This window comes from Cupressus sempervirens, chromosome 6, assembly GCF_028749045.1.
Source record: "Cupressus sempervirens isolate cs-2001-9-10 chromosome 6, ASM2874904v1, whole genome shotgun sequence".
Lineage (NCBI taxonomy): Eukaryota > Viridiplantae > Streptophyta > Pinopsida > Cupressales > Cupressaceae > Cupressus > Cupressus sempervirens.
This window is the reverse complement of record NC_143123.1, coordinates 682,727,503-682,799,591: the sequence shown is the minus strand read 5'-3', so window position 1 is coordinate 682,799,591 and position 72,089 is coordinate 682,727,503. Positions and strand designations below refer to the sequence as shown.

Genomic DNA, 72,089 nt, shown 5'->3' with positions numbered 1-72,089 from the left:
ATGTGCATATGTATATATGCATATATGTAATGTATGTGTATAGCTATATGTGTGTGTGTGTGTGTGTGTGTGTACACATATACATACATATAGATAGATATATATAATATAAACATGTATATATAGGTGTGCATGTATATGTTTATGCATTTATATGTATATGTATATGCATACACACACATATATATACATTTACACATACACACACACACACACACACACACACACACACATACATTACATATATACATATGCACATACATGTGTATGTTTGTGTGTGTGTGTGTGTTAACAAAAGAACTTATGGTCGATTTGAAAATTGAAATGTGATTGTAATAGCATAGATACATAGGTTTTTTGTAAAAAAGAATTCCAAGGTTTAAGATGTGGTGGTTAAAGATGTGAATGAAATTTGAATCAATATGGATACCATTTCTATATTTATTTACTTGAAAATTATTTCTTTATCATATGATATAGGGTGGAATATTCTTGAGATTGGTTTTGTTTGATAAAGTATTTTCATCGGGTTTGGTGCTCGTTCATTGAGTATTTTGAAATTTATTGTAAATTTACTAAAACTAGCTTGAATTTGTACCCAGAGTTACAAGTTTTGTAAAAAATAGCACAGCTTGTGTTTCCACTATTAGATATTTATAAAAATATAAGGAAACTTATGCAACTATGTTATTGATGTAGAGCAATTTGTGATAATTCGAACACTAGGTTCCTCTAAACTAATCTTATCTCTTAACCATCAGATGGTTATTCTTCTAGGAGCATTTCGAAGGTCTCCCTAAGGCCTTGTCCTACCTTCCCAAATTTTCTTTAGAACAAGTGTGTGTGTGTGTGTGTGTGTACATATATGTACACACACACATATACATATACATATATACACACACATGTAGGAGTACCTAGGACCTCTAATGTGATAATGAGGTCTTAGTTTGAGATTTGATTAGTTTAGCATGGTTTAGGTTTGAGAAGGTCATTTAAGACCAATTTGAGTTCTTTTAGAATATTTTGGAGTCATAATGTAAAATCGTAAAAGTTGCTGGTTATCAAATGCACAAATCTTGTCAAAATGCCATTATTGTATTTGTATACACACACATAAAATACCAAGGTATGGTCATTAAGTTCAAAACTCAAATTATAGGTATATTTGAGATGAATAATTTGTGGATGGTGAGGTACATAATGTAAATAAAATTCAAAAGAGATTAGGTAAATAAACATTTTGATCTCATAATCTTGACGATGATACTATTTTGAATAAATCTAGTAAATGTAAGATAATAAACCAAAAAAAATCCTTCATTGATTGGGACACATATTTTATTATATATTCTATGATATCGGTGCAAGAAGTTTCATATATACAATAGTTTGCACTAGGATAAGCTTTTAACCCTAGTAAAAATATTATAATTATGTGAAAATGAATTAAAGGTATTTGTATGCTACTTCATATTGTTGTTTGGTTCATTGAGTATTTAAAATATGGTTTCTATTTACTTTTTTTTTTTGGAGTAGTAGTGGGTTAAGTGAGTATGAGATAACATGTTGTTACTTATCCACCACCAAAGACAAGAATATGAATACTACTATGTTTCTAAGGCCGTTGTTTGGTTACGAATTTTGTGTGCAAGTATTGATTTTGATTGCAAGACTATTTATCACATAAACTACAAATATGGATATGCAAATATCATATTGTCTGTAAAATGATTGCTAATTGACAAAGCTTAAAAACATTAAAACTTAGGAGAATGTTGTAGGTTCATTTGCCAAACATGCAAAGACATAAAAATTGACATGGTGTATGAAAGTCACGTGTCTTGTTCCTACCATTTAGTTTACTTATGTTTTCTTATCAATGTATTTACAATATCTGATATCAAGTGGCACCGTGTATCTAATACTCATAATATTGTTAGAAATCATTTGTAAGTGAGGGGGGATTCACCATTAATTATTTTATTTTAGTTTTACCATCAAGCTTTAATCGGCATGATAATTAATTGTTACTAGGAGTTGGTAATTGGGTTTTATTGGTATTGAGTTACTACTTGCAGGAAAAAAAATATTTGAGGTTAAGTTGGTTTTGGGTGCCCAACTCTCCATAAGGTTGTTTTGGACATGTATAATGATGTTTTGGATGGTTTAAACACCTCCAAGCAAGGATGAAAAGTATATTGTCGAATAGGAACAATTAGGTGTTCATAAGGACATATTAGTTATCAATGCATAGGAGGCGAGTAACAAGATTACAATCTACGTTATTTTATGTATTAAATACTCAAATTTTGCCAACGAAGGTATTGGGTTTGATAGCTAAATTGGACACCCCATTTAGAGGGTGAAAATGTAATATACATAGCTTGAGTTATGGTAGTAGAAACATAAAATTGCAAGTTAGAGTAAAAAAATTGTTTACATGGGTTGAAGGATTGATGATTGAAGAAAATAAATGAATGATTGTATGTAATCTCTATCTTTCATATAATACAGATTTGGGACCTTGTGTTGTGGAATTTTTCTTTTTTGCTAAAGAGTTTCTCCATGTAAAAATTATTTTATGTGTTTGTTAGTTTACTCCATATTTTTCTTATAGTGTTGATTTAATTACTTGCAAATTTTATTTGATTAAAATTAGTTTTACAATTGAATTAAGATTTCCATATATAATTGCTACCTTCATTTCTAACACTAACACTAACATATACTCGTGTATAGTTAGGCTCCTCCACTCATGTTATTACTTGCCCATTTATGCACATCCAGAAACATGTATCCTCCACTTTATCTATATACAAACACATTATAATGTATTCTTCAAGTTCAAATTTTGAATAACATACATTTCTTTCTTGTCTAGAGTTCAGTAAGCATACATTTACATAATTTATTTCCCTATCATAACATTTAGAGACATTTGATTGTATTCATTTTGATCATAAAATGGTCATTTAACAATCTCATGGAGGCTCAGGCCATTTTATATGATGTGGAACGATGTTGTTTGTGAGGTTGGCACAAGATTATCTGTGAGTCTCACTCCCAAGTGGTGGTGAATTTGCTTTCCTCATAGGTGCTTGAGGATGTTAGTTGGTAGCTGGCCGTTGTTGTTAATTAGACTCTTCTCTTTTGTACCTCTCTTGAGTTCATTAGGTTTACTTACATTCCTCATAAATGGAACAAAGCTGTTGATTGTTTGGCCAAATGGGCTTCTGGTCATGCTCTGGGCTAGAATCTTATGGATAGGGGGCAGCTTCCCCTTGAGTTGTTAGAAGAATTTAATGAACTTGTTGCTCTGGACAGAGCTCCTTGTTATAATCCTTTCTGTCTTAATAAGTTTTTACCCCTCTTTTTCCATAAAAATGGTCATTTAAATACCATTCACAATCATGAAATACCATTCATGAAAGAAATATATTGCAAATGCTCTTATTGGAACACATCAATGAGAAAAGTTACTTTAAGAATTAGATTTTGTTGAATTCTTTTCTTTTCTTTTCTTTTTTCGGAGGGGGAAGTGATTCGTGACCTTGAAATAACAGATGTTTTTAGAATGATACGAATTATTTCAAAGCATGCTCTTCAAGCCTCTCGAACCCTTGCACTTTTCATGTTTATATTATTGTGTATAATTAGACTCGTTTACCCATCTTGTTACTCAGTCATTTGGACATATTTACCCTTCACCTAATTCATATAGAAAATATTAAACAAATATTCATTTAAATTATGTTGATTCATCTACCTATTTCTAAACACTCCATTACCATCTTGATTATAACAAAATATCTTATAAATTAATGAACTTTCAAATTTAAATTTTAGATTTTAAATTGTTTTAATGAGAATCTTCACTGATTGATAACTCGCAGACATTGTGCCTTTGCTGGGTTACCTCACAGATTTAAAAAAATCCAATTTTACTTGACTTCACCCATTGCCTTAATCAACTCACATTCACATGACTTATTTGTATTATTCCATTCATCTCGATCATAGAAATATGATTCACTGAATTCGTTTTTGCAAATCCTTCTATTGTAACAACATAATGTTGCGGTGATCCAACCTGAAGACGTATTCTTGCAAGAATCAGATTTTGTCGAAGAGAAGAGGGAATTCTGTTTTTTTGGGGCGAATTCACGGAATCATGAGCTTCAAATGACAGGTGTTTCATGAATGAAATGAGCCGGTGCGGAGCGTGCTCTCGAAGTCCTCCCAATCTTCTCCACTTTCCATGTTTACTTTTCTGTTTTGGCAGTGCATTCAATGCAACTTACACAACCAGACAAACATCACCCAGTCCTCGCTGCCAGTTTTACAGGATAATAACAAACTCAAGGGTTAACCAACGAGGTTAGTTATAGGTGGGTTTGTACTTATAACAAACAAATGGTGTTGAAACTGTGTGAACTGTGTTGAATCTGCAGTGTACATTCAATCAGGATTGCCTTGTTGTTTCTCTTAACGGTGGCTTATACAAATGTGGCCTGTTGACATATGGAAGTGAACCGCCATTTGCTTGTGATTCGAGAAATGCTGTAACTCGAACATATGCGTTCTGCAACAGCTCAATTGGGTTTGGAGAGCGGGTGAAGGATTTGGTATCTCGGTTAAGTTTGGAGGAGAAAGTTGGGCAGCTGAGTAGCACGGCAGATGAGATTGAGAGATTGGTAGTACCCAAATATGAATGGTGGTCGGAGGCTCTGCATGGGGTTGCACAGTCTGGACGGGGCATTCGATTCAATGGCACCGTTCGAGCAGCCACCAGTTTTCCTCAAGTCATTTTGACTGCTGCCTCTTTCAATCTCAGGCTCTGGTACCGCATTGCTCAGGTTGGGTTTTCAATTTCTTTTTGTACTAGCTATTAGTTGGATTCAATTCATTTGAGTATGGTATGTTTTTGAAATCAGATTGTGTGGAGGATGCTTCCAATAAGCTGTATGTATACACCGGAATGTTTGGGGTGTTTCAGGCCTTGCACTCACTTGATCCCTCATTGCTTCTTTATGAGCCATTCAACTTCACTAATAGATCAGAGGCCTTCCAACATAACATAAATTCTATTATGAGAGATACAATAATATATAGGGAACATGATAAATGTCAAGATGCTCAAAGACACAAGGTGGATAATAAGATATTATCAAAAAGGAGATAATTTCCACAAGAAGTCAAATTATGATATTGCTATCAGGATTTAACTGTGAGATTTTGAGTCAAACTCATTGACCCATGTTTCATGAGTAGTGATTCAACATGAATCCATCTCTCATGAGAATATATGGAACACTTGACACTCATTGGATCTAGATGATGTTCGCAAGGGTGAAGGACCAGGACTTCCTGGGAGGTCACCCATCCTAGTACTACTCCAGCCTGAGCGCGCTTAACTACAAAGTTTCCTCCATGGTTAAATCCAAAGCTTGCAACCCCATTTGCAAGCTAGTAACATAGTAAAAGAGAGTTGTAGCTAATAACATAGCGTTGTAGTAAAATGAGAGAAAAAGAGGATGTCAATATTGTAAGTGAGAGCTGAGAGTGACCAACAGAGAAAGTAGTGAGTTTGGATGAAGTAAGACAATAGATTTAAAAGGGAGAAAATCTAGGGAAAACAAGGCTTTTATGTTATTTTAGAAGATTCTGGGTCGTTTCCATCGACATGAGTGACTGACAAGTGGCATGTGTTTTCAACACCAATATTTGAACATTGGAATGCTAGTAGATGAATGCATGACATGCAAGTGTCTATGTAATCTGCTAGTGTCCATGCAAATCACACCAAGAAATGACAAATAGCGAGAGAAACATGTGGCTCATGCGAAGGTGACATTGAAAGATAGCTCCTAATAAGGAATTTGAGCATCATAAGAAGGAAAAGGTTGAAGCAATGGCTAAAATACACATGCTTAAGTACTGGGGGAAGAGACAATAAAATGGTTACAAAAGTGTAGGATAATTTGCAAAGTGAGGGATGCAACTTTTGACTTTACACTTGATAATAGATCATGGAATATGATTTGAAACATTGATGCTAAACATTACACACATTATGACTCCATAAACATATTAACTATATCAATTAGACTATTTACTAGTGAGGAATGTCTTCCCCTCCATTTCTCTTTTCCCTCTATGAAACTCACCATTATACATTCAAATTACAATCTTTAGCAAGCCCATTTTAGCTAGTTGCTAATGATTGACAAGAAATTTTAGCTAGAAGAGTTGTAACATATGTGGTAGAAGAGAAATCTACCATCACAAAAGTTTGTCCATAGTGAGGAAAAACTTGTTTCAAGATTTTAGGGAATGATGATCTAGAAGAATAGTATAACAAGAAATAAGAGAAGTTGAACCAATATAGAAGAAAATAAAGATAGTGAAGGAGTACGTGGGGGAGGCTAAAGAACAAGTGACATTAACAAAATAATCACCCATGGTAAGTATTCCCCTCCCTTTCCATCCTCCTTTACTACTCCACCTCGTCTTCATTTTACATTACACTTCATCTCAACAAATCTACACCTTATTCTACCACCTAATTCCATTCCCTTTATTTCTTCCCAAGACACACAATGTCCCCTCCAATTCAATCCTCTCTATTATGGGATCCTACTCTTTTACCTTCACAAGTTCCTTTACAACAAGGATATATGTCACCACAGCTACAATTCTAGCATTCCCCATAATTTTGGTATCTTTAATATCCCACATGAGGTAACCAATTCCCACTAGCTATCTACACTACCACCTCTTAAGCCTTTGGATTCTCAACCACCCTAACCCAAGGGTAATGTAGCTCCTTAAGTTCTAAATACTCATCACTTCCAGGATTGCACAACAAATAGCTCCATCCTTGCTAACCTTTTCTTTAAGGGATACTCAATTGCTATATTGTAATGAGCTCCCCCTCATACAATAAAAAAATGAGTTAGGTTCAAGTTGTTGCACAACAAAAGAAGGCCAAGAGAAAGATAAAATAAGACAATGCTCCTACTACAAAGGTTGTTTATAACACAATGCACTTCACACTTCATTCTCCTTTGGACAAGCACAAAGCTCATATAAAATGAAGTAACCAACATCATCATTGAGAATGAGTGAGTTGAGGAGATGGTAGAATTCTTATAGAAGGTCGTGACAGTTGTTGGAACTATCTAATTATGATGGAAAATAAATTTAAGAGGAATTATATGGAGTTGGATGTAGTCGAATGATCAAATGAGTTGGCCTAAAGATCAAGGTGTTCAAAGGCCAATATTTGTTTTAGCTAAACCAAAGACATTTGATAAAAGATAACACTTGGGCTTTGTAATAAAAGATATAGCTAGTAAATTCCCATACATTCTTTTATAAGACAAGGCAGAGCTAGCCACCTCACAAGCACAAATGGTTACTGCTAAGGCAATTCTAGATGTGATGACAAACCAAGTTAAGGACTTGAATGTCCAACTTGCTTAAGAATAATCTAATGCAAAATTCATAATAGAGGAAATAAGAGCCATGTAACAAGAATGAGCACCCAAGATCACCAACTCTCTACGGTACAATCTCAAAGAGAGAATCATGTGTGATCATTGAAGGGCTTATGAAGAAGGGAGACTAGAGAGGATCTATAAGCCAAGTTGGAGGAATTAAAAGAAGAAATTTATAAGTTGCAAGCTAATATAAAAAAAATTAACCTATTTGCAGGATTCCTCAAGCTCATAAAAAAGGTTATATATGATGGCAAACATGCATATGCGAGGCTTTGTGGTGTTAACAGACACTCATATGTAGTTAGGCTCCTTTTCCAATACATTTTATTAGTCACCAATTTGCACACATTTAACACACAAATTATCCATATAGGAATGCATTCTTATACATTCACCTTGATTCTATACATCCATGCACTTAGTCATAAACATTATTTTAATATCATGGTCATGACACATTTATCTTTTGATCATTAAAATTTCAAATTTCAAAGTAATATTTTTAGTCCTCAAAACAAAGTTAAAAAAAAAAAACAAAAGCTAAACTAAACATAACCTAGTTAAAGAGTGAAATCCATAGATTTCCTTAGAATCAATGAATAATTTACTCTTCTAAATATATACATAACTCATAACTTTCAATCGAGACTAAACAATTGAACTTGTTGGAGTCCATAGATTTCCTCATAATTAAAGAATAATTTACTCTTTTAAATAGGGGGGAGTAGCTAACATATGAGTGAGTTTCAATAGGTTATAGAGAAGGTGAACATAATAGACAAGTAGGTGAACAAAACAGACTATAGTGATGCATTAAAAATGCCCTATCAATGTATATCTTAAAAAGTGTGCATCTAAATATCACAAAACAACCACTTATGTGTTGCAACATCACCATTAAACATGATTTAGTGCACTATTAGTCTTAACACCTTTACAACTATTTTTGACACTTTGTAACATCAAATTGATAATATAAACTTGAAATTTTATTTTTATTTTTAAAAAATATTAATAAACGACTGAATTAATTTTTTAAATAGCATTCCATGGTACTATAGGTTGCCACAACTTTACAATTTTATTTTTAATAAAAACCTTAACAACAAGAGCTCTGTGACGTTGAGTCCTTGCCTTAGTGAGTAGTAAGCCAAAAGAAATGTCCACTAACTAGGTAATAGTGTTTGCGTCTTGACATGTTTCATTTATTCTGAGAGATGGATTCATGTTGAATCACTACTCATGAAACATGGGTCAATGAGTGTTTAATGGGCCAGCCCCCTAGTTTTGGTTGCTTTTAATCCAAAAACATGGGTCAATGAGTTTGACTCAAATCACATAGTTAAATCTTGATAGCAATATCACAATTTGACTTGCTGTAGAAATTATCTCCTGCTTATGATCTTGACATGTGTTAAAAGACACAAATAATTATGTGAAAGATATTAATTTTATAAAATTACAAATTTGATGATTAATTAATTAAAATCAAGAATAATTATTATAAATATTTAAAATACCTTTCAAAAGATAAGTTGATATATTTATATTTAAAATTTTAATATTGTTTCATAAATTCTTTTTAATAGATTTGAAGAATTACTTTTATAGTATAAGAAATATTTTATTTATCTTAGTTTTTGAAAAATATGTCTAATATTTATTTATATCAGCGGAAGCTTAGATTATTAATTAGTCATTTCTTGCTATTATTAAGATTTATTATTATTATGTGTTATTCCTTGATGAGAGGCTTGCGATTTACGGATGGGTGGTAGGCTCTTGCCTCTATTAATACATTTATGTTATTAAAATCTCTACCTTTTATTGTATTGTATTTTGATAACTTATATTAAACCCACCTAAAATTTGAAAATTAAAAAAATTCAATATCAAAATGATCAATTGTAAAAAATATTAGTATAATTTCAAATTATTTATTACTTTGTTGGACTGTACATCTACTGAAGCACATAAGATAATATATGGAAAAAAGACTCATTTGAAACAAAATATTGAAGTAATAAATAAAAGAGACTTGGTATATTGCAACTTGAATGTTCTAGTATTAGTCTTTGTTCATATGAACATTAACAAATTTTATATTTCAAAATATGTCAAAATCTCATATATTTGTTAAAACAAAAGCCTTGTCAAAAGTTTAACAGTAATCCAAAAAACAAAATAAAAGCTTGAAATTAGACTCACCATAGTGGATGAAGTCAAATTTCTGCTAAAACCCTACATATAAAAAAACAAAAATTATCAGTTCATTATTGTAAAATCATATTTGCACACTAAAGTATAAAATGAAATCATCTTTGCACACTAAACTGTAAAATGAAACAAATTCTAGTTAAAATCATTAAATAAACCATCGGCAACTAATTTGTCAAAATATTGAGAAATCTGTGAAAGCTTACATTTTCACCCAAAAAAATCACTATTTTGAAGTGAAGAAAGGTGGTGCAATTTTTCCAAATATTGAAATCACTAGAAAAATTTGCAAGTACCTACCCATAAAAAATTCTACAAATTTTATTTGTTTACTTTCGTTCCAAAGCAATTGTAGGGATTTGTGTGGGACTTGCCTTAATCCCAAAATTGAAATATGAAGCATTTCCAAAATGGAATACAACAGAGCTGCTAAATAGTGTTTAGATGTGAAGTTTCCAAAAGAAGCATTTAAAAAACATGACAAACTCAATTTTTCAATGATTGGGCAATTATCTTATTTAATTTTTTAACAATTAACTAAATCCCAAAAATTTGAACTACCAATCAAAAAAGGGATTTTCTTTGAATAATTTAAAATAAAAACAAAAGGCTAGATAAATATTAGAAATGGCGTTGTCTATATAGGTGCAGGACTAATTCTCTAGGCATATTAAATTCATCTTTATCTTCTTGCAATAAATGTGGCTTTATCTCATCCCGCTTGTCCTTTCACAATTTCTTTTATTTTTTAATTTGAAAAAGTGTAAAAATAGAATAAAAAATTAAAAATTTCCATTCAATAATTATTTTATAAATTTAGCTTTTCCAAAATTTGGAATATGATATCTTGTAGAAGAAAAATAAAAATAAAAATTTCAGTTCCTGCTTTATAAGGCAGGGACTTAAAAATGAATGAATTAATTTTATTAAGAGGACATTCTATGAAACTACAGGTTGCCACAACTTCAGACCTTTTGAAAGTTAAAGGGCAAGTTAAATTTTCTTAGGAAAATGGAAACATTAAATTCAACAAATCAACCATGACACAAACATTTGTCAAAATGTAATTATTGCTGATGCCTTTGATGCACGAGCCTCCCCTTATCCATGCAGCTCTCGAGCACGTCGATTATTCTGTTTGCACCAGACACGCAATCTACTTTCCACGCAAGCTTTTATATTTCCAACGCAAAACCGAATAAAATTCATTGAAAATTTGTCCACGGGATCGTCTGAGTTCTAGTTGTAGATTCACTCCCAAGATCTCGGATCGCATGTAGATCGTCCGGTAGAAGAGTTACCGAATCAATTCCAAATTGTCGTAACCAAATTCACGTGAAACTTGATTGGATTGATCAAAATCGGACGGCTTGCTAAAGTTGCAGTGATTCAACCTGAAGATTTCTTCACTTTTTTTAAGTAAACAAATTGGCTTTCTTGAAGCTAAAAGGGAACATTGGGAACAATTTTCTCTTTTTGTTTTTCGCGGGAATTCACGAGCTTGGAATGAAATGATGATCAATATGAGTCGGTGCAAGGCGTGCCCTCCACTTTCCATGTTTACTTTTGCACTGACAATGCATTTAATGCACTGTACTGCTACTGACTTTGCACGACCTGACAACTTAGGTTTACCCATTCCTCTCATGCCAGTTTTACAGGATAAAGAGTCCGAGTGAGAGCTTGTTGGTAGAGGTGGATTCTGTGGTTTTGGGCAACAATGAGGATCGCTTGGTTGTTGCTCTTCAATGTTGCAACAAATGGGTTATTGATTTATGGATTTGGGCCGCCTTTTTCTTGTGATATGAGAAGCCCTGCGACTCGAACTTATGCATTCTGTAACAGCTCAAAGGCAATTGAAGAACGCGTGAGGGATTTGATATCACGGTTAAGTTTGGAGGAGAAAATGGTGCAGCTGAGTAATACGGCAGATGGCATTGGAAGGTTGGGAGTGCCTAAATATCAATGGTGGTCGGAAGCTCTGCATGGGGTTGCATGGGGTGGTATTCAATTCGATAGGGATGTTCCTGCAGCCACCAGTTTTCCTCAAGTTATTTTGACTGCTGCTTCATTCAATGTCAGGCTCTGGTACCGCATTGCTCAGGTTGGGTTTTCATTATCTTGTTATATCAGCTATTAGCTAGATATTTTATTGCTCAAGAATGTCTCCCTCTTTTGGGATGTTACTATCGTTGGGGTAACCAGAATAAATATATCTTTTTGAAAATTTGCATTTGAAACCTCCCCTTGTTGCTCATGCTTAGGATTAGCTCTTCACGGTCTGATGCCAATGTGCACCCAACATGCCTTGTTTCCCCTCGTACGCCTAAAGTTCTTAAAATTTCTAACAAAACTCCAGTTTTATCTTTTGTGTTGACTCAAATCTACAAGTACTTTGGTTTGCGTCCTGGTTTCTATGGGCAATAGATTGGGCCCAAATGTATATTGAAAGTTGGTTTCTCCTCAATTTCAAACTCTTCTTGTCTAGTTAATATGGACTGCCGAAGGTTGGACTTGCTTCTATTAGATTCTTTTAGAATTTTGATTGCAGCAACGGGTGTCATTTCTATTTAATATAATGACTCTATCAATTGACACACGTCCAAAGATGTAATATGATGCAAAAAATTTGAGTTAGAAAAGTGAATCACGGGTCAACTTTGGGCACGAGGTGCCGTGGTTTACTTCTGCAGGTTGGATCTTTTGTTACTAACTAAATAACTTTATCAATCAAATAGTCTATGTATGTTGCACAGCTAAAGGCCAAATATTGGATTTAATATAAAATCTTAGCAGTACAACAAGCAAATCAAGGATCAACTGTGAGGTGCTGCAGTTTCCTTCTGGAGGGTGAATCTTTTGTTATTAATTTTCTCTATAAATGCCCTTGATTTTGTAGGTCTTGTCCATGATAGTGTAGAAAAAGAGGAGTTTGATAGACCATGTATTATAATAGTAGTTTATATATAATTTGAACTTATAATTATTATATAGAAGACGAAAACAATGCCTTTTTATCTGCAAAACTCATTTTGTGTAAAATCTTTATATGTAAAGAAAATTGACATGTTGAAAACAAATGCTTTAAAATATGGATAAAATAGAAACCCGAAAAGAACATCCAATGTTTTTTTTTAAATGCTAACACTTGTCCAACATGAAAATTATATGATAATATTCCAATTGCTGATGCTAAATTTTTTGTCCTGAACAATGCATCGAGACTCGCTGTGAGTCACGTGAGTCACCTTAGTCAGCGAGTCAAGTCACCCCTGTCGGGTCAAAACAAACCATGACCTTGACCCTTTTGAGTCATGATGGCTGACTCGGCTGACTCTCTTGTCTGACTTGGTTGACTCATCTGACTCGCCTGATTTTTAATCTTAGCTTTAAAAATTTTCTCAATCTGACTCGCTTGGCTGACTCGGTTAACTCATCTTACTCGCCTGATTTTTAGTCTTAATTTTTAAAAAATTCTCAATACATATAAAATTTACCTTTGTTTTTATGTAATTGATGTATGTGATCAAATTACCTTCTATCTCATGATGTTATTGTGTTTTTAAGCTATATTCAATAATGGGTGCATGGCATGTTCTTTAAATCCTAAAAAATCTCTAAATTTCAAGGGTTTTGTCACTTTGCCGAGTCAGGGTCGAGTTTGAGTCGGTTGACAAGTTGAGTTACCTTTGCTGAGTCAGAGTCGGGTCTGAGTCTAGGGACTATGGTCCTAAATGCCGCCATAGGCAAAGCATTACACAAGGATGTGCCATCCAATCTCTTTTTCCTCTTCTACTCTCTATTAGGTGTCATCCTATCTATGAGTTTCACATGTAAGGTGGAGTGAATTAGTATGTAAATGCCTGTCAGTGAGCTTCACATCTAAGTTAATCTAACTTAGTGTTCAAAACTTGAAAGCAACCTTCAATGTAAGTCTCATCTGTGATGATTAATGATTCTAAATGGTCGTTTTGCTAGTTCTGAATTCACAAAATGATCAGAAGATATAAATTTGATAGGTCCTTAAACTGTCTTCAATGGACTGATTTATTCCTTTGGCTAACATCTCTTATAGTAAGTTTCAAAAACAGCATAGTGGTGGAATGCTGAATATGATGGGTAGTTCATTAATTATTCATTGCAAATAAACAATTTATATGTTTTAGGTAGCGTGCAGAAACATAACATGAGTGCCGGTTAGAGTCAGCTAGAGTAGTAAGAAACTTCTCTGCTGAAGTCACAAATGCATCTAGGGAAATGTACCAATGTTAAGATTGCAGGATTTGGGCTCTCTCAATCTCATCTTACCTACTTACTAGCTTACTTACTAAACCATACCATCTCAATACCTACCTTCAAAAATAGACAACTAGCTAGTTTCAAGTCTCCAAGTTTGAGTAATTTTGGCCTGCAGAGAAGTCAAGTCTGTTTAGGATGCAGGCAATAGTTGGGCTAAGCTAGTCAAGGATGTGGAGTTGAAACCAAGTGATTTGTGATGAAATGAGGTAAAACCTTTTGAAAATCCTTGTTTTAGCTTAAATTTGATCTTAGAAAGTCAAGTAAGGTTATGGGAGGTCAGAATGTTGAAGGTGTGCTAAATCCTGAAATTTTGTTTGGTTAAGTGATATTTTTTTGAAAGCCCCCAAAATCTAGAATCTTTATTATAAGTCCTATGAAGTTAAACCTATTTCAAATATCCTGACAGTATCTATATAAAGAGTATAAATTTTGCTTTATATTTAATGTCATATTTATATAAATCCTCCCACCCAAATGAGGTAAAACCTTTTGAAAATCCTTGTTTTAGCTTAAATTTGATCTTAGAAAGTCAAGTAAGGTTATGGGAGGTCAGAATGTTGAAGGTGTGCTAAATCCTGAAATTTTGTTTGGTTAAGTGATATTTTTTTGAAAGCCCCCAAAATCTAGAATCTTTATTATAAGTCCTATGAAGTTAAACCTATTTCAAATATCCTGACAGTATCTATATAAAGAGTATAAATTTTGCTTTATATTTAATGTCATATTTATATAAATCCTCCCACCCTCTGAGCTGAAAAAATGACTAAGTGTTGGAAAGGGTAGTAAACTTACAATTCAAAATTCTAGCACTAGGTTGGATCTGACCATGCTCGAGGATTCATAATCCTTCCAACACCCAAAATTCCGTCCCTTTTGAGCAAGTTTTCACTTCTAAGTGTAAATTCACTTGAAAAGTGAAGGAAAAGGGCAAAATTCTGTGTGTTGGAGGTGAATTTCCCAAACCAAAGCAATCTGTAGGAGGTGGAAGAAACCACTTACCTCACGTGGTCTGATTTCTGCCCAAGCATGGATTGCCTAAACATACACAAGAGTATCTCCCAAACTTGTGTCGAGACGAGAAGACTATGGATGATGAAGGAGTTTTAGTGAGTTTTTGAGATGGAGTGCTGAAGTAGGGGATGAAAGAGGGGGATTCCTCAAGGATGGCGGATTTCATCATGCCTTGAGGAGTCTTAAATTCCTCTCACCCCTGAAAATTCCACCCTCAAGATGAGTAAAGAAAAGTCAAGGTCTAGGCACTTGAGCTTGTGCAAAACACAATTCCACAATAATCTGATCCATGCAATGGAAGATTATGACAGATTGAGCTAAGTTTTTGTGAAGGGAGAGATTGGAGGAGGATGACTTGCTAAGTTGCTGATTCAGATTTGGGCACGTGAATCAGATTTGTGGGTTCATGATTTTTTTCCCTATTATAATTTGTAAGGATTCGTCTCTATATATATGCATTATATATACAAAAAAAAGGAGAGAAATTTACATAATTCTAAAACTAAATCATTTCATAGCATGAATCTAGTATACTTGATGATTGATTTATTTTCATGATTTTAAGAAAAATCAACACATTCACATTGAATTACTGAATTACAAAATGAAATTACGAAAATTCAAAATATAGATCATTAGACTTTAAAGTTTGTAACATGATTCACTCATAAAAGAGAGTAAAGTTTTCAATTTCAATAATCAAATGGATTTCAAGAAAATCTGTATTAGAGGGGTCCTCATGAGCTGCAAGTGCCATATCTTCATCATCAGAGGAACCCAAACTGGTTCCACTAGTACTAGTGGGGGTTGTGAACTCATAATCATCCTCCTCATCATCTACATCGGCCAAAGTGCCTCTAGCAAGATCCCGGATGGTCATATCTAGATCAGCAGTCTTGGGTTGTACATCCCAGAGCTTCGTGGGCCTTTTATTGTACTTGGGATCCTTCTGTGCCAAGAGGTGCAAGTTGTTGTGAATGAACACAAGGTCTTCTAATTTGTTTTGCAGCCAACCGGTTACATTTGATTGAGTGGATAAAGGAGTAAGTACATCAATTTTGCTCAGCTGTGGAAAAGCTTGCAACCTAGAGATAAATTAAAAGAATACAAGAATTGAAGTAAATTCAAGGAATCAAGAGTGTTAACTTTAAGAAATTAAGTGTTAAGTTTTACAAACTTACTTGGGATAGGATCTTTATAGCAAGAGGTTAGAGGTACATATAGTCTTGCCCATGAAGGTACCACCATCTAATAACATCCATGATGCTTTGGTCCGCTATAGCAGTAGGGAGGTGATCATTTTCTAAGATGAAGGCAGCAAATTCACTCCTCACATTCACCCCAATTTTAGGATCTTGAAAGATTTTAGCTAATGCCTTCTTATACCCATTTGCAACCTTCACATCGTTAAATGGTGCCACTCTACTTGGAAGGTAAAGTACTTTTGCACTATAGTAGCTGGGGGATAGTGTAATACAATTGAACATTATCAGAAATCAAGAGCACAAACATTTGACAACATAAGCACAAACCTTTGATAAGCACTACAATACTTAGGAGAGGAGGTGTAAAGGTGTGGTCATCTTGTTCCATCGATGATGAACAATTTCTTCCATTTTTTTGTAAAAGGTATCCTGAGGATCATTCTCCCTCCTCTGTATGACTTGAGATATAAGATATGACTATCATTAATGATTATATCAATTTAAATTTTAGAATCTAGATATTTCTCAAATAAACAATGGTAGAGGATTGTATAACTTACCATTTTAATCTTTTCAACATAGTGTCCATGGAATCATAAATATCCCTGAGGCATGACTCATTAGTGTCCGCAAAGCGAAGCATTGACATGATTGGATCGATGAATTCCGACACATAATCCACATGACCCCACCAATCATCATCTTGTAACATTGCTTTTACTTTTTGGGCCCTTTTTGTATAGGAAGTCTTCCAAATGCCCCATTAGGGGCTAATGACCATTTGTGCCAATGCATCCTTTACCCTCACAAGCCATCTGAAGACAATTGTGTGAGAGGCAAAGTGGGTTGTAGCCACCTAAGAACAGGTTAAACTTAGGTTAGCAACACATTTAAAATATGTTAATGTAAACAACACAAATAATATAATGTAATCCAAATAATATATAAACTAAATTTTAAATTTACATATTTACCTTCAATAAAATCAAGTCCGAGAAAAGCTTTAAAATTGCTTGTGACATGTGGTGATTTGTCACAAACATTTGAAACTCTTGACCCTCATATCTTTTTCATCTAGTCTATTTTGGTGCCAATTGCTTTCATCACCAAATTGAGAGAGTGGTGCACAGTGTCCAAAAGATATGATTATATCTAGTCTCTATCAATAACCTTGCAACCCTGCATACTTTTGCATTGTCCATGACCACTTGGACAACATTATCAGCAACCATTAACTGTATGACATCAATGAGAATGCGGCAAATAGATTTTGCATCATTGACTTGCCCTTCACAATCAACTGCCTTCAAGAACATTGCTCCCTTGGGACATAAACAATAACATTGATTAATTAACGGGTTTTACAATCTTTCCATCCATTCCAAATAATAGACACTCTTGTTTGAGCTCAAGAATCTCTTATTGGTTTAAGTTGGGCCTCTACATTTTTTCTCTCATCATGTAATAAGGCGGTGTAGACTTTTCCATAATTAGGGCTTTGGTAACTAGAAGGTGTTGCATTTATTGCTTGCACCATCTCCATCTAATAAGGTGATCTAACTAAATTGAATGGAACACCATTTGCAAATAGACAACGTCCAACTTTATGGTCAGCAATATCTCTTAATTCATTTTGAAATGCCTTATTAATGGGCCTCTCTTGTGGGTAGTTAGTGTAGTTTGTTCTACAACTTCATCATCCAAAGATGGTACAAACAAGAAAGGGTGTGTTCTAGTGTTTGGTTGATTGGGTGGTGGTGTTGGTTTACTTTTTTGTTTGCTATAAGCACTATGTTGTCCTTTTGCAAGTGCTTTATCTACATCTTCTTGCTCTTTTACTAAAGTTGCTATATTTGTGCAGCTGGCAATCCCTTCTTATCTGGCCCACTACCCTCACAGATGTTAATTCCTTGACCCCCAGGATGCAAAAAATGTACTTTCACTCTGTTATAGGAGCTTCTATATTGTTAATGACAATAATTACACTTTCATATGTATGAGCGCCCCCAAGACATTGTGTAATTCTTGTTTTGTATCTCCATCAAGGAGACCTCTTGAATTTTTGTGATTCCTCCCCACCCACTAAGCCTTGACTACTCATTGTATGATTGTTGCATTCTAAAATAAAATGAGAGAAAACCATGCTTCAACACTTCTACAAAAATTACAATTTTTTTTTTTTAAAGTTTTGAAAAACTTGAAATAAATCAATAATCTATGAAAGAGCTAAAGAAAATGGTTGAAATGCACACCTTAATTACTTCTTGTAAGTTATTTGTGGCTCCACAATTGATCTCCTTTGAATCCAAGCACTTCACTTCAAACTTGCAAACTTGCAACAATAAGAGAGTAGATATGAGGTAAAATGTATTTGGAGGTTGAATAAAAGGGTTGTTTTGGGGTTAGGAGGGAAAAAAACATTAAAAAAATCATTTTTAATGAAGTTGAACCCACTTAAAACACCCTTTGGCCCATGGATCCTTGCGGATGTGCATGGATCTACACTGGGTCTTCGAGGATTCGAGCATATCCTCGTGGGGTTCGTCATGATGGGGTTAGGATTGTAACAAACGGTTTTTCTTAACAAAGCAAAGACGATCTATAAAGAGTTTTTCCCAACAAATTATTGAACAAATAACTCAATTCCTTTTTATAGGACATTAACTGTTTTTAACTACCAACGATTAATTGGAATAACCATGTTCAACTGAGATAACTATATCAATGATCAACTGAAAACAATGATCAACTAAAATAACTATAATAACGACTAGCTGGAAATAACTATATCAATGTTCAACTGAAATAACTAGAATAACGATTAATTGAAATAAGTGTATCAATGATCAAATATGATAACGATTAACTGAATTAACTATAACTATAATAACGACTAATTGAAATAACCATATCAATGATCATCTGAAGTAACTGGAATAACGATTAACTATCTTTTTCTACATACAAGTAAAGTAAATGCTTAACATGAAAAGAAGAAAAAAAAACATACAAGTAAAGTAAATGCTTAACATGAAAAGAAGAAAATAAAACATACAAGTAATATCTGATGAGTCTTTAGTTGGTTGTGCAAGCCTCGGCTTTCAGTAAGAGGAGAAGCATTGACTTAGGCTTAACCTCCCAACTTCGGACCATTCTTATCCCCAAATAATCTATTGAATTAGAAAGGCCCTCCCTACCCTAGGATTGGGCTTGGGATACTTTTAGTCCAGCCACCTGAGCATTTTGGTGTTTAGAATGTCTACACAGTTATGGACGAACATGTTTGAATAACCGGCACCACTGACATCAAGTGATCTTAGAGGGCAAACATGCCTATAAACAACCTTGGCCAAGGTTTTTCTGATGGGTTCAATGACCCGATCACCACCGCTCGACTTGACAACAGGGGAACAACAATATGGACAAGCATGAGCTATTAAGTAAAATTATTTAGATTTATTGTATCATATCTGATTTCAATTCCATGTCATTGCAGATTTCATCTCACCTCTTCACCTTTTCCATGGCTATACAACTAGTGAGTCGTAGGTGTTCGGAATCTCAGAGCAATCGACTTTGTTTGTTGATTCATGAAAATTATATACTTCTAGCTTTTCACAATTTGTGATTTGAGAGATTATGTTCCTTAAGACTTGCAGAAATAAATATCATTCGATTCTGATTTCCAGTGGCAAAAATAATTCATGATTCCATGTCATGGATACTTTACTATGATTTATGATAAACAACTCCTTGATGTTATTTAAGTGTGATGGATATAATCTACCACTTACTACTATGGAAATCGAAATGCAATAACAATTGTTAATGGAATTATAGCAATATTTGGAATTTGATTAACCACATGACCTGGTATAATCTGGAAATGTCTGGAGCCTTGCTAGACGCTTATGTAACAACTCTTCTTTGAATTGCTTTCTAGGTGTAAATACAGTGTGTAAATACAATCATGACTTCAGCAAGGAAAGAATAACATAAGGCAGACCGTAACAAGAATGATATTGTTATAAAATGTAGAGGTATCGATTGGTAAAAGAAGGAAGTCAGGAATGAGAGGAAAGTTGAGTGCTTCAAACAAGATGTCTTCCACCTCTCTCGACTCCTTAATAAAAAGAGATGTTATGTCTCTTTGGCTTCCAAGAAGCCGTAACATAAAAGGAATATCTTGGCTCTTGAACACCAAATAAAAATGCCATGTGTATCAATCAGTTTCAAGTAAGAAAAATAAATAAAAACAAAAAACATGGAAAAAGATTTGAAGGTTATAATTCGAAAAAAAATTATGGTTTATATTTATCTACATGCACGTAGATATAATTATGGGGTGACATCATACTATTATAAAAGAAATAATAATATTATGGTGTCATTTTGTTCTTATATCTATGTGTTTGTATATAGGTATTAATTATAATTATGTGATGGAAATGTCAATCAAAATCCTTTGAGGTACGTATTATAATATAATTAAATTCTTTTATGTTTTAAAATGTTTTCTTAATAGCTCATGCAGGTCCTTCAATTGTATCCTGAAGTTCAAGTCGCTAGGTCCTTACCAAGGCAATTTAAGGTCATACCTGTCATCCTGATGATTAGACTAAGCTAGTATCCCATTCCATTGATCCCGTTTAGTAATGCTTTCTCCCTTCATCTTCTCCTGCAATCACCTGTGCAACATTTCCATGATAATAACAAGTCCCATAATAATTTTCATATTAACATTTAAAAAAATTAATTAATTATTAACCATAATTCTAAAATCAAGCGACTGCTAAACATCACATGGCAAATAATGGATAACGACTATCTTCATTAAACAGTTAATACAACGGGTATAAATAACTACCTACTTCACATGATTATGAAAGAAAATTCCGTTCAATCTAATGGCTATGAGCAAATTTAAAATTAGGTCAAAATTTGGGATGTAACAAGGGTGTTGTGGATCCATCTAGATCCACAAGGTAAAAACACCAACCTTGCCAAGTTAGGATGATTTTGGGGACAAATTCGGACTTGAATTTGGCCTCCAAGATACGAATCCAACAACTAAGTGGATGAGGAATCCATGTTCCTCCAAGCATTCTGGTTTCCGCCTTATCTTGAAACATGATTCATCTTCTCCTAAAAGGCAACATAATTGGATGACTGAATGAGTTGGAGTGATTAAGCAAGTTTGAGAGGACATTTTATGGTGGTGGAGAATGAGTTAGTGTGAGGAAAAATCCTTGAAGACTAGCAGATTCCCCCAGGACTTGAGGATTCCAAAATCCTCCCACCCTCTTGATTTTCGCCTTGAGAAGAATAGGATGGGAACTTAATCAAAATCGATCCATTTGTGCAACAAGGAGAACAAGGACTTGGAGAGGCATATAAAATCAGTTTTGGGACTAATGAAGTGCATGCATATTTAAAGTTTGAGATTATTAAAATCCTTGAAAGGTGGCAAATTCCACCACCCTCTGAGGAACAGTTATCCTCTTACACCTCTAATTTCTGCCTTACACAAATAATGGTGAAACATAAACAAAGCTTGCACTTGAAACACAAAATGAAGTTCAAAATAACTTGGGAATAAAGTCTTATGAAGAGGGTGATTGATATGAGGGTTTGAATATAACTAAGAAACGAGTTATAGAAATGAAAATGCAGCGAGAGGGGAATATTCAATGCAGGGCGGATTCCACCCCCTTGGTGAGGATTCTATAATCCTTATCCTTCCCAAATTTCCACCTTAAGCTTTCTATTATTGCACCTTATTTTCAAGACTAAGTGATGAAGTTAGAAGGTGATGGGAAGTTGTATGGTGACATCAAGACTTGAACCTAGACCAAGGAGGATTCCTTGAGGGACCATCCGCCAAGGACAAAATCTTTTGACATGAAATTTCTGCCTCAAGGAGGAGCTCAGCCAAACAACTCATAGGGCGGCGATTTTTTAAAGGAGATTGAATGTTTTAAAATATCATTATCTTTCCTTTATAAGGTTGGCCTAGAAGGCTTAAAACAAATCAATTAAAATGTTTTCATTGTCTAATTGAGGCCAAGTCAGCCCATATGGGGGAGGTGTGCCTCTTCAAAACTCACATCGCCTATAAAAAGGATAAGGCTAATTCATTTTCATATCAAATCAAGTGTAGATCTACCTCTGCTACCTCTGCTATAAGTTATAGAAATGAAAATGCAGCGAGAGGGGAATATTCAATGCAGGGCGGATTCCACCCCCTTGGTGAGGATTCTATAATCCTTATCCATCCCAAATTTCCACCTTAAGCTTTCTATTATTGCACCTTATTTTCAAGACTAAGTGATGAAGTTAGAAGGTGATGGGAAGTTGTATGGTGACATCAAGACTTGAACCTAGACCAAGGAGGATTCCTTGAGGGACCATCCGCCAAGGACAAAATCTTTTGACATGAAATTTCTGCCTCAAGGAGGAGCTCAGCCAAACAACTCATAGGGCAGCGATTTTTTAAAGGAGATTGAATGTTTTAAAATATCATTATCTTTCCTTTATAAGGTTGGCCTAGAAGGCTTAAAAAAAATCAATTAAAATGTTTTCATTGTCTAATTGAGGCCAAGTCAGCCCATATGGGGGAGGTGTGCCTCTTCAAAACTCACATCGCCTATAAAAAGGATAAGGCTAATTCATTTTCATATCAAATCAAGTGTAGATCTACCTCTGCTACATGTAGCGAACTACTCCTTAATTGGCAGCGATTTTTCCTAAGGCAATGATCTCCTTCATAAGTTTGAGAGTGAAACTCATTGAGACACGAAATCCATTATAAAGGGGGCAGTGAATTGTGTATAAGACAATAGAATAATATTGAAGAAAGTTCGCTTGAAGGGCTGCCAATTTGGATAGCTCCATGCAGTCTTTTCATAAAAAATAGAGATGAAAAGGTGAAGAGAGGATGAGATCTGGGATGGTTACTCGTTAAAAGCTTACTTCTTTTGCCTCTTAAGTTTAAGAAAATTCATATTGCCTCTTTGGTTAGTTGTTGATTATCATGAAGGTTTTCAGATTTTCTTCACTTTCTTATCAATTTTACGAAGTTTAATACTCTTTTCTCCTTTGTTTTGCAAGGTGAATTTAAAGAAGGAGAGGCAAGGAAAGCTAGGAGGCAAGGAGATGTTCAAGACTTCAAATTATCAACCTCAAGAACTTTAAGCTCAAGATGGAGGACTCCAAATGAGAAGGAGATCAATTCAGATTATCAAATTGGAATTTCAAAGATCAAGATCAAGATGGAGTTCAAGAAAGCAAAGATTCAAGCAAAAGAAGAATTTTTTCATCAACTTGAACTTCCTCCAAAAATCCAAGTTTATTTTGAAGGATTCGGCTACATGGAGGATTTCATCACTTCAAGAAGAATCAAAAGAGACACCAAGTTTACAAGTTTGAGATGCAAGTTCAAGTCATGACAATGACAATGAGAAAATTTTCAAGAAAGATGAGGAAGATGATTTGAGAAGATGAAGCAATTTGGGAATATGCCATTAATTGAAGGCTTGGCAGTGTTGAGCATCAAGAGATATTTTCCCATCACCAAAGGATTGATCAAGTATACAAGATAAGGATGTTGAGGTGCCACCTAGTTGTCTTCTCTAATAAGATAATTCTAGATTCAAGAACAGCCAATCATATTATGCCAAGTGCACAATTTTCTTATTGGGCCACATAGTGGTGCCCTTATGTAATTGATCGATATTATGACAACCCTAATTAGGGTTGCAGGGATAAATCTTGACCCTTCATTGCTATTGAACAGCTATAAAAGGCCAAGGCCTTCTCATCTGTTAAGAGTTAGTGATGTTAGATTGTAGACCCGATCACTCACCATATCATTAGTTCGATGCCATATGGATATCTTCATTTAAGAGAGTTTTTAGGTTTTAATAACTGAATATAAGTATTTAATGGAATTCTTCAACTAGGAAGTTCTAGATCATAACTTTATCATAATTTAAATCACTTATACTTACTATCTAGCATATGACACTCATTAATGAGTAGATCATCCTTCATTGAACACCTAAAAAGGATTAGTGGATCCATGTTTTTCCATTTATGTAACCTTGGTCTTCATGCCCATCTTATCACAATAATATTTCATTAGAATAATCATCTCATGATAGAACATATACTTCATATCCAAAACAATATACAACAACTCAATATGTCAAGTCAACATTGCATGTGTATTTTACATGTATAACAGTGTGTCAAAGGTAAAAACATGATATACTATGCAAGATCTTCATACATCTAATCAAGATCATAAGCATCTGAAAAAAATTCTCATAAGATTCTTATCAAGTAGCTCATCATTCACCTGTAAATATTTGGAAGTTTATCTTTTCCATTTGTGTGACCTAGGCTTTCGTGCCCATCTCGTCAATGTAATTGTTTTAAGCCAAACAAAAGTTACATTGACAAATAAGCATTGATTGTTTCAATTATGCAAGTGTGTTTACTCCATACTGGAGCACAAAATGATCTTGTCGTTTAATCAACATCATAAAGGATCATGGTTCACAATTTTGTTTTCCTTCAGTTCAAGTTCAAAATAGATAACAAAATATTACTACCATTTCATAAGAACAAGAATATAATTGCGTAAAGTAAATGCTTGGAACATTCAACTGAAAAGAAATATTTAGCCATCATCAGGGTTTTAGATAACATCTCATCAAGATTATAGGAGTTGTTTTGGATTGCGCAAGCCTCGGCATTTGGACCCATTTTAATCTTCTCATTCTCTACTGAGAATGGCCCTCCCTCTTGGGATAAGGCACATATACCATTTTGGTCCTACCACTCGAGCATCCTAGTGTTAGAGTGTCTTGCTTATTAACAGTCAAGGTTGAGGATCCCCTCCACCAACCCATCATTTTGTCAGTTGGCACCACTGACCTCTTAGTGATCCATTTTAGGCAAGCATGCCTTTAATCTACCTTGGCCAAGGATTTTAAATGGGTGGATAAATGGCCCTGATCACCACCGCTTGACTTGCCAATCATGTCATCTTCTTAATTTTGTTTCATCTTTATGATATTGCAGATTATCCATCTGTCCATTTCATCTCAGCCCTTCCTCGGTTATTCTGAATGATTTTTCGATGTGATTTTCCAGTTTTGATTGTAATATCCAGTTATGTAATATAAATCTTTTTCAACATTTACATTTTCAGTTTCTAAAAAAAAACAGTGTTGGGCCCAAGGTTTCAACGTTAAACCCAACGCTCTGATACCATATGTAATAACCACTTTTCCAGGGTCTTAATTAACAACTTAACATACTCAAAGAAAAATAGTTATCACTTCATCTTCATAGGAAGTCAGTTAAATCAGTTTCATTCATATGAAAGGGAATGATGGTTAAAATCAGTTAAACAAAATTTCTTAACGAAGAGCTGAAAACACCATCAATGAAAATTTCTATAGAAGTTAAAAATCACGTACCATGAAATTTGAGATCAAAATCAAAACTAGGGATGCTTCTACAACCACCTAGATTAGTCCACAAATACCATTATAACAATATCACATGATGAATACCATCTAAAAATCGCTATCTCAAAATCAAATGATGATTACGATTAAATACCACTATATTTAAAATTAGGGCATCACATACCATTGTATCAATTAGGGCATCGATTACCATTGGATCATTTAGGGCTTTTAGTTACCACGGTATCACTTAGGGCTTCCAATACCACTGATTCATTTAGGGTTCCAGTTACCACTGAATCAATTAGGGCTTTAGATTCCTTTCCTTCCAATTACTTAACTGTTTACAATAGCATCGAGATTAGAAAATATGCTCATATTCGATATTCATATAAATGGAAAACAAACCATAAATCTATCTCTCGCATCTAGGTGTAAAATAATTGTAACTATGAAATAACTCAATTAATCTTACCTTCTTGCATATACATCATAAAAGTGATATTACCTATTTCCGACAAACAATTTAATGTACAACTTATCTTTGTCTGTTGTTCGCCCGACAACTTGGAGAGAGGTGAAACATTGTCAAGGGCTTAACCACCCAACCTCGGACCTTAACTTATTCCCCACACAATCTCCAACGAGAAAGGCCTTCCCTACCCAGAATAGATGGGGACCATCTTGTCATTAGTTGAGCAACCTGGTATCTAACCATACCCCTCGACTTGACAGCAGGAGATGACCTTAAACGGAATCATGCATGAGCTATTAATTAATTCATGATAAACATTGATATGTCAAAATTGATTATTGTTTTCATGTTATTGTAGATTCCTTTCTCACCTCATCACCCATTTCCTTGGCTACACAGTTGGGTGAGTCCCAAGTGTTCGAAATTCTTAGAACAACTTGTTCTGCTAATTATACAAGAAGATTACATGTATCCAACATTTCACAATCTGTGATTACATGATCATGTTCTTAAAGATTCCAGAATTTTGATTGTTTAATTCTAATATCCATTAGTAAATGATTATGGATCCATACTAAGTTTTTCTTGGCTTCAACAAAAGATTCATAATACTTGTCTTTCATAAGAGTATAAAAACATTTCATATTCTTAGCCAATGCGTTCTACTCAAATTGGGCATATGGCTTCACAAAGGATTTATGTTACTTGTGAATTATTTATTGGGTCTTGTTGAAGGTGTTGCTCTTAGCTCAGAGACATATGGAAAATGCATTCTTTCTAACAAAGTTCTAATAAGAAAAACAATATTCTGATTTGTTGTACACCTCTTCACCAATTCTATGGCTTCTTTGCCGAGTGAATTTCTCGGTGTCAAAGTATTCTAATATGTTCGAAAAGTTTATAAAAACATGTGCACTGATGTGGATTTATGTAATCAATCAAGTCTGATACAACTACCAAATGAATTCATAGATGATATAAATACTTAGGAATTCTCGTGCATGGTCTGATATACACTTCAGAATACTTCAGCCAGTAATATAAATTGATCTCTATTTATCAGGCCTGGCCGGCTACGATTGGTTACTCAAATTAGAGAGAAAAAGGATTTGAAAAAGAAATGTATTTGATTTTCTCGCAATCCTATCATTATGAATCCGCTGAAGATGGAAATTAAACTCAGTAAAAGAAAATAATTGGTTCATGACATACATTGCATCTATAGTATTCAATCTTAAAAGAAATAGAAGGATCTGCTTCCAGTCGGCTCATCATGAGCACAAATTAAATTTAAAAAAAATAGGATTCGAAACTTGAACTTGGATTGGAACTCCCGTGCTCTGGCCGGTCTCTTGCCCACCCGCTAACTTTGAGGCTACTTCCTTGCTTCAGATGCTGGCAGTCCTAAAGAAGAAGACAGGGATTCGGGGCTGTGTAATAAAAAAAGATAATCTGCTTAGAACTTCCTAACTCAGCTTAATAAGAAAATGCAGCAGTATGGAGTTAAGAGGGAATGAGAGATGGAAAGAGGCATCCGTTGGCTAACTTGATCGTGGCTTCAGCAATGATAACAATATACGGCAGACTTGAAGCAAAGTATGGATTTGAAATGGAGCCACCATAAACAAGGGAAGATAATGACTAAAAAAAAGAAACAAGAATGAAACTATATATCCTCACTGACTCCTCGCACGACTCCCATATTAAGGGACAAGCTGTGACTTCTTGGCTCCCATCGGTTTCAAAATAATAAACCATTCGATTTCCAAACATTAAATCGATTGGAAAAAGAGAAGGATAGGAAAATAAGATAACTCAAATTGACAAAAATTAAATCGATTTATCATGCCAAGTGTTAATCAATTAAAAGAAAGAATATTAAATTGGAAAGAATAGAGTTGGAAGATTATAGTTTGAATATTATAATAATTCGAATGTTATTATAATTTGAATATTATTATAATCTTATATGTACATGTAAACTTCGCCTTATTAAATTATAATGGTGCCAAATCATTTTTGTATTATATGCATGTATATAAATATTTATTAAAATAATATGATGAAAGATAGATTAAAATCCTTTGAGATACGTTTTATATTTTAACCCAATTATTTTCTCAATTTATTTATTTAAATAGCTCATGCAAGTCCACAAATGTATCCTGTTTCAAGTCACTAGGTTCTCAACCCATTTACTCAATGATGGTGATGCTCTTGCCTGATTCTTTTTTGACAATGCTTCCACCCCTTCATCATGCTTCCTACAAGGAAATTCTCCACAGTTAAATTATATTATCATAATAATTTATTTACTTATAAATAATCACAACTGTTAACCATCTTCTTAATTCCATGAATTCGTGATTAACGATCAACTAACATGTTATATTCACTAACTATCTTACCATTTCGCCATATTATAACAAATTAAATTGCCAATTGACTTCATGTGAACCTCAACAGCTATATTTCAAATTAGGTCAAAAATTGGGATGTAACAATAAACTAGGCCATTAGCCTGTTGTTTATTGTAAGTGTGCCTTGTGTGGAAAGCTAGTGATTGTACTTAACTTTGTTTGATATTACATCTTTAGTTTGCATTCATTGATGGAATTGAAGGGGAGATATTGATTTGAAAACTAATTGAGTATTCCTTAGAAGCTTGCACCAGGTGGATGGAGTCACTGACAGGTTTTGTTGAGATTAATAAATCATTTCTGCAAATGTAATAACACTCCTGTTTATTTCTGTGTGTTCCAAATGAAGGCTTGAATGACATATAAATATGAGAAGGGGGGACATGTCTCTATGGTTAATCATCATTAGATAATATATTAACAATAATATACAAATATACATTATATAGTTAATATGAGAGTATTTATCTACTTGATGATTGACCAATAATCATAAAATGAATTATCTCTAGGTCAATTCAATCCGACTAAAGCTACAATCTTAACAAGGTTTGCATCTAGTATAGTCCAAGTTTACCCATACATCCTTGTATTCATAGTTACAAGTAGAAGTTAAGCTCAAGAGTTTAAAAGATGGAAAATCAAAAGTTATATTTTCATTGGAAATTGTAAAGATAAATCTACGATAGCACTCAAATATCCATTGAATGAATAGCATAAGTCCCCTAAGTTATTACCAACAAATCACATTATTTCACTAAGCGAGTATCCACAATTGAAGGAACCTTGAAGTCATTTCATGATCTTACTTTGCTAGCTTAGCATGAAAAGTGACCTTATTCAAGAGGGATTAGATATTTAGTGTTTCACTTCAAAACGTTGAGTGTTTGATTCTGTAAGTTGGGTGGAACAAAATTGATGCAGAGAGCACAACAAGAAAAGTGGTTTCCTTGTTATCCCTCAGCCACTTCTCCAGAAGAGGACTTCAATCTCCGTCTTTCTAAGGATGGTTTCTAGGGTCTCCAAATTACTCCCCTAAACAACTCTTACTCACTCCAAAGCTTCCCAACAACTTAGATTAAGAATTGAGGTTTGATGCACTTTTGGTTTTTAGGACTCTAGTCCCTAAACGTGTTGTTTTATGGAAATTCACCCTAAGCTTCTCACCAACTCATCCAACACCTTGAGATGGTATCTTAGGCACAAGAATGAGATGTTCCAACAACTGGTTTGATCCCCAACTTCTCACAATGCTCCAGACCCAATTTGGGCTTCCTAATTAGTTTTTCCTACCTAACTTCCAAAACTTCCAAATGAACAACCCAACAAACTATAGTTTCAGATACCCTTTTCGACCTTACTTAAGATTCCAAGAGATCAAGGCTTGACCCTACTCCAGCACTTCCTAACCATTACCTTGTACACAGACCTAATAAGCCTAATTAGGCTTGGTTTGCAAAGCAAGTATAGGCAAATGGGTGCATAAGACCACTCTAACCCCTTGGATATGTTCCTCCACACTGATTAACACTAATTACCACATTTCATGTCCTACTGACATGGTTTGATCCTTCAAATGCTTGCTGCTGCATTTCCTAGGGTCAAATACATAGAGATATTTGACCTAGGACTGATTAGGAAAAATAGCAAACCATTGAGTCCAACCTCCAAACTCCGGATTCTATTAGTACAACTTTTCCATCTTGCTTTCCCCAAATGGCTGTTGAATTCCATCTGTGGAAAGGCAATTTAGGCCCACATCTTGGTTACCCACTCCAATTAGTGAGGGTTTAGATGTTGTCTGAACCAAAATTGATATAACTTTTGATAGAGGTATCAAAACAATGTGAAACCAATTACCTTAGTGACCTAGTTCATCCCTCTATCAAATCATATACTTTGATCAGACCTGCCAATCCGTACAGGTCTGTACAACTTTGAGAAACAACAGGATTTCAAGTAAAACTCAGTTTTATTGCTCTCAAAAATTCCAAATCATTACAATATGTCCTTCTCTGTCCTGAGAGATGTTCAAAATGGTTAAATAGGCCTTACCCAACGGTCACAACAGACCAAGGCCAGTTACAACTACTTTTTGAAAAGTTGCTTCAAAGTTGCATCTTTTCGTTAGTGCAAAATTGACAACTTTTTACATTTTTCACCTAATTGCTCTCTAAGACCTTTTGATCGGTTTGGACAAGTATGAAATGACTTAATAAGCCTATAGAACTTTATTCTAACCAACATTGTTGAAAAATGCTTAAAATCCTATGGTAAGCCAAGGTGATCCAAGGTTTACAATGCACCAAATGGATACCTTGCTGATTGTTGGCTAAGATACCAAAAATTCACATCAACAATTATGATACCATAAGAGAGAATCTAAGAGCCCAATCACATTCTCGGGTGAATAATGAAGATCTAATAGTACAAGCTTTGAACTTTATTCCCTGTTATGAATGGTCTTTCCAGTAAGTTTTTAAAACCCACTACTAGGATACTGCCTATTGCTACCAATTCTGGCCAGATCCAGAACTTTTGGACCTGCAGGTTCTGTCCAACTATGGTTCATTTGTTCAATTCGTGTGGAAATTTTACCTCTTTTTCAGACTTTGGATTTCCAAAATTGTCTGACCTCCCAATTGAAACAAAATTTTCAAAACAAGTAGCTATGCTACTACTCGAGCATAAGTTGTATAAGAGAATTGCCTTTTCATGTCAATAGTAAGAAATTAAGAATAGGTTTACCCAGATTTCTTAAGCTTGTGTTTAGTTTGTTTTGAGCTTTTTTATTGTTGAGACTTGTTACTTTACTAAATTTATTATGAGCTAGTGAGACTTGAGGGCCAAGGCTAACCTAAGTTTATAGAGAAACTCCTGGTGCCTGGAAGCCTTCTAATCCCAGTGAGGCAGTAAGTATAAAGGAACACCCAAGCGCTAAAAATAGTAAAAACCTGAGTATCACATCTACATTTTGGACAATAGAGTTGCCTTTCCTCTAATAGGTGTATGTGCCAAGACATAAATGTACTAAATATACAGCCCTTGTTAAGATGACAGAGCTCAAAACTATAGAGAAATTCTTCAATGGGGATGCCCACTCATTGCTTTAAGCAGGGGAATCCTATTGACCCAATCACATGACAACTCGTCTCAGTGCAGCTCTGTTAAAGGTGAAAGCTCAGTTGTTTCATCTCTGTGTATCTTATTAGAGGTTTGAACATTACCTTGCTTAGTGGGCACCCAGGCTCAAATATAAGACTAAACAAAAATTCCTGAGTATTTAAGCTGGTGAATGTTGGAAATCACAGATTGCCCATACTACTAGATGACCTATGAAGAGCATGCTGGTTTTTAGGAAATTAATATTGTACACTGCTGACTGATGAATCATATAAAAATCCATACTTATATTTAGATCTGGAAAGGTGCAGGTATCAAACGCTTTAGCATTGTTGTGAAGCCAGGACATGTAAGCCGTAGGTAAAAATAAAAGCTCAATATATTCACCTTATATTTGACAACCTTTGAGCTATGATTTGATAAAGATTCTTGTGGTTGTGCAGGCTACTGGCATTGAGGCAAGGGCAATATATAATGCAGGGCAGGCATCTGGGCTGACTTTTTGGGCACCTAACATAAACATATTTAGGGATCCTAGATGGGGACGAGGTCAAGAAACACCTGGAGAAGATCCACTTGTGGCTAGCAGGTATGCAGTTGCCTATGTCCGTGGATTGCAAGGTGATATGCTTTCTGATAAGACAAGAGGATCACCAAGATCCCAGCAGACTTTGAGAGCTTCTGCCTGCTGCAAGCATTTCACAGCATATGATTTAGATAGCTGGGAGGGCACTACTCGTTACTCTTTCAATGCTTTGGTTAGTAGGATTCATTGCCTGGTTCTATTATAGGCTTTGGTAATACATATGGTATCACACATGTGGAGCTTGCTCACTAAAAACTAAAGCATATTAAGGATGTGTTAGATTCATTATAAATAAATCTTAATGCTCACTTGAATACTTGTCTTGAACTTTTCACTTCTTGAACATACTACTTGGCCTTAAATAAAGGTTCCATTTGATTTGATTTCACTGTTCTCTATTGGTTATCTTCAGGTGACTAAACAAGACTTGCTGGATACATACCAACCACCATTCAAGAGTTGTGTGGAGAAAGGACATGCAAGTGGCATCATGTGCTCTTATAATAGAGTTAATGGAGTCCCTCCTTGTGCTGATTATGACCTCCTTACGAACACTGCAAGACATGAGTGGGGATTTCAAGGGTAACCAATTACATCATTATTAACCTATTGTTTGCTTTGTGAAGATTAATGCATTACTTAGAGTTTCTTTTAGCACTCTTTTATTTTTTTTATTAATTGCTGTGCTTTAGAGCTCCATTGATCCACTCAAGTCATTGTGGACTTTAATAGAATTTCCGCATCTGAACTTATTAATCTTTCATTATTTTCCAGTTACATCACCTCGGATTGTGATGCTGTTTCAATCATTAAGACTAATCATCATTATGCATCAACTGCAGAAGACGCAGTAGCAGATGTTCTAAAAGCAGGTAAGCAGAATTTGTTTGAAGTTGTATACTCTTTAAATATGTATGTCCTTCCACTAATTATAACATATTTTTATCAGTGACATTTTCTCCCACAATGATATACTGGTTTTTCCAGAGTCTTTGAAATATATATTGGTCATATGATGATGCAGAATTGCCTTGCATAATCTTAGTCTAATTGTAACTTAGAATTGGAACCTTTATGATGAAGTTCAGATTTTGTATGAAGAGTGAAATAGATTTAAATCTTTATGATCTAATCAGAATTAATTATGGACAACAATAAAGAATTATGTATTCGAGCTTCTGATATCGGACAGTTCTAGAGGTGTTGTTCTTTATTCTTGGGTTTTCTAGAGGAAATTATATTAGAAGAGTAAGGGGTACAAGTCTAGGAGCTAATATGAAGAATAAGAGAAATAAATGTAAGGAATGGAACACCCAATACCTATATTTTCTAAACATCAATTTCAAAGAGAATGCGGAAAAATAATTCCAAATATCAGCTAAGATTAGATTGTGTTCGATGAATTGATAATGATCTCTACATTGTTGTTTGTCAGGAATGGATCTAAACTGTGGAGATTATTTGCAAAGATACACAATATCAGCAATCCAGAAAGGAAAGCTGAATGAATCAGATGTTGACAGAGCACTATACAACTTGTTCTCTGTACGCATGCGTCTGGGGCTTTTCTCTGGCGATCTTAGCCAACAACTGTATGGTACAATTAAGACAAATGAAGTGTGTTCAGCTGAGCATCAAGGAATTGCATTGGATGCTGCAAGGCAGGGGATAGTTCTTCTCAAGAACAGCAGAAAACATTTGCCTCTATCAAAAACACAAAACAAGTCTTTAGCTGTCATTGGCCCCAATGCCAACAATGCATCTATTCTCCTTGGGAATTACCATGGTTGGCTTCTACTTTGATTTCTTAGATAAGTATTTATTAACCTAACGAGTAGAGGCGCTCCACAATTGCTTGAACAGTGATCAAGTCTTGAAGGACAATAAAGAAATTGAATCTGGTGCACAAAATAGTTTTTTTTTGGTTAACCAGATTCAAGGTTTCTTTGTGGCCTTTGTTTAAGTACTAGTTCTAAGGAAGTGTTGGTATCCCCTTCAAATGCTTCATGAAGTACTGCATTCCTCATGACAAATTTGATAAACTTATTAGATCTAATTTACTATCTATTCGTGATGCTTGGAAATTAAGTTTCATATGGAGATAAAGCAGGGTATCTTACTCATTCAGAAACCTTCCCTGCTTATGAATATCCAGGGATTCCTTGTAGGACCATAACACCACTTCAAGGACTGCAGAAATATGTCAAGAACACTTTGTATGCACCAGGATGCGAGAGCGTGGCTTGCTTATCTGATACTATGTTCAATCAAGCCATAGGAATTGCAAAGGAAGCAGATGAAGTTGTTTTAGTTGTTGGATTAGACCTAACCCAAGAAAGGGAAGAACAAGATCGAATCAATTTGAATCTACCAGGCGAACAGAAGAAGTTAGTTTCTGAAGTCTCCCGTGCAGCTAAAAGGCCTGTGGTGCTTGTGGTCCTCTGTGGTGGTCCAGTAGATGTATCTTTTGCAGTAAATGACCCTAGTATATCCAGCATCATTTGGGCAGGATACCCTGGTGAAGCTGGAGGCCAAGCCCTTGCAGAGATTATATTTGGTGATTACAATCCAGGTATTCCACTCCCTACAATCCATGCGCCCTTTCCTGCTCTTCTATTTTGCAGTCATTTTTCTTTTCTTTTATGGCTTGGTATATATGATGTTTTGGCCTCTGCATTTAGAGGTGAGGGTTAGCTTGTTAGGGAGCAAGATCCGGAGCAACCTTCTCCTTGCAAAGTTTACAAGGTCTAATGAAGCTACTGATAAAATTAGAAAACATTAAACTTTTCTTTAATTTGAAATGTCATAAGCTGTCTTTAATCGACTGCACAAGGAAATTTCAGAAACATTAATTCACCTCAAAATAATATTTTAGGTCTGGAGGAGTAGTGTGAGGTAGAACACCTCTAATGCTACAAGTTTGATACTGTTATCTCATTGATAGTGGATATAAACACCATAACAACAACAAAATCAGTGAAGCAACTAATGCAAATACTCTAAGTATTATCTGCCCTATCATCTAGTAACTTGCAATGGACAAAGCAATAAGTACACTATACAGAGAACTTTGAAAGTTTTGGGAAATTTCCAATTTCAATTACCTGAAATATTTGTTCTCAATTTATCACATCAATTGGTGAGATACTAGGCTTGGACTACTACAATATGAACATCTGAAATCTGTATGCAAGTCTAAAATTAAATAACCTTAAAGTGAAATTACCATGATTAGATACATCTTCTTTATGATGCTAAAAATCAGCCAACATAACATGCTTAACAACAAAACCTCATGTGAACTTATAACAACAATACATAAAAGATAACATCGCCATAGGATAGCAACAAAGACACAAACCAGCAATACAAATGCATCACATGACAAATGATTTATGTGGAGAAATCATTGAGGAAAAAAAATTCCATGAAGAAGAGATGCCAAATATGCATTATCCTTAAAACAAGATTACAGTTTGTTACATACTTCAATTCTTCTCTTTGCCTCCAATGTGGAAGCACTTGTATACCTGTGAATAACCTTTTTGTGCTCCAGTTTGTTCTTTCTTTAGTTCATGTACCCGGAGTATGATTCTATATTCTATTGTTCCACGCCTTTCCACATCCAAGGAGCTGAGTTTATAGAGCTGCAAGTAGCAAGGTTTCACAGGGACGGGGGTGCTTAGGTACTTAGGGTACAAGTATGGGTGCAGGTATGGCTATTTTTCAAAATAGGGGATGGGGGTACTTGGGAACGTCAAACTTTTTATTAATCTAATTAAATATTTATAAAAAATCTGAAAGTATCAGTGATGACAATAGTTTTTCAAAGCAAGAACAATAGTAAAGTTTGCAAATTTTCAGTTTCAGATTTACAATATGTTTGTAATAATAATATATGACGAATGATTAGATGCATAACAGAGAAGGCAGACTTTAAACATGAACAAAAAGATCATAAATCATATAACAATGACATATTGCAAATGATAAACTTCTGACTTGAACACTGATTAAGTTTACTGTTAATCAGTACTGTATCAAAGTTTCAAACTGATTACGTATTGAATTAAGCTTGATAAACAACAAACCAATATGCAGATGAAAAACCAAAACAAAAATCAGGAATTTTAATCTAGGTCCTTAGGTATGATGCTCTCCACTGAGTGCCATGTACTTGTGGTACGTGTATCTGGTACTTGGGTATACGTCCCAGGGCTGTGGGTATGCGTATCTATGCAACCTAGGTAAATAGTTATTATGCACCAAGCTCGGTGCCCAAAGATGACTCTTTTTTCCGAACATTCCACAAATGAATTAATGTGAAGAGATAGCTGTCACCTCTTTCCAAATGCTCACTTGGAGAAGGTCAACAGTCATTTTTTTTTTCCTTTTGTCTTTTACCATCCCATTTTAGGTGTCCACATTTGGAAAATCAATATCAATTAAATATTTATGTGCACAAGTCAACTTTACTATGCTAGTGGAATCCTTTATTCTTATCAATGTATTTATGAACGGTGATGATAATAAAATATTACAAATAATAATTCCAATTCACTCGAAGTGCCCAAGGAGACTTTCCAAGGATATTGGAACCATGTAATATGACAAAGGTTTGACACTTTAGTCCTAACAAAAGGCTAGCAGCCGAACAAAAAAAACCATTTTATCCTTGAACTTGAACACTATAGCAGTTTCAAATTCACTAAATGACAGATGCAATAAACATTTATTTAAAAACTGAAATACTTAATGGTTGACAGGAAGTAGGACATATATCATTAAATTGCTGGTTACATTATCCTCCCATCTTTTCAAAATTTTGAATCTCCTAGTTCAAAGAACTCAAGAACCCCATCTTTAAAACATTTGAAACTTGTCTTTAATTGGAATTGTGATTAAAGCTGTCTTTAATTGACCGCACAAGAAAATTAAAAAAACTTAAATTCACCTTTAAATTATGTTTAGGTCTGAAAGAGTTGTGTGAGGCAGACCACCTCTATTGCTACAAGCTGAATACCCTGCTCTCACTGATAGTGGATTAAAACACAACAACAATAAAAAAGTGTAGCAACTAATGCAAATACTTCAAGTAGTTTCTGACCTATATCTGGTAAAATCGCAATTGACAAAGAAATAAATGCAGTATTCAGAAAAGATAGCAACAGAAAAAATCCTTTTGTTCTTGAAGTTGAATACAGTAGCAGCTAGAAATTCACTGAATAACAGATGCAACAAACATTTCTTTAGAACACCTAAATACCTAAAATTGACAGGAAGTGGGACATAAATTATTAAATGGTTGGTTTTATTACCTTCACCATCTTTTCAAAATTTTGAACCTCTTAGTTCGAAGAACTCAAGAACATAGTTGCATGGAGTTTCTTGATAGGGGATGCCTGACTGGGTTTCAAGGACAGGGGGATCAAAGGCCTAATTTTGAGAACGGTTTTAAAGATTTGAAGGACTGCGGTAGCAGTTGGACGTGTAGACACCTAAAAATGTTCTCATGAAACCAACACAATTTGACTATTAATTAAATAGATATTTATTATTAATCTAATTAATTCAGTAGCCTTTTCTATTATTATTTAAATAAATATTTGTTATTTATTTAAATAATTCATTAGCTTTTTCAATCAATTTTTTTTTTAAAATTCTTATTTATTAATTGAGCCTTTTACCATATCCTATTTCTTCTATTTATTGAACACCTTTATTTATTTAATAAATTCATAAATCTTGAACTTTCTATATCTATCCAATCATCTTTAATCGCATGGTTCAACTCCTAAATTTTCTCCATTCGCCACTTGTCAATCATCTCTTCATTTGACCTTTTCCACTTAGCTTGTGTAAAGTTCAATGCACCTTAAAAAGTCAATATACCTTTTCCACCACCTAATCCCAGCTCCTCATTTCTTATTTCCATTTAATCTCTTTCACTCCTACTAAAACCCTAAGTCCTTTTAGTCTTAGCCATTCATTTATTTCCTCTTAATCGTAACCATTGGTTTTCATGAGGTTTCTATAAAGGACATTTTCTCCTCATTTTGAAGGTCTAATACCTAATCTTTATCTCATCTAACTAATCCCTAACGCAATCACATCACATCTAAGCTTATCTTAAGTACCATCATAATCCTCTTGCTACTAATATTATTATCAATCTATCATCACTATCATTTGCTTGATCAATCAACCATTTCCATTCACCATAGCCTCTTGTGCTTTGTGCTTCAAAACTGAGAGCACTCTCATCCCATTAAAAAATACAAGATATTGGTTGATAGGAGGAGAGGGGAATCAAGTGTTTCATGAAGCATTTCGCTTGATTTGATATATCATGTTTGTTTTGTTTTCATGAAGTAGTGCTCTCTTGGAGGATGATTGAATGCTTATGAATTTCTTTGCTTATGGTTGGGCTTGATTTGATTGCATATTTGCATGCAAGTTTTTAATTGTTGTCAGGAGGATACAATTTCTATGGTTTGTTTTGATGAAGTTGATGCAGTTGTTATTGCAAAGGGGGTGTTTATTGGCAAGCATATAACTGGTTATAGTAGAAATTTCATAGAGGTGTGATTTATGCTTCATATGTTGTAGATTTGTTGATACTATGGCATTGCTAGTTTATTTCAGATTTTGTATAAGTTGGTGGTGGTGGCCAGGGTATGCCCTTCCACAATAGGATTCCTCCTCTGCCAAATTGCTCTATTCCTATTTTCCTAGCTTCTTGGGGGTTTAGACCCACACTTGTCGTCTGCTGAAAATATTTATGATTTTCTCATCAGTTTTGTTTTTAAAAAGACAATTTTTGCTACTCCACTGCTGCTGCCATCATTTTGTTTAGCTTATTTTTTCAAGATACAATGGACATTCAAATTCACTAAATGGCAGATGAAGAAACATTTATTTAAAAGTTAAAACACCTAAATAGTTAAAATTGACTGGGAGTAGGAGGCATGTTTGCAACTTATCATTAATTTGAGTTCTGGTTAAAGCTTTCTTTAATTGACTGCATAAGAAAATTTTAAAAACTTTAACTCACTTCAAAATTATGTTTTAGGTCCGAAGGAGTTGTGTGAGGCAGGCCATCTCAATTATACAAGTTCAATACTCTGTTGTCACTAATAAATTGATAATGGATCTAAACACATCTGTACAATATGAAAAGGGGATCATATAAAAGGGATAATTACCCCAATTCACAAGGTACATTGGAATATAAAGCCACCTTAAGACAAAAATGATTAACACTGCTTGAAAGATGCCGATGTAATATTCGTGCTTGAGGGGTCTTTTCTTCCTTTGTTACTTAGGATTGAGGAGGTGAGAAATGATATTGATATCCAAGAGACTAAATAAAAACATATCCAATTTATAAACAAATAAAATTAATGTAAAAGGGAATAGAGAGGGATTTGAATGCACCTGGAAATGAAATAGAAGTGAGTTTTCAGATCCCAATTCCTGACTGTCAGAATTCCTGGAATGACCTGTAACTGCAGATATGAGGCTTGGAACTGTTGGAATCCTGGAATGACCTGTAACTGCAGATTTGAGACTGGGGGGCTGTAGCCTGATTCTCTGCCAAATTTGAATTGAAAATGCAGGGTACAGGATGAAACTTGCTCTGTACAAGGGTACAAAACACCAATGGCGTTTGGTACCAGGTGATTTTGGCAAATTTTTTTGGGTCTTTGTGACTGTTTGATCTTTCCAGTTCTCGTCTGATAGCTCTGTAAGCTGTTCTTGCACAGAGAAAAAATGGGGAAGAAGGTTGGCTAAAGGGGGTTTCCTTAGTCAAACCGCTCTTTAGGAATCAACCTTGAAAATGAAAGGAAATTGCATTAGGAAAGATGAAATAGATGTCAGATCTGAAATGTAAATCACCTTATATCTTGATGATGCAATGCCCCTTTGGATATGATCACAAATGTTGATGCAATCGCTTGATCTAAAAGGAAATCATGAAAGAAATGCCTGGAATGATGTATATTGTAGTTTGCCAAAAATGTTTGATGAAGAAGAAGATTTCTTTGAAGAAACAGAGATTTGGATGCTCAATTGTAGAAGAGATCTTGAACTCTGATTGCTTGATTTGTCATGAATGCTTGAAAACCTGATAGTGAATGCTTGCATTAGACAATGGATGCCAAAATCAAGAGAGATAGGGGGATTATATACTCAATCCATTATTTAGGGGGCTAAATCTCACAGGCCAACTGCAGAAGCAAATCTCTTGCAGATACCCTGATATAGGGCCCTGGGCCAAATCTGGGCCTAAATCCTTTGGGATAGAATGCTGATGGCATTTTGTAGCTAGGAGAATGAGCCAATTTTGGACTGTGGGTCCTTGACCGTCAGTAGGTGCAAGATTTCCAACTGAATCCAAGATTGAAACAGGTCACAAAGACCACAAATAGGAATATATGACCTAGGTGATGAGGTGAATTATTTGATTGGAGAAATAATAGATGAGAACACTTAGAAATAAGGGCTAACCTCCATGTTTGAAAAAATTGAATCAATATATGGCCTATAATGTTAATTTGAAGGTTCAGTAAGCGTTAGGCGAGCGTGAAAATCAATGTACAAACTCATACATAATAAAATGGGGATAAAAGGAGCACCTAATCAAGGGTGCTTACTTTTGAAGAGGGTACAATAACAGAAACAAAAGGGTGTATCAACTAATGCACAAAAGATGAAACATGAAAAATCCTTTAATTCGTGAACTTGAATGCAGTAGCAGTTACAAATTCACTAAATGGCAGATACAACAAGAATAGCTAGAATTGACAAGAAGTGGAATCTAAATCATCAAATAGTGGGGTATATTATATTAAGATAATATCTTTATTAAGATATTATCTCTTTAGTTAAATACTTTCTATAATGGTCAACTACTTGTCTGTAGTCCGTCTTTCAGTCTAGATAGTAATGTTTCCTATCCTGTCTTCAGTTTTGTTTCTAATTTCGTCTTTAGTCTATGTTGTTTCTTTTAGAAACAATGTCCTTGTAATTCTTTATAAGGAACTCATTTGTTCCTCTGTTAATCAATCAATCATCTAGAAATCTATTAATATCCCAATTCTTGAATCTTGTAACATGGTATCAAAGCAAATACTTCAAATTTCTAAGATTTTTCACATAAACCCGACTAGGGTTTTAATTTTGTTGTGAAGACTTTCGTCTGTTCAAATCTTGGAGATCATGACATTTTTTCGACTAGGGTTTTCATTCAAAATCTGAAAATCCTGAACTGGAAAATTGCGCCATTACCACCTGCAAATTGCAATTTACTGGTATCCGAACTGGAAAATCGCGCCATTACCACCTACAAATCGCGATTTTGTTTGGGTCTGTTTTTTGGTTGCCAAACCACGATTTTTGGGCGTGATTTTTGGGTCTGAGTCTCTTCCATACCTATGGGTTCTCTCTGTGTATGGTTGGCCTGTGTCTGCCATTCAACGCCGTCATCCAAATCTTCAAAATCCGCACTGCAACTTCGTGATTTTTAGGTCCACTGTCCACCGATTTATGGTCGTGTTTTTTGCCTGTGCATGTGACTTCTAGGCATCGGTATTCTGATTTTCTTTGCATTTTTTTCCCTCCATCCTGCCGTGACCTCCTTCCAGCATTGGTCAACTGTAAAACCATCATTTTTTTGCTCAATCGACCTTCAAAGCTGACGGCTAGAGTTTTGCTTGAAACCCTACTTTTTGGGTCCGTACAATTTTTTTGTTTGCAAATTTGTGGTGGGTTTTTTGAGACCTCATCTAGGTCTTCATCAGAATTTTTTGGGTACCTTGCTTTTTGTGCCTCGATTTTTGGGCCGGTGGATTTCCATTGTGACTATAGATTCCTTTTGAGTTTTTCAAGCTCTCTTTTGGGTCACTCTGATTCTTTTGGGTTTTCCGTATTTTTGCCTTGAAATCTGTGCCTATTGAATTTCAGTCTTGAAGTTTGTACTTGAATTCTTTGAAATGGCATCTTTGACTAATTTGATGTTGGAGGGCAGTCTACGATTCAATGGCCACAATTATAACCACTAGAAGCAATGCATGTTAACCATCTTCGAGTATCGTCGTCTGGATGAGCTTGCTCTAGGCACAAAGACTCGTCCGACCTCCGACCAAGCAGAATAGGACAAGTTTGATGATCGCAATCCAGAGGCTGTTAGGCTTCTCAATCTCTCTGTTATCGATGACCAGCTATCGCAGATTCCTTCCGACAAGTCAGCTGTAGAAATCTGGAAATATCTGAAGTAGGTGCATGAAACAACAGCACAAGTTGTCGAGCTTCTTGATCAAGGCGAAGCTGCATTTTTCGCCTTCTGAATTTGTTTTTGTTTTTATGGGTTTGTTAATTTTTTCCTTAAAAATCATTTCATGTTGTCTGTAATATGCAAGGTTGCGTGAGATTCTGGGTTTTACTGTTTTTTCCACAAAAACGAAGTTTTGTAATTGTAATTTGTTTTGAGTCATAGCACTCTTCTGGCAGAGCTTCTTGGTTTCAGCATTATGTAGATCCAGAGAGGATCTTAGTTATCCCAGAATGTTCCGACATCTATACATTGACCATTAAGGGAGGGTATTAAGATAATATCTTAATATCTTTATTAAGATATTATTTCTTTAGTTAAATACTTTCTAATGGTCAACTACTTGTCTATAGTCTGTCTTTCAGTCTAGATAGGAATGTTTCTTATCTTGTCTCTTTTGTCTTCAGTCTAGATAGGAATGTTTCCTATCCTGTCTTTATTTTTGTTTCTAATTTCGTCTTTAGTCTACGTTGTTTCTTTTAGAAACGACATCCTTGTATTTCTTTATAAGGAACACATTTGTTCCTCTGTTAATCAATCAATCATCCAGAAATCAGTTAATCTGCCAATTCTTGAATCTTGTAACATACTATCCTCCCAATTTTCCCAAAATTTTAAACCTCCCAGTTCAAAGAACTCAAGAACCCAAGCGGCATGGCCTGCCCTTCCGCCAAGTTAGAAATCTCTGCGAATTTTCATTTTTTCATCTGTTTCGAATTACTTGTTGGACTCTGGCACTTCTCCCTTTTCCAAATTGCTACGTTCCTCTTTTCCCATCTTTTGGGGGGCTTAGACCCACACCTACTTGTCCTCCTCTGCTGAAAATCATTTATGATTTTCTCATTAGTTGTTTTGCCTTTTTTAAAAGAAAATATTTCTGCTCCACTGCTGCTGCAATCATTTTCTTTTTTCATTGTTTTCCTTTTATTAGTTTTGAATGATTTGATACCAATTCTGATGCAGACCACCTCTTTTGCTACAAGTTCAATGCTTTCATTAGTAATGGATTTAAACAGACCAAGAAGGACACAGCATAGAAGCTGATGCAAATACTATGAATATTTTCCGCCCTCTACCCAGTTAACTCACAATGGACAAAGAAACAAACACAGTCATAGAAAAAATAGCAGCAGAAAATAGAACTTTTTAAATTTCTGAACTTGAATGCAACAGAAAATTCACTTTTAAAATAATATTCTTGCCTAGTCCCCAAAACTCTCTTTCTTACCAGCAAGGGAGCCCCCTAATAAACAAAATGAAAATCCCACACCAAAATGGAAACCTTCACTAACCTACTATAGTGGTCACAATTTGAATAAAATGGTGAATACAGTAAATGTTAAAATCTCTAAATGCCTAAGATTGACAGGAGGTGGACACAAGTTATTAAATGGCCTGTTACATTATTGTGCCTATAATGTCTACCTGAAAATTGCTTATACTATCAATAATGCAGCAGATAAGAACAAAGAGCCTTGAATTGTTGTAAAAATGAAAATCCACTCAAATCTTTTATATTTAAATTGAAAACTTCTATTCATTTTCTGAATTATTCCCTGGTATTTCACTATAGATGTAATGTAAATATGTATTTATTTAGCAAGCAAGCACAAAAGGTAAAGTTCTGTACACTTTGAGTGTGAAGGAATATGAAAACAATAATGAAACTGAAAATACCCATGATATACAATATATAGGTTTAGGAATATAACTGAAATCTACAACTACTTATAACAATAACTAAATACATTAACTAATGTTCAGTATCCTTCATTCTCCCCCATAATGAACATTTCAGGAAACATTCTCCAAAATGTGTTGCATCACTATCTTGACTTAGGGCCTCTATCTTGCCATCTCCCAAAAATGTTGAATTTATATTCTCCAATCATTGATGCAATCACATCGGGAGTTTCTCTTTTTGTGCTCAAATAAATAATGATCAAACTATAGTTGATCATTTGTGAGTCATTTGACTAGATCTCCTCTATCTACAATTCCCAAAAAATGCTAGAACTGGCAATCTACTCTATCTACAATTCCCAAAAATGCTAGAACTGACAATCTTAAAAGCTTCATCACACAAATCTGCAAGTTTTAGGACCATGCGATGTCCAAAGCCATCACTGACAATGTATACAAAATCCGATTGAACTACCAATGTTGTATCAACAAATCGACAACAAAATTTGAAGCGTATATCACTCATCTCTGTGAAATTTTCTCTGGAATCAGTTTATAGGTGCCAAAACACATCCCTTTTCAATAACAATTGTATGAACATCATCAAAACGCTCAATAGAAATTGCTTCCTCCACTTGCTATGACAGTCCTTCACACCTACCAAACTTTGTTCTCAATCTTTCTACAACTCTACTTTCTGTAGACATCTTGCAAAACAATGATTTCTTTTGTCTCAAAGCATTTGTTATCTTTTTTGAACATTCGAAGCTTTCATGATTTCGATCATTGTTCATTAATGAATATTTATACTTGAACAATGTTTTGGCTATACCTATTATCTTATGCCAACTAGATCCATAACCTCATCCACAATTTATTCTCATGCATCCTAACATTAATTCATTTTTCAAATCTTTGTTCCAACATGTCTTGTCACAATGATTCTTCAATACACATGGGGTACAAGGATCAAGATCCCAACACTTGTCCTTTATATGCCCTTTTTGTTACAATGAGAGCATTGCATTCCTTGATTTGTTGGAACCTGTAACACTTATAACTTTCTTTTCTTTACCTATGACATATCTGATGCCTTTATGCTTTGGCCTTACTATTGATTCAATCTATTCTCTCATTCCTTGTTCACGATTTCTTTATCTCTCACCTTTATATCTCATTCTTTTCATGATTTTCAAATCAACATTGTCTTCAAAACAACTAACAACATTTACATAATCAAATACACTATCATCGCATCTAAGAAAATTTGTAGACTCAAACATATTATCACTATTGATTTTAGGATCGTTGCAAACGTATTAGCACTACCTGTAAAAAGTATGTGTTTTCCAAAGGCAGCGATCTCTTGTATTTATATTGAGAATGAGCCAAGAAGAGACATGTTTATTCATTATTGTGTAATTAAGATAATGACAATTATTATTTTATAGTTATATGTATATATATAGATAGATAGATAGATATAACTAATTTCCATGAATCATCATTATCTCTCTCTCTCTCTCTCTCTCTCTATATATATATATATATATATATAATATCTCACATGATACTAATTAAATAAATATATAATATCTGCAATAGTTTAGACCAATAGGTTTATCCGACTAAAGCTACCAAAAACAATAACACTCCCACTTAGCTAGGGAGGATAATTACATAAATTTGATATTACCTCAGTGCAATATGAAGGATGACATGTTTAAGAATATCTTTGATCAGAAGACAATCACTGTAAGATATCATCTCATAATATCAGGAGTAGTGGCCTCAAAATATTAAGTCGCAGGATATTCACCATGTACTCTAAGCAATGGCCTTAGAATATCAAGTCACATGATAATCGCCAAATATCTGAGTAATGGCCTCTTGAATGAGGAGTTGCAAGATATTCACTGAGTACACTAAGTAATGGCCTCCTAAATATCAAGTTGCATGATATTCACCAAGTACTCTTGAGTAAAGGCCTTTTGAATATCAAGTCACATGATATTCACCAAGTACTCCAGAGTAATGGCCTCCCAAACAACATGACATTCATCAAGTACTCAAAAAATGTCCATCGATTATGTGCACACGTATCCTCAATGATACTTACCATATGAACATTATATTCATGGTTTGTTTAAGGAAATTCGTCCACCATGCAAGATATAATCTATTATTATCTTCTTAGACATCATAAGATATCCATCATAATAGAAGATTAAGTTATTGCAAGATCATCAAGTTTCAATGACTTCTACAAATACAACTGATAATCGTTTGGTAGTCGTCACTTCCTCGAGATGTTCACAGGGGGAGGGCCCATTCAAATCATGCATTCACACACATGATGTTTACCGTACAGGGTAAACGGATATTTATTGCATTCGGAGACTAGAATATGACACAAAACAAGATAATACTTTATTCATATAAGCAGAGTATATAATCACGAGTACAATAATGATGATCCGTATATTATCAGCTTGTGTTAGACTTTGCCAATAACATCATCCCCCCCAAAAGAAAAGTCGTATCCGGATGACAAAATAGAGACAACTAAGTACATCAAAACAATACTAAGAAGAAGGATGTGTCTCTGGTGGTGCAAGTGTAGTAGCCTTTAACTGTGTCCGTAACTTGTGCACCTACTGGATCCGAGTGTTCAGATCTGTCACAGCTTGCATTTGAATCTCTAAAGCTCTCTTCATCATCTTTGCCATATGCTTGCTTTTCTTCCTCAAGATGAGATAAGAATGTTGCCTTCTCTGATTCCCTTTTCTATTTAACTGCCTCTAACTCGACAATGAGTGTTGCCCGCTCTAACTTCCAAGCTGACTATTGCGTAGCCAAACTGGCTTCTACTACCACTAGTAGGGTAGTTATCTCCTCCCGAGCCCTCTTTGCTGCTACCTAATTTTCTTGACTCTTTCGTAGAGCATAGTATGCATCTCAATACACCTGTACTATCTCCTGCGTAAGGTTCTCCACTCGGCTCTCTAGCAGTCCAATCCTGCCTCATCTTCGAAGTCTCTGTGTTAGGCCACTCTCGTGCCTCGAAGCATACTGTAAAGGTAGTTGGGCAACCAACTCGCATGAAGGATAGAACCTGCTCCAACTCCTATACCACTGTCTCCAGTACATGTGCCTGTGCAAAAATTACCACTTGGCGACCTCGAGTCACCACGTTAGCCAAGTATGCCTCTACATCCTCCCCCATGGCTGTGGATGGGCCTGATGTGGGCTGCTCCTTTGTGCCCATTGCTGTCTCAACTGTCTCTAACATCCTCTCAGTAGTGCTATCCGTCAGAGGTGGAGGTGGTAGCTCAACTCTGCTAGTGGGGTGACTCTCCTCTTGTGGAGCTATAGGATCCACCTCCTAGGATACTTCTCTCATAGGCGAGAGTAAACTGGATGTCTATGTTACTAGTTTGATGCTAAACCTCTAACTCAGAGAAGCACTCAAGTCCTGCATTGTACTCACCCTAGTAGTGGCCTCATTGGTAGCCAATAACGTAGCAACTATAGTGACCACAACATTTGAATCAACTACATCCAATTGAACTTGTGATGCCCTCGAACTCTCAGGTATCTCCTATGTTGGTATCTCCATCACCTCTTTCGGTAAAGCTGTAGGTGGTGATGGATGATGCTTTGTTTGTAATGTAACCCTTGCCTTCGAAATGACTGCAGGCTCTGGGATCCTTGCAGGGACTAGCTGAGCTGCTATAGTAACGGGTGTCATAACTATGGGTTGTCTGAACTGTCTAAAACCAGGAATATGTATACCTACAGGGGCCAAATGAGATGTCGTTGAGAGGGCACATCGTGGGAATAGTAGTGGTGTCATTGTGATTACTTCAACCTCCTCGTTATCCTCCATGTCCTCTTCCTCTTCGTTCGTCTTATTGATATCGTTGGATGATGTCTCCTGTCGACCGCTCTCTATATTCACATGTTTCGAGCCTGCATCCAACTCTTGCTTGGGTTGCTTTTGCCCGACCGTGGCCTTCTGCCTAATCGGTGTGTCTAAATGCTTCCACCTCATGATGGGGGGCTCACTTGGAGCGAGTGGGCCAGGCTTGACCTCCAACTTGTCAAGGGGGATCATCCGTACCATAGCATCGAGGAACAATCCAATGGCGTAATGGGGCATATAGAATGTCCTGTGCTGTAGCGCCATGAATACGTAGATGCATTCCGCAAGTACTATTACCCAATTGTACGCCACCTCGTTCATGATGCGATTCATCATCGCTACCTATGAAAAGGAAATATCAGATGCGCAGCTCGATCCCATGAGCTTGCTCTTAACCAAGTCCATTAGGCAATGCCACTCTCCCTCCTGAATGTTGGACTTTTTCAATCCTCTGCCTTTGGAAGTGTCCATCAACGCTTCTTTTTTCAGCTGAGATAGTTTACTGCACACAAGCTTTATTAGGCACACCTTTGCCTCCCGTCTCAATTTCTTCGGTTTGCCATCAATCTTCCTACCTCCCTATGCACGGTCGGGTATGCCAAATACCCTAGTGAAGTCTGCTACTCTGTAGGAAATTACCAAGTCTCGCCCTAGGTAGGAAAATGAGGTGGTTCTGGAAAACCTGTCATAAGTGTATCATAGTGTGCAAAAAGCCCTCATACTCTCAAATGCAGAAGACTGGCATTTGTATTGCTCATTCTACCTATGCCTTTCTTATGTTGTTCTTTACTGCGTGATCATCGGGGGTATCTTGCCACCATTTCCTGCACTCCAACCCATTTAGACCTTCAAAAGGTATATTTTGACGCATGAAATGCACTGTTGCAGCCCCTTGTACTTGTTGTTTGCCCTTCTTTTTACTCGTGCCTCCTACAATGCAGATGCCTGAAGGTAATGTCTTCACATTTTTATTCATTCTTTTATTGGTAGCTGAATCCTCTTCCAGGCTCTCTTCCCAGTCGAATCCATAACTACCTTCTCGTTTGTCTTTTTGTGTGCAAGAAGTGGTTAGGTTATTTTGCTTCTCTTTCGGAATGCCTCCTTACAACTCTGTACAACTCCTTTATTCCTTACTCTGTTTCTAGCAAGTCCATACTATGTAGTTTTAATGGCATGTAGGATCTCCTTATTTCATCTTGCCCAGTCCGTACAGTGCTTGTTCTTATTTTTGTGTGTGCATTTGGAAGCAAGTGAGAATTGGAAAATTCATCCCTTATACCATGTTTTTAATTTCTCTTGCAAAGTATGTACGGTCTGTATATAACCTTAGGACCGCTCCCTTGCTGTTATCAAAATTGACACACAGTATAAATGTTGGGCTCTATGGTGCCTGTGTTTGGAGTAAATCGTAGACAAGCGAGTGACCCCTTTGCCGCTTAAGGTATTTATTTGTGTTGATTGTCCATACGGTGCCATTCAAACTATAACCAAGGTGGCTACCATACAATGTACGAGTTGGCCTCTCCCAGAATCGTGCGACTTTCCTAATGTGTTTTTTTTGTTTGTACGGTTTTCGTGTTAGCAGAGACCATGTGGTGTATTCCTCTTGTCGTACGGTGGTCTCTTTATGCCCATCTTCTTATCGTACAACAATCTCTTTCTTTATGTTTGTAGTGATGCTTGTTCCATGTCCGTACGACCGTACGGCTTTTTGTTCTTGTCTCCTGGTCGTATGGTACTCAATTAACAATGCGTTTGGTGTAGTGTAATCACTTGCTGTACGGTATTAAAATTTCCATCAAAAGAAATGCTTGCAAGTGTTGGCCATACAATGCTCTAGGAGTGATATGCCTTCCAACTGTACCCTCCCTTTGTTGATGTGATCTCCGATGCATTAGCAATATTGTATGGTCACTCTCTGTAGCGTTCCTTGGTGTATGGTCCATAAGGTGAAGCCTTTTACTTTATAGAAGAAAGTCTCATCCTAATTAAGGAAGATGCCAACTTTAATTATTTATTCCCCTATGCCTCATTTGATAGAATGGTGATGACATATCTAACTTTTGCTTTCCATATTAATTTGGATCTTTTATACTCTCCCTTCTATGTTTGTTTTTTTCTTATTTTCTACACATTTATTATAATTATATATATTTTATTATTATTTATTTAATATTATTATTTAATATTCACATTCTATCTGAATTGTTCGTCTGGGTGTCATTATCTCCTTGGGCTTCATTCCTCTCATGGTAAATTTTTAACTTGGAACCATTTATTGGGTCGGCTACTTCCTTTTTGTCAAGTGTCCACAACTTGATCACTTCGTTATCACCAAATTCACGGATCTTATATGGTTTGACCACTTCATCGTGAAGTTACCGGGTTTGATGTCATTACGCCCATTATACTTCAGTACTAGTTGGCTTGGTTGGAATTTGTTTAGTTTCAGATGCTTGTCATGTTAGACTTTGCGCCTAAGCTATGAAATTTTTGTAGCCCATTGTGCCTGTAGTCTTCGTTCGTCGAGCTTATTCAGGTTGTACAACCTCTCCTTTAGACTCTCCATGTCCCCCAACTTGTTCTCAATTGCTATTTGTAAACTTGGTACCATAAACTCTGTTGGTACTACGACCTCTTGATCATACGTTAACTAAAATGGAGTGTGTCTCATCATGATCTTGTATGAGGTATGATAAGCCCATAATGTCAATGGCAACATCTCTTCCCAATCCTCATCTTCAATACCGCACAATTTATAAATCACTAAACTAAGATTTTGTTTGTTGATTCTACCTCTCCATTCGCTCTCGGGTAGTACGAGCTTGAAAGGGAATGGTAGATTTTAAATTTTTTCGTAAGTAGTTTAATGACATGGTTGACAAACTGCCCTTCACGGTCGCATGTCAACTGAATTGGTATGTCGTACCTTGTAATGATTTGTTCATATATGAACTTTGTCGTACTTAGTGTAGAGTTCTTTGGTAAGGCTCATGCATCTACCCACTTTGTGGGGTACTTCATTGCTAGCACAATGTGTCAGCATCTGCGAGCTCTGCTTACCTTTAGTGATCCGACAAAGTCTGGTCCCTACCGTTCGAAAAGTTCTTGCGCTTGTGAAGGGTTTAGGGGCATAAAATCCCTCTTTAGTGGCTTTTCGACTCTTTGGCATTTGTCGCATCCAATGACCCACTCCCTGGTGTCATTGTGCACAGTAAGCCACCACAATCCTGGGAGAAGTATCTTCCGTGAGGTTGTGTCCGACCCCATATGTCCACCTGTTGGCCCTTCGTGTGCCTCTTGTAATACTCTAGGCATTTCTTCTTCGAGAATGCATAGCCGCAAGATTTGGTCAGGTCCCATCTTGTATAGTAGCCCGTTGATCAACTGAAATGTTCAACTTCTTAGTACGAGTTTCCTTTTCATGTTTGGTTGCATTTCTCTAGGGAACCAACCTGTTGAAAGATGTCTCCAATACTTGCGTACCAAGATGGAAGTACGACGATCTGGAACAATTTTGTGCTGGGAAAGTCATCATTAACTCCCTCAAGTGGTTCCCTTGACTTGATTCTAGAGAGGTGATTTGTGCTCACATGGATTTTTCTGGGCCATATTATAATCTTAAATTTGAATTCATGTAGGAGAAACCATCTACTTATCTGCCCCTGGATGATTGATTTATTCACCAAATATAGCAAAGCCTGATGGTCTTCATAGAACACAAACAGGGCCAATAAGTAGCGTCTAAACTTTTGCACCGCATACACCATTCTGAAAGCTTCCCTTTCAATCGCGTTGTAGTTCCTTTCTGCTTTCAACAAGAGTCTACTTGCAAAGTACACTGGGTGATCTAATCCATGATCACCTGTCTGTGTGAGTGTTGCTCCAATTGCGAAATTTGATGCATCAATATGTACGTGGAACTCCTTGTCCTAGTTTGGGTAAGTCAAAATAGGTTTTGCATCCAGTCTTGTTTTCAACACCTAGAAGACTTCATCTTGTTCCACTTCCCATTAGTAGGTTCCCCCTTGCAAGCTAGTCTCTTGAGAGGGTAAGGCACCTTGGCAAATTTTTTAATGAATCTCCTGTAGTACCTGATGTGTCCTACGAATGATTTTACTTCGGTCACGTCTATAGATGGTGACATTTCCAATATCACTCGAAACTTGTTCAGGTCTGTCTTCAGGCCTGCCTTACACACAATGTGTCCCAACAATTTTCCTTGAGGTACCATGAATCTACACTTCTTAGGATTTAGTGCTAGTTGTGCGTGTTTGCATCTCTCCATACACTCCTTGAGTGCGATCAAGTGTTTTTCCTCTATGCTGAAAACTGACCAATTGTCCAAGAAAGCCTTGAAGTTACCTACTGTCATCTTGTCAAATATGTGCAGGATGATCCTTTAAAATGTTGTCGAGGTGTTGCAGAGATTGAACAACATCCAATTGTAGGCATAAACTCCATCTTCCACTAGAAAGGTTGTTTTCAGCTCGTCCTCCTTTGCGATGGATATTTGATTGTTAGTGCGTGCAGACAACAAAAATCTACACATTCTTATTTGAGTTGTATCCTTTTTTAGTGAGATTGTGATTGGAGACACCCACTCACTTGTCTATACTCGAAAGATAATGCTTACATCGAGCATTCGGTTAATCTCATCGTTGACCCATGCAACATAGTTTTTATTCATCCAGTATGGTTGAGTCCGTATGGGCACCGCTCCTTGTATCATTAGGATTTGGTGGACACAATTTTGGTTGCACTCCCTTTAGGTCTTTGTATGTCCATGCGAAAACATCCTTGTACTCCATGAATATTTTGAATGTCGCTACTTCCAGTACACGATTCCAGTCATCTCCCACAAAAATGTTTTTAGAGTTGGCCTCGTCTCCTAAGTTCACAACTTTCACCGTGGTTTTTTCATATTTAATAGGTTTCTCGTCGTTGAATGTATGCACAGGTGTTTCATCTATCGATGCGTCCCCTTCCTTGACTTCTCTATATTCCGTCGGAAATTCATTCTTTTTATTTTCCTTCCTTCTTCCACCCCTAACATGCGACCACTTGGGAAGAGTTCATAGTCCTCCATTTGCCAATGAAATAGGCCATTCAATGAGTCCAATTCGTCGTCGTTGGATCCCCCTTCTAGTTTCAAAATTCCTTCTTCATTGGGTTCCATCCTTTTCTTTCCTTCGTCATCTCCTTCTTCACCTTTAGAGTTTGATGAGGACACCATGTCTTCTCCCACAAAATGGGTGTAGGTCAATTATGAATTTGTGACCCCCTATTTCCATCGAAAGAGTGTTCCTTTTCTAGTCACGTTTCACCTTTGCCTGCACTAGCTAGCCCCTTCCGAGGATGGCATCGTAACCTTTCCTTTTTAGTAGAATGACCACAAAGTCGAGTAGGAAGGGTTGTGTCGCGATTGTTACAATTTGCGCCATTAAAGTCTCAAGGGGTTTGATTCTGTGTTGGTCAACGCTAAGCAGTTGGAATGTAGGCAGCCATAGAGTTGGTTGTACTAACTTCTTCCACGTTTTCTTAGGTAATACATTTACGCCTGACCCTCTGTCTACAATGGTGTCCGTTAGGATGCTGGTTCTGAGGATACCCATCCTTACTACCACAGGGTGTCTTCCTGTGTTTAGTGCAAGTAGCATTGGGTTTGTTGTGGCAGCTTCGCTTCCACCGTGGATGTTCTTCCTTGTCTTGTCCACTGCCTTTGTGGATGGTGTCATGTTTAAGATTGTTGTCCATAACTAAGGCATTGCAAGGAGAAGGTCAATTAATTTCATAGGAACCTTAGCTTGCATTACTTGCCGTATAATGTTTTGTTCTGCCTAGTTCCTTCTTGAGGTACCCGTATTGTCATTATTTTGTGTTCTTTTGGCCACCATCTCCTTTTCTATTTTTGCTTTTTCCCGTTGCGTCCTGTATTTCTTCTCTTCAGGATCTGGGTATGTCACCTATTTTGCTTGTGCACGAGTGACTTCCAATATTTCTTCCTTGCATCTTTCTATAGTCAATAGGTTCACCCCAGGCTTAGGGCATTTCAAATCATCGTGGTCTCCAGGACCACACCATTTGCACAATAATTGTGGTGTTCCCTTCGTGATACAATCTCTAGCGAAGTAGCCCATAGGTTGCATGCGTGACATTGTATCATGGTCGTCCAATTGGATCATATTGTATTTGGCTATGTCCCTCGTTATTGTTGTTGCTGCCTCTCTCATGTTGGTTGTTGTTTCGATACCCTCCCAAACTTGCTGCGTCATTGTTTGTATTTGTTCTCGTAGCTCCCAAGGTGGACACTTCTTGCGTTAGTAGCACTTGCTAGTGACCTTTTGTTTTCATATTGAACGGGCATTCTTTGGTGAAATGTTTGGGAATTTGGCCAATATTACAAAACTAGTTCTTGGGGCAAGAGCCCTTTGTGTCGCCTTCCTCCTTCCATCTGTACACCATAGTTACCTTTCTCTGTTTTGGCTAGGGCTCTTCATGTTTTTAAATTCTTTCATCATACGCAACATATCTTTTTGTAATGCTTGGACCTTTTTATTCGATTCTTCATCACTGCTTTCGGATGATTAGTCTTTCGATTTCGAAGATTTGTCTTTCTTATTTTTCCCAATTTTGTGTTTGCTTTCTAAGTCCATTGCCTGATTATATGCATCAATGTACGATGCCAGAGGTACTATTTTCATCTTTTTCTAAAGTGTTGGTCATAGCCCTTCGACAAACCATGATTTCTTTAACCCGTCGATTGGTGGGCTTTCCATCTTTCCCACCAGCTCCTTTAATCTCCATGCATATCCGCAGACTGTCTCATTCTTCCCTTGCTTTGTATTGTAGATTTTTGCTACGATCTCATTTTTATCCCTTAGTTTGTCGGAATTCTATTGTAAATTTTTTCTCGAGTTCTGCCCATGTGGCTAGCTTCTTTTGGTTAATGTCAAAAAATCAATCAAATGCTATGCCTCTTAGGGTAGCTAGAAACTGTCGAATCCAGTCATCCTCATCCATTATGCCATTCGCAGTCCATATCATTTCACACGTTTTACAGTGTTGAAATGGGTCGACCATCCCGTCGCCAGTAAATTTAGGCAGTTTCTCCTTCAATCTTGCCATCATTAGCTTTTGTTTTGTTCTGCTTGACTTCTGTGGTTGTTGCCCTTTGCACCTGCATTGTTCTGCGTACCCGCGTTGTTCTGTACAACCACATTACTCTGTACAACGATGTTACTCTGTGTTGGTGTGATGAGTTCTTCTAACAACCGAGTTGTTCAATTATCGAATTGTATTTGTTCGTCTGGTGTGTCAGGGACGAAGAGTTCACCCCACGCACATGCTCCTTCGGCACCTTGAGCCATGCTGGTTCCTTCTCTTCCGTTTGAATTCTTCGCCCTTGGCGTATACAACTTTGGGAATCCTTCCCTTGATTCTTCGATTAACCTCAATTTTTGAAGCTCTTCCCTTGTCTCTTCTATCAAGTTCTCTCGTGGACGGTTAGGCAAATGCACTCCATCAGTTAGTGCTCCCATGGCACCGTGGTCACCTTCAGTAACACCCCCTCAGTACCCTTTGGCAAGCTGTTGAAGTCTATACCTTCATTCTACTTCTTGTCTGTGAATTAATGCTCCATGTGTTGTGCATACATATCATATTCTTTTCTTTTATTTTGATCCTTATTAAGTAAATTTGGCATCAATCTTCAAAACACATCTTTAATACTAGGTTCGACAAGCAACGTGCCAAATGTTTACCGTATAGGGTAAATGGATAATTATTGCATTCAGAGACTAGAATATGACACAAAACAAGATAGTAATTTATTCATATAAGCAGAGTATATAATTAGGAGTACAATAATGATGATCCATAGTTCAATCGAACCATATACATACATATACCAAAGGGGTGACTCAACCATCACGCAACCTTTTAGATACTAACTAATCCTGTCGGCTTGTGTTAGACTTTGCCGATAACACATGAATTGTTAGAGTCCCTCTAAATATCAATCTTTTGAGCTTCTTATCCAGTGTTGCCTCTGATAAAGTGTCAGAGTCCCTCTAAATCTGATATCAATCTTCTTTTTCCTACAAGAGCGTCCTTAGAGAGAAAGGAAAAGATCAAGGCAAATAGCTTTTGGTATAGAAATACAAATAAGAGAGAGACTACAATGGTAGATAAATGTAATACTTAAGGATATTAAATACTTATCTCTACATCAACATCCTTGATTATCCTTGTCATCACTGATGTGTTCATCTTACTGTATATGAGCAATGTTAGTATGCTAATAGAAACCAAATTTAAATAAAGCTTCTACAAATTAAGCAAAATTCATAAACTTCAAGATAGACTAAGATGAGCTCTCAATTGAAAATATGAGCCATTAATGGGCTCTCTCAATGAGAAGTTCTCTTGTTGAGTAGCTTTGTCTAAATAGATAGGATGTATGTTCAAGCTTATGCTTCAAAAAGGGCTTCAAATGGAGTTGGAATTTGGGTGTGAGTGTATGATTTTGATGTAAAATGGCTTCTCAAAATGGCATTATGACTTTACTTCATGGATTGTGTTATTTTGCAAAGGGGAAGGATCCAATTTATAGGCAAGAGGCTTGAGGGATTGAGGGCTAAGATGCAAGGATGGGAAAAAGCTCATGGAGGGCTCAAATTGCATGAGAGGAGAGCACATGGATTGTGCTTTCTTACAGCCAATCAAGGAGTGACACATGTCACATGGTGAGAGGATGGAGGAAAGGGGAAGGATGAGTCAACAAAGGAGGCTCAAGGGATAAAATCTTCATAAAGACCCTCATAATGACTTGTAAGAGCAATAAAAGGGCTTGGAAGAGTCATTTATGGCCTTATGGGCTTCATAAAGTTTTATGGTTGAGATATTTTGAGGGTGATGAGAGCAATTTCGACTTGGACTTGATTAGGAGGGTTTTAAGCTTGCTTAGGCTTGTGCAAATGATTAGAGGATGGATTAGGTTGGTTTAGGATTAGCTTAGGGATAGGCAAGTGGATGGCATTTAATGAGGGTGGGTGAAGGAGGAGATATTTGTTAACTTTGGCTTGGGTTAGTAATTCTTAACCCATGTTTAGGGAATGTGACAAGGTTAGGAGGGGATTAGGATTAGGTTTAAAGACATCTTCTAGAAGAGTCTAGACTTTGGATGAGGATAAAGACTTTCTATAATAGTCTAGAATTTCCTAAGATGAGGATGAAGACTTTCTAGAAGAGTCTAGAACTTCTTAGGATGAGGATAAATTAGATTTTTAGGAAATAAATAAAGTTTTATTTATTTCAAGGGTTTGGGTTGAGGAGATATTTATTAAAACTTTTTTAATAAACATGAGGATTAATATTTAATCTTAATTAAATATTTTGAGTTGGGATTAGGGGTAGGAAATGATGGGATTAGCCTTTAATTAAAATTAAAAAAGGATTAGAAGATTTTGGAAGAGGTTAGTGGTCTTAAGGAAATTGGCCAAGTTTTGGGCAAAAAATAAATTTTTTATTTATTTTGGGTTTTTTGGTCAATTTATTAATTAAATAATTAATAAATAAGGAAATAATGTTTAAATAAGATTTAAACATTTTTGGGAGGGATTCCTTAATTAAATATTTTTAATTAAGATAAAGGGATTTAATGGCATAAAAATTAATTAATTAATAAATGATGATGTCATCAGGAATTTTTTTCAGAAAATAAAAATATTATTTTCTAAAAGATTTTTAGGTGTCTACACTTACAACTTTATCTAAATTACTAATGCCACTGTTAGATGTATTATTAGCAGTAAGGTATTCCTATTCTCCTCCCCATATCGCAATACTATTCTCCTCCTCCTACTCGAATATGGACTTATTTGTTCATTTAAATATTGATTCTTTATAACCTTAAAGTGTGAATTATGTTGAAAATTTGTTCAATCATAAATGGTTATTAATCTTTTGACATCCCTCAATGGACATTTGCTGACATCATAATAATAATAGGGTGGGGTCATGCTCCCCGAACCCCCTTGATTTAAGCATGTCTTTCCACGGTGGCAGCATTTGTATGTGGGGTATGAACATTTTAATATTTATGGCAAATACCACAAGGGGGTTCACCCTCTTATCTTCCTTGTATCTTCCCCTCGTTGTTCATGTCAATCTTCATTCCCTTGTCCAAGGTATATATGGTTCGCTGATGTCAATTTGCCTTTTTTGGTTTTTTTTTTTTGGTTATTATATTCCTTTCTCGGCAGTAGTTATCGCACTGCTCTAAATATCTTGCCCATTGATCAGGGTTTTCCGAGGGGGGTACACATTAGAGAAACATGTCATCCTCTGATGTGGCTTATTGCAAGTGTCAATTATTAGTTTCCAGGCAGAGTTGTATATTATCTCTTATAATACCTATTTCCTATTCGATTCTATGTTTTCCGATTCTCATATTTGATAGGAAGTACATTTTCCCAATTTACAAGCCATTCTTACTTGGTCTTACTCCCGTTAACACTCGACTCGCTTTGTGGTTGGTCCCCTCACCTATGTGGCATACCACTTAACCACATTCGGAACTTGGTTTCACTAATCATGTTCCTCCTTTGTTGTTCAGCAGTTTGTCTTAACTTTAATAAAATTCCTCCACAGTGGCAATATTGACAAATACCCTTTTATTAACAAGTGTATCATACTTTTTGTTTTGTCTCTATCTTTCCTTCATTTTGTTTTCCTTCCGTTTAGTCTGAGCTTCCCTTTGTTGTCTGGTCCATTTGCATCTTTTACCTACATCTTGTTATGGTTCACTATGTCTTTCTTCTACCAATACTAATATGTGTCTTCTCTAATCGGCACACAAATTCTTTAAAAAAATTAAGATTGTATGATTACATACCACATGCACAAAATCTTTCTAGCATGATCACTTTTCTTACAGTTGCACCCTGACTTTGATACCATGTTGATTTTAGGATTGCTGCAAATGTATTAGCACTGCGTGTTAAAAGTATGTGTTTTTCAAAGGCTGCGATCTCTTGTATTTATATTGAGAATCAGCCAAGAAGAGACATGTCCCACAAGTCTATTCATTATTATGTAATTAATATGACAATTATAATTTTATAGTTATATGAAATATATATATATATATAACTAATTTCCATGAATCATCATTATATTAATTTCTCTCAATATATATAATTTTTATTATATCTCACATGATATTAATTAAATAAATATATAATATCTTCAATAGTTTAGACTCTAGGTTTATTCGATTGAAGCTACCAAAAACAATAACAATCACCTTGCTCACAAACAACTTCAGCCAGATCACACCAATTGCTATGACAATCCTTCAAACAATTGAAATTTCATTCTAGAACTTTCTGCAACTTCATTTTCTTTGGACATCTTGCAAGACAATGATGTATGTTGAGTCTTGACTCAAAATGTTTGTCATCTCTTTTGAACAATCGGACTTTTAAAGATTGTCGTCATTTATTATAATTGAATAGCTATACTTGAACAATGTTTTGACAATATTTGTTGTCTTCTCCAACTAGATCCACAACTCCATCCATAAGCTGTACTAATGTATCCTGACACAGATTCATTCTTCACTTCTTTATTCCAATATTTTTTTTAAACAATGATTCGTCAATCCACATATGGTACAAGGATGTGGATCCCAACACTTGTCCTTTGTATGCCTCTTTTTTTAACAATGAGAGCATTGTGTTCCTTGAATTAATTTGCTAGACCTTGTAACTCTTATAACTTAGAGTTGTCATTGCACCAAAAGATTGACTTGTCAATGCCTGATACAACCACTAGACTTTTAGAACATTGGAGGTGGTTAAACCATGTCAAGAATCCTGAAGGGGAACATTGGTGGTTAGTCTAACAGTAACATGCATTGTATTATTTGCTTTACCTGTGAAATGCCCAAGGCCTTCATACTTTGACTTAATTGGCTCTCTTATTCCTTGTTCATGATTTGCTAATCCTTGATCTTTTTATCCCATTCTTTTCATGACATTCAAATCAACGTTGTCTTCATAGCAACTAACAACATTTGCATAATCAAATAGATTATCCTCTCATCTAAGAAGATTTACAGACTCAAAGATATTATCACCTTGCTCACAAACTTCAGTCAAATCATGCTTACTAAATGAAGAACACAAAATATTCTGTACCACATGAAACATCACAAACCATTGGCTTTGCCATTAGACTTTTAGTTTATGCTAATTGGCCATTCTCTTATTTTAGTTTTTCCTTCATCTGTAAACTATTTAACTCTTGTAATATCTTTAGCTTTTTCCCCAAATCATCATTCTTGTGTCTTAACATTATCAAATAGTTATACTCTTTCTTCTAACTCTTCATTTTTCTCATTAACTTTTTCTGATTCTAAACATTATCAATTTCATCTAAAAAATTATATTTTTCTTTTTAGCTTCTCCTTTATAATTGCTGTCATTTCTAAATTACATTTCTTAACCTCCATTGATTCTTCTTCTCATTTATTGATTTACCTATTTTCCTCATTGAAAAAAAGTTAAAACTATTGAAACTCACCTTGTTTGTGCTTGGTTTCATAGCAATGATTTATCTTCCTTGATTTCATAGCAATGCCTTCACTTCTTCAATATTCTTGTGATGCAGGAGCATCCTGGGTTTCTTTTGTAATCCTACACATTAGTTCATTCTGCCTAGTTCCAATTGGGCCGACTTTGCTCACATTTAATTTTGGTATAGTTAATTATATTTGATGAGGGCTGACTTGTGGTTTCTCTATGTTGTAGAATTATCCGTAAGCCATTTTGGCAAGTATAAGTAGGGTGTTTAGGTTTAGGGTTAGGGTAGATTTTTGGGGAGAGTTCAAAATAAAAGAGATGTGGATTTAAAAGCTGATTTGGAGATCTGGAAGATATACATTTGTAATTGGCTGTAACCCAGAAGGCCTTACAGCTGGGCATGTATGTTGAATATTTGATGAATCAATAAATATATCCTTGTTCTCTCTTTCCTTGGTGCTATTCCTCGTGTTTGCTTCTGTTGTGTTAGCTCTTGCAGGGTGGTTTGGATAGCTGGGTGTGCCTTTGGCCCTAGTTATTCATCCCTTGCCTGCATTAGTTGGTATCAGAGCCTGAAGTTCATCCTTGTGGAGATTGGATTGTGTAGAGCCCTGATTTAGATCTGGTTGTAGGGTGGCAGATCTGTGGATTTGACCTATAACTTGCAGAGGGTTACGATCTTGCAGGAACTTGATTTGTAAAGATGGTTCGTGGTAGAGGAAACAATGTTGATAACGCTATATTGGATCAGTTAAGACAAATTGCAGCCAGATTAGATGCTGTGGAGACAGCCCAGAGGAGAGGAGCACATCTTGAAGATGTAAGTGACGATGAAGTAGCAGCACCAAACCATAATCCAGAACCTGAAGAAGATCGAGATGAGGAAAGGTTGTTGTGATTATTGTCTAGGGCAAATTCAAAGCCTGCTGTAGAAGTTGTTCCTTATTATGGGAAATTGGATACAAATACTGTGCTGGATTGGATCTCTGATATGGAAAAGTTCTTTGAGTATGAAAACACTCCTCATAACAGAAAGGTGAAGATTGCAGTCACTAGGTTGAAAGGTCATGCATCATTATGGTGGGAGCACTTGCAAACTGATAGACAAAGGAGAGGAAAGGAGAAGATAAGAACTTGGCCAAAGATGGTGAACAAGGTAAAGAACAAATTCCTTCATGTTGATTACCAAGTTAGCTTATTGAGAAAGATGCAAAATTTGAAACAAAGGGACATGATTGTGAAAGAATATACTGAGGAATTCTATAGATTGGACATCAGATCTGGACATGTGGATGATGATGTTGAGAAAATTGCAAGGTACATTAATGGATTGAGATCTGAAATTCAAGATAAGTTTTGTGAAGTTGGAAAGTGTGGAAGAAGCATACCAGTATGCCTTGAAAGTTGAGGAGATCTTAACAAAGAAGCATGAACAAAGACAAAGAGGTAGAGGTGGTAGATTCCAAAGAGGTAGAGGTAGATCTTATGGAGAAAGTAGTAGATCTGACAATTCTATGGAAGATAAAGTCAAATCTGAATGGAAGAGTGATGATAAAGGCAAGACCGAATGCAAAGGTGGTAATTCTTACCAAGGAGGCACTAATTCTTACCAGGGAAGAGGTAATTCCTATTCTAGAAGTGGATTTCATGGTAATTGTTTTAGATGTGGCAAAGAATGGCATAGATCTTTTGAATGTAGATCTTTTGAAAGTGGACAAAATAATAGAAATGCTGTGATTCAAGAAGACATTGAAAGTTCACCAAGTGGACCTGAGGTTGGAGAAAATCTGATGGTGAGAAGAACCTTATGTAATAAAAGTGATGAGAAACTTGTTTTAAGGAGAAGTCTTTTCAAGACAAGATGTAAGATGGCTGGAAAATGCTGCAAAGTGATCATTGACAATGGGAGTTCTACAAATCTGGCATCAGAAGAGGTGGTTACCAAGTTGCAGTTAGAGAGGCTGAAACATCCCAAACCTTATCATGTTTCATGGATCAAAGATGAGCATAAGATATTGGTAAGTGAGCAATGCCTTGTGAAATTTAAAATTGGACATTATGTTGATGAAGTTTTGTGTGATATTATGCCCATGGATTGTTGTCATATTTTGTTGGGTAGACCTTGGAAATATGATAGACATGTTGTACATGATGGAAGATTGAATCAATATACTCTTTGGGTGAATGGGAAGAAACAAACATTGTTGCCTTTGATTGAAGTTTCAGATGAGGTTAATTGTACTACTGTAAAGATTTGTATGGTTAATGGGAAACAATTTGAAAAAGAAGTGAAGAAGAATCAGGTTTGTTTTGCCATAATTTCAAGAAGACCAAGTTTTGTCAATGAAGGCCAAGTGCAAGAGAATAATGCTAACCGAGTGTCAAATAGTGGTGACCGAGTGACAAATGGTAGTATTGACTAAGTGCCAGAAGAAATTGCAGAATTGCTCAATGAATATAAAGACATTATTGCTGATGATCTTTTTGATGGATTACCTCCAGTAAGAAGTATAAGTCATTGTATGGATTTGATTCCTGGAGCAAGTTTGCCAAACAAAGCACCATATAGATTGACACCTACAGAGAATGAAGAACTTAACAGACAAGTGCATGAGTTGTTGCAGAAAGGTTTGATCATAGAAAGCTTGAGTCCATGTGCTGTACCTGCTGTATTAGCACCTAAAAAGAATGAAGAATGGAGAATGTGTACTGATTCCAGAGCCATTAACAAGATAACAGTAAAATATAGGTTTCCTATGCCAAGGATGGATGACATAATGGATTGTTTAAGTGGAGCAAAGTATTTTACCAAGATTGATTTGAAAAGTGGCTATCATCAGATCAGAATCAGAGAAGGTGATGAATGGAAGACTGCTTTCAAGACAAAAGATGGTTTGTATGAATGGTTGGTTATGCCTTTTGGTTTGACTAATGCACCTAGTACTTTCATAAGGTTAATGAATGAAGTTCTGAAAAGATTTTTGGGTAAGTTTGTGATTGTTTATTTGGATGCTATTCTGATATTCAGTAAGACTAAAGAAGAACATCTTGAGCATATTAGACAAGTATTGCAGAGGTTGAAAGAGGAAAAGTTGCTGATTAATCTGAAAAAGTGTTCTTTTATGCAAGAGGAGATTGTGTATCTGGGATTTGTGATTTCAGCTGATGGTTTGAAGATGGACCCTGAGAAGGTTAAAGCAATTTTGGAATGGCCTACACTTGAGAATGTGAGTGAGGTAAGATCATTTCATGGTTTAGCTAGTTTTTATAGAAAGTTTATAAAGAATTTCAGTATTGTTTGCAATGCTATGACTGAGACAATGAGGGGAGATAAAAAGGAATTCAAGTGGACACATGGAGCTGATAAGAGATTTGAGATTGTGAAACAAAAGGTTGCAGCATTACCGGTATTGGCTTTGCCTGATTTCAACAAAGTATTTCAAGTTGAATGTGATGCAAGTGGTAATGCAATAGGAGCTGTATTAAGTCAAGAAGGTAAGCCTGTTGCTTTCTTTAGTGAAAAGTTCAATGATGCTAGAAGGAAATATTCTGTGTATGATCAAAAGTTTTATGCTATTGTTGAAGCATTGAAGAAGTGGAGACATTATTTGATGCCTAAGGAGTTTGTGTTGTATACTGATCATAAAGCTTTACAATACTTGGGAAGTCAACATAAATTGAATCAAAGACATATGAAGTGGGTTGAATATTTGCAGAGTTTTACATTTGTGATTAAGCATAAGAGTGGAGTTACTAACAAAGTTGCTGATGCATTGAGTAGAAGACGTTCTTTGTTGACTGAAACGAAGGTTGAAGTTCTTGGTTTTGATGAGATGAAAGAGTTATACGATGCTGATCCTGATTTTTCTGAGGCATGGAGAGAGTGCAAAGCACCAAATCTGATAGATCACATAAGTAAGTATGATGAGTATTTCATTCAAGAAGGTATGTTGTTCAAAGGCATTCAGTTGTGTATTCCTAGAAGTTCTATGAGGTTGAATCTACTTAAGGAAAAGCATAGTGGTGGATTAGCTGGACATTTTGGAATTGATAAGACATTGGGTTTGCTGAAAGGAAAATATTATTGGCCACAAATGTATAAGGATGTTCAAAAATTTATAAAGAGTTGTGGAGTTTGTCAAGTTGCAAAAGGAGTGAGTCAAAATACTGGTTTGTATACACCTATTATTGTTCCTGAGAAACCTTGGACTGACATTAGTATGGATTTTGTTCTTCGATTGCCTAAGACAATGAAAGGGTATGATTCCATATTTGTGGTAGTGGATAGATTTTCTAAGATGACTCATTTTATACCATGTAAGAAGACATCAGATGCTGAGCATGTTGCTGAACTTTTTTTTAAAGAGATTGTGAGATTGCATGGGTTACCAAGAAGTATTATTTCTGACAGAGACAATAAGTTTGTTGGATATTTTTGGAAGACTTTGTGGAAGAAGATGGGTACTGAGTTGAAGTTTAGTTCTACATTCCATCCACAAATAGATGGACAGACAGAGGTTGTGAATAGAAACTTGGGTAATTTGCTAAGATGTTTGGTTGGAAATAAGCCAAGTAATTGGGAGATGGTATTGGCACAAGCTGAATTTGCATATAACAATTCTGTGAATAGGAGTACAGGGAAGACACCTTTTGAGATTGTTACTGGAATGCATCCTAAAGGCATATCAGATTTGAGAAATGTTGTTGGTGAAGAAAAGAGAAGCGCTGCAGGAGAAGAATTTGCTGATTTTATGGAGTCTTTGCATAAGGAAGTGAAGTTGAGATTGGAACAAAGTAATCAGAAGTATAAAGAGAATGCTGATCAGTCTAGAAGACACCATGATTTTCAGGTTGGTGATGAGGTGATGGTTCATCTGAAGAAAGGAAGATTCCCAGCTAGAACATACAGTAAACTGAAGATGAAGAAATTTGAACCTTGTAAGATCTTGAAGAAGTTTGATAGTGGTAATGCTTATGAAGTTGAGTTACCTGATGACATGGATATATCTTCTATATTCAATATTGCTGATTTGTATAAGTATCATGAGTCAGAGGATGAAATTGATGTACCTGATGATTATCCTAAGAAGCAAATCGAAGAGGTTGAACAAATATTGGATCAAAGAGTTGGTAAGAGCACAGGAGGAAAAGATTACTATGAATATTTGGTGAAGTGGAAGAATAGACCAGTTGAAGATGCTACATGGATTTCTCAGTCCGAGTTGGAATAGCGCAGAGTGTGACACTTGCATGATTCAGGAGAATCATTTTTTTCCTAACCTTGGTTGTCTGATGCAGGAGCATCCTGGGTTTCTTTTGTAATCCTGCACATTAGTTCATTTTGCCTAGTTCCAATTGGGCTGACTTTGCTCACATTTAATTTTGGTATAGTTAATTATATTTGATGAGGGCTGACTTGTGGTTTCTCTATGTTCTAGAATTATCCGTAAGCCATTTTGGCAAGTATAAGTAGGGTGTTTAGGTTTAGGGTTAGGGTAGATTTTTGGGGAGAGTTCAAAAGAAAAAAGATGTGTGGATTTAAAAGCTGATTTGGAGATCTGGAAGATATACATTTGTAATTGGCCGTAACCCAGAAGGCCTTACAGCTAGGCATGTATGCTGAATATTTGATGAATCAATAAATATATCCTTGTTCTCTCTTTCTTTGGTGCTGTTCCTCGTGTTTGCTTCTGTTGTGTTAACTCTTGCAGGGTGGTTTGGATAGCTGGGTGTGCCTTTGGCCCTAGTTATTCATCCCTTGCCTGCATTATCTTGTCACTGCTGCGACCAATTCCTTCAACAACTCATTCACCTCCTTAAACTTCTCATTGCTTGAATTTTCCAAACTGCTCTCTTCTTTCTTTCTCCATTGACTTCAGACTTATTTGGCGAGTTTCTCAAATAGCTGCAATCTTCCTGTGAACAGATTCTGAAATATAACAATTCTCTTTTAAAAAAAATAAAATTTGATCCACCTCACTTTTTCCTTTTGAGTGACTTCTTGTTTCCCTTGGATCCGACAACATAAAATTGGATTTTCTAGCCACTAGTTGCTTTTGTATTAGGCTGGAGTATCACTTTTAATGCAATAACTTGTAAACTAACTCATAAGCATGCTCTAGAAATATAACCATAGACGCAATTTCAGCTAATATAAGTAGTGTGACAGATATGACCTGAACTTGTCATTAATATCATTTGCTAGAGGTTTGACTCTAACAGAAACTATTCTGTGAGTAAATTCAGAACAAGCATCTCGTAAATAAATCTCAAGATAATACTTACCTTTACAATAAGCATGCTCTAGAAATATAACCATAGACACAATTTCAGCTAATATAAGGAGTGTGACAGACATGATCTGAACTTGTCATTAATATCATTTGCTAGAGGTTTGACTCCAACAGAAACTATTCTGTGAGTAAATTCAGAACAAACATGTCGTAAATAAATCTCAAGATAATACTTTCCTTTACAATAAACTTGTAATGAGCATTTTGCGTGCAACTCAATGATTGGGCAAAGTTTACATTGTGAAAACATTTGCACCTACTAAAATCATGATGCTCATGATGCCTGTTTCTTATTTTTGTTAATTCTGCACTGCAGATTTAGTAATGGGCACACAGCATATCACGGGGAGAAGGGGGAAATTATTTTAAAAGGAAATTTTTTCAATTACAAAAGTACGGTACCTAATTGCCATTCATCCCAGCATGAGTATTGCTTATGTTCCAGTGTGCTCTTACCCTTTTCTGCGCTTTATTCCAGTCTTCTAAGATTCTCTTATTAGCGGTGATTTCCAAACTTGCCAAAACCTTCCTTCTGGGTGGCTTTTCCAATCTGTTCCCCTTTCCAGAAAACAAATTTAGACCTTAATCAAGTGATGACGGCCAAAAATTACCACAGATCTATACAAATCTCTTTTCTTTTTTCTCAAGTGCTTTAATCTATTCACAGATGGCACCAAACAATATCAACCTTTCAATCAAACAAAGTAATCTACCAATCTCCATTAACGGTTCTCTTCATAAACCTGCTCTGGCTTAGACCTTTGCATTACCTATCACCTACCTGTGCTCTGATACCAATTGCAAGAATATCCAAAACAATAATGAAACCTGAAAATTGTCATGATACACAACAGAAAATATATCAAACTTAAAATTATTCCATAGCATTCATGTTCCATTACATTGTTACAACACATTGCTGTATATATAGATTTAGGAGCATAACTGAAGTCTGGACATACTACCTACAAACAAAAACTAAATAATTTAACTGATGTTTATTCTCCTCCAGAGCTATACATGCTTAATAGTTAATTGTGTACAAGGACACTTCAGATCATCAGCTTTTTCCTCATTACATATCATGCCAAAGACATTTTCTTCCATCTCCCTGTAAAGTTCTAGATGATGCGAACTTAGATCAGATAACTTATATTTGTAGGGAATGATTACAATCTTTTGTACCCACACCAAATTAGACGTCTCTCTCTCTCTCTCTCTCTCTCTCTCTCTCTCTATCTATCTATCTATCTATCTATCTATATATAAAGATATAGATATATACATATATATACACATACACATACATAATGAAAAGCTGTACCCCTTACTTGTATATCCCATTTCATATTTTAAAATGTCGCCCATTTTCCCATATGAATATCCATGTCATTTGGTAATCATTCTCCTTTTATTAATTGTGTACAAGGACACTTCACATACATCAACTGTTTCCTGATTACATATCAAGCAGAAGAGTGATCATTCGCTTCCATCTCCCTGTCAAGTTCTATATGATGCAAGCCTCGATCACATTCTTATATTTTTAGGGAGTGATTACAATCCTTTGTGCCTACACCAGATTAGACATATCCTCATCTCCCAGTGTCTATACTTATATGCAAAAGAGCTGTACCCCTTACTCCTATATTCCGATTTTGTATTTAAAAATGGCGCCCCTATTCCCTTATCAGTATCCATGTCACTTAGTAATCAATCTCTTTCTATTTTCATCCTGATTGCTATTCTTTTTCTGGTTTAGACTATGGCCCATTTTCATCCTGATTGCATTTTTTTTCTGGCTTAGAATGTTATTAATAGGCGTGTATCTTCATCCTGGTGGCAGCACTTTGAAACCCCATATGTCATTTCCATAAGTAACTTTGAGTATTGTGGCACCCTAGCAAATAAGAAAGCTACAGATATGATTGAACAAAGTTACAACTCCAAAGACACTCCTTTCCACTGTAAGTTTGTTGTTTCAAGTTTGAAAGAGTGTCTTTGCTGGAAAAAGCTAAAAACGTTGTACTTTGTTGCTGTATCAATGTCATGGCTGAGAGGAGAGGAGCTTCTAGAGTTCTTGCCTTTATCCTTAATCCACTTTCAGAAAATTCTGGATAATCTCACAAAGTAGACTGGAATTCCACCCTGCTGAGAGAAACTATGTTTTTTGGAGCGTTAGAGTAAAGATTTGGCTTGAAGTGACAGAATCTTTTTGGTAAGGCCACATAACAGTGTACTTCAATGTTTTAATGGGATAGGTTGTATGTCATGATTACCAGCAAACTCCAACAAAGGAATTGTTCCACATCGCCATCCCTGCACCTACAATTTCAGGTGACTAGTTTATATAATATAGCCATCTCTTTATTCATTTATTTGCACACCTTAATTTGATTAGTGTACCCACTCCCGTATGCCAGCAACTATGTGCCCTAAGGCATTCACAGCATTGGTTTTTTCATTTTATTTTTCTGATTAAAGCTGCACCTACAATTTCAGGTGACTAATTTATATAATATAGCCATCTCCTTATTCATTTGTTTGCATACCCTAATTTGATTAGTGTACCCACCCCTTTATGCCAGCATCTCCTAGTAACCATGCTATGTGCTGTAAGGCATTCACAGCTTTGGTTTTTTCATTTTATTTTTCTGATTAAAGCTGTATAAAAGCAATTTCCTTCACATATTATCCTCCCATCAAGCAAACTCTGAAAAGGATTCCATATTAAGGGTTTCCATCCAAATGGAATTATTTATCTTAACTTGAGATTCACTTTTACCTTTTGTTTTGCATATATGTAATTTTCTCATGTTGACTAACAGGGTCTATTTTAAGAAAGAAAGCATTGCTTATGACAACACAATCCAATTATTGTAATTGCAGGTGGAAGATTGCCAATGACATGGTACCCTCAAGATTTTGTTAAAGTACCAATGACAGACATGAACATGCGTCCTAATCATCATACTGGATATCCAGGTCGGACATACAGATTTTATCAAGGAAAGACTGTGTTTAAATTTGGTCAGGGATTGAGTTACTCAAGATATTCACATAAATTCTCTTCTTCAACAATCAAGGGACTTCATGTGAATGTCACAGTATCTAACCAAGCTCAACCCCTTGACAAAGAAAACATTCATCATATCCACGTAGGAGATACCCATTGTGAGGGATTGAAGTTCAGGGCCCACGTAATTGTAGAAAACCATGGTACAATGAGCGGAAGGCATTCAGTGCTCTTGTTTTCAAAGTCTCCTGCAACTCATAAGGGAGTTCCACGTGAGCAACTAATTGGGTTTAAAAGTGTTTACATCCCACCAAAGAATAAAGCCAAAGTTAAGTTCATTGTTAAGCCATGTGAGCATTTTGGCACTGTAGAGGAGAATGGTGGTAGAGTGTTAGCCTTTGGTTCACATTTCTTGATTTCAGATGGTGTTAAATATCCTGTTTCAATCATACCCAATTATGTAATGAATGAATGAAGGAAGGTATTTCAATTACATCTATAAGACCCAATGGGCTAAGGGTCCAAGGGACACCAAATTAATATGTTTTCATGGTAGCAGTCGCATGCTCCCTGAAGTTAGGTCAAACTGACCTTAAGTGAATTACTCTAGCGTCCGTTATTGAGTTCAGTGCCTCACTGTGTCTTTTAATTGATTATTTATAAATTGCATTCACTGGTTACTGCAATTTTCCCTGAGATGAAAGAACTTTTCTGCTATTTGTTCAGTGCCCCACTGTGTCTTTTAATTGATTATTTATAAATTGCATTCACTGGTTACTGCAATTTTCCCCGAGATGAAAGAACTTTTCTGCTATTTCACTATTTTTTCTCGGAGAAGATTGTTTTACTTGATTGGTTTGATTTAGATTTTGTCATAAATCATGACTGCAAATGCCCGTGTAATTGTGTCCAAAAAAGAATTCTAAATTTTCTGTTATATCAAATGTTCAAAAATGACTTCGACTTCCTTATAACTCCTCGCCCAGTTGGAATAGAAGATAAACACTAGCTCAGAGTGTTAGTTTTTGTTAGAAGTTGTAATCTTTCCTTGGTGTAATTATAAACCAAGGTTAGACCTCTTTTCTTTATTGTTATAATATATTAAGATATAAGCCAAGGTATCCTAATATTTTTTTTTTTTGTCCTTTTTCCACTACATCTTATTTTGTCCTCTAGTGGAATATGTGAGGACAAATATTTATTGTAATTTGTAATTTAGATTATTCCTCCTTAAGAGGAATCTCACACTTGGCCTTACACACTTATGAATGGTGGCATTCATAGACATGGGGGTTACATTCTAACTCCTCTCTCTCATCTCAATTTAAGAGATGACCCTCCTCTCTCATTTCTCATGAGGTTTCTTCCTCTTCTCAATTATTGTATGAGTGATTACTCTCTCTCTCTCTCTCTCTCTCTCTTCTTAGGCTTTTCATGCCTCATTCATAATGTCACAAGGGGTTTTCTTTGCTTTCCCCTTTTCAAATATCTTGTCTTATGGTGTTGGATCTTGAAGCCTTCTCTCTCCTATCTTATGGTAATATCTTTTCATGCATTAACTCGCTTAGATTCTTTCCTGGTATTGTTTATTTACATTTTTTTTTTCCCATTTCTAACAGTTTTTGGAATCTATTGAAGGAGAATTTCAAGCATTAAATAATTCTTCAATAATTATAGAATTTATTATGAAGTGCTGCAAGCAGTAAGATGATTTTTTTAGTTTTTTAAATAAAAGCAATTTCTTATGTAAAATGTTAACAATCAATAGAAATCTTAGAAGGTGAATAAGAAATAAATCATTATTTTAAAATATGAAACAAAACAAAGTGTTTTTTAATTATTTAGATTTAATTATAGAGTAATTGATGATCAATAAGGGATTGAATGTCTATTTAGTTGAAATAGAAGAATGTAAATGGTGAGTGGTAGAAT

At 35.7% G+C, this 72,089-nt stretch overlaps 1 protein-coding gene across 1 annotated transcript; it reads left to right on the top strand.

Moving 5' to 3' along the window:
* Nucleotides 1-11,413: 11,413 nt before the first annotated feature.
* On the top strand, nucleotides 11,414-70,843 carry LOC149554030 (Glycosyl hydrolase family protein). Its single transcript, XM_089789360.1, has 7 exons — nucleotides 11,414-11,826; nucleotides 32,178-32,492; nucleotides 32,733-32,902; nucleotides 33,095-33,192; nucleotides 33,756-34,106; nucleotides 34,476-34,892; nucleotides 70,031-70,843. The coding sequence occupies exons 1-7, from the start codon at nucleotides 11,443-11,445 to the stop codon at nucleotides 70,630-70,632; spliced, it is 2,337 nt and encodes a 778-aa protein (XP_089645486.1). The 5' UTR covers nucleotides 11,414-11,442; the 3' UTR covers nucleotides 70,633-70,843.
* The last annotated feature ends 1,246 nt before the right edge of the window (nucleotides 70,844-72,089 follow it).

What these genes read in the sequence shown, in the direction of transcription:
- LOC149554030 (XM_089789360.1), top strand. Translation starts at nt 11,443, where the DNA reads ATGAGGATCGCTTGGTTGTTGCTCTTCAATGTTGCAACAAATGGGTTA. An exon ending in TCTGGTACCGCATTGCTCAG is followed by an intron (nt 11,827 to 32,177) that starts GTTGGGTTTTCA and finishes GTGGTTGTGCAG; the next exon opens with GCTACTGGCATTGAGGCAAG. An exon ending in ATTTGGTGATTACAATCCAG is followed by an intron (nt 34,893 to 70,030) that starts GTATTCCACTCC and finishes TTGTAATTGCAG; the next exon opens with GTGGAAGATTGCCAATGACA.